The sequence below is a fragment of the Macaca nemestrina genome, chromosome 15, assembly GCF_043159975.1.
Source record: "Macaca nemestrina isolate mMacNem1 chromosome 15, mMacNem.hap1, whole genome shotgun sequence".
NCBI lineage: Eukaryota > Metazoa > Chordata > Mammalia > Primates > Cercopithecidae > Macaca > Macaca nemestrina.
The window spans coordinates 62,945,272-63,017,360 of record NC_092139.1 but is presented as its reverse complement, the minus strand read 5'-3'; positions in this window follow the sequence as shown (position 1 = coordinate 63,017,360).

Genomic DNA, 72,089 nt, shown 5'->3' with positions numbered 1-72,089 from the left:
AGATGCAAAGATTAAATTGTATTGTTAATGTACTTTTCATAGAAACATTCATTTTCTGTTTTTAAAGCATAATATTATGATAATTAATGAATTATTCTCTGCTTATCTCTTCCAGTCCTGTGGGATGTCTTAAGTTGAAAATTACACCCTGATTAATGAAGAAAACTGAGTTAGAATTAAAGAATGCTTTCAGAACCTATATAATTGAATGATCACAGCATTAAACATTAGAGAAAATATTGCACTCTTTTTTGTGATGATACAAAACCTGGTATAAAGAAGGTAAAGGGAATATGAAGCAACACTTCATTTCTGCAGCTATTCACTTAAGATTGATCATATAAATAGAGGTTTTTGGGCATCACTATAAAATACAACAAAATATAGATATTAATCTTTGAGGTTTCTGGACCTGTATTTGTTAATTAAACAAAGATTAATTGAGTGGCAAACATATTTACCTTTGATTATAGTGAGATATACAAATAGGCAAGATTATTACCTTCAAACATATTAGATACTGTGGTGGAGGGGAGCATTAGGAACAGTAAAAACAAAACAAAAGCATGAACACAATTAAGCAAGGTTTAGCTGACAGATTGAATATGGGGATTAAGGGGTGAAAAGTATGATTTCTAGGTGTTTGCCATGTGCATCTCCCAAGAGAATATGTAATTAACTGAGATGAGAAAGAGTTGGGGAAAAAGGACATATTTACAGGATTGGAATCAAAATTCTCTTTGGGACATGTTAATTTCATAAATCTACTAGACATCAAAGGTGAACCCCTGGCCCAAAGGAGATTGGCCATGGCCAATGATATAGCCTATCAAGGAAACACTTCCTAAACTAGCCAACTTGTCTGGAATAGGGACTTTGGAAGCTAATTGTATCAATTTCCCCAGGATATTGCACCCATTCCCCAGCTGCCACAAATGTTGGCTGTCTGGCCCCACACCATATCCTCCTTTGGAAAATCACCTTCTCTAGCCTCCTTAGAGGAAAATGACACTGTGTTGCAGAGGTACAAGGCCAGTAACTGACAGGGAAGAAGGGTACAAGAGTCTAATTCCTGGCTTTAAGGTTGGATCATCTTTGTGTGTAGATTGAACTCTATGGGAACGTGACACAAGCATGAAGCTAGTTTCCAGTATAGATCACATCTTTCCTTAGTCATTTTCCTGCCCTTTCCTGCTTCTTTCAGTCCCCCTTCTGAGAACACTTTAAAATATGTATGCATGTATTTATTTATTTTTAATTGATCCATGATGTTTATACATAGTAATGGAGTACACTGTGATGTTTCAATACATGCATGCGTTGTGTCATAATCAAATTGCAGTGTTTGGCATATCCATCATCTTATACACTCATCATTTATCTGTCGTGAGACCATTGAAATCCTCTTTTCCAACTAAAAATATACAATACAATGTTAGTAACCATAATATCCCTACTGTGCAACAGAACACCAGAACATATTTCTCTCATCTAACTGTAACTTTATACCTGTTGACCAATCTGTTCCTAACACACACCTTTATTCTCCCTAGCCCCTGGTAACCACTATTCTCTTTCTATTTTAATGAGATCAATTTCTTTAAATGTCACATATAAATAAATAATGCATTGTTTGTCTCTCTGTATCCAGCTTATTTCATTTAATGTTCTCTAGGTTCAACTGTGTTGCTGCAAATGGCAGGATTTCATGCTTTCTGTGGCTGAATAGTATTCCATTTTGTATTTATACCACATTTTCTTTATTAATTTGTCAGATTATGAACACTTAGGTTGATTCCATATTGTGACTCTTGTAAATAGAGGTGAAATAAACATGAGAATGCAGATAACTCTTCAACATATTAATTTTCCTTCTTTTGACTATATATTCAATAGTTGGTTGCTGACTTGTATGGTAGTTCTGTTTTAAGAAACTATCACATAATTTTTTTTAGAAAGCTCCACCCTGTTTTGTATAATGGCTATACTAATTTGCTATTCTCACAGACTGTGTATAATTCCCTTCCTTCCACATTCTTTCCAGCATGTATTTTTGTCTTTCTAATAATTGCCATTCTAGCAGGAATGAGATAATATCTCATTGTGTTTGATTTGTATGTCTCTAATAATTAGTGATGTTGAACATGTTTTAATATACATGTTGACCATTTGTTTGTCCTTTTTTGAGAGAGCTCCATTTAGCTTATTTGCCCATTTTTAATTGAATTATTTACTTTTTTTTACTGTTGAGTTGTTTGAATTCCTTGCATCTTCTGGTTATTAATTTTTCGTAGAGTGAATAGTTTGCATAGCCACATTGTCTCTGTATTTTCCACTTAAAAGGATCCTTGTTTTTATATGGTAGAATTGTTTTCATAATTGAATTGTATTCCATTTTGTATATATACCACATTTTCTTTATCCATTAGTCTGTTGATGCACATTTAGGCTGATTCCATATCTCGGTTACTGTTAGTAGTGTCTCAATAAACATGTCAGTGTAGAGACATCTCATTGACATACTGCTTTGATTTCCTTGGATATACACACAATAGTGGGATTGTTGAGTAATAGGGTAGCTCTATTTTTAACACTTCGAGGTACCTCCATGTTATTTTTCAGTATCATTGTACTAATTTACATTCTTAAAGTATGTAAGCATTTATTTCTCCACATTTACACCAACATTAGATTTTGTGTGTGTGTTTCTGATAGTAGCCATTCAAATTAAAGTGAGATATCAGATTTTCATTTTGATTTTCATTTCTTGAATGATTAGTAATTTTAAGCATTTTTTTATATACCTCTTGGACATTTGTATATCTTCTCATGAGAAACGTTGCTTAAGATGTTACTTTTGTCTATTTTTAATAAGATTATTTATTCTTTTGCTATTGAGTTATTTGAGTTCCCTATAAATTCTGGATGTTTACTCCTTGTCAGATAAATAGGCTGCAAATATTTTTGCCATTCTGTAGGTCATCTCTTCACTTTGCTGTTTACTTTGCTGTACAGAAGCATTTTAGTTTAACGTAATTCCATTTGACTATTTTGGTTTTTATTTGCCTGTGCTTTTGAGGTCTTATTAAAAAAATTTCTTGGCCGGGCATTGTAGGTCGTTTCTTCACTTTGTTGTTTACTTTGCTGTGCAAAAGCTTTTTAGTTTAATGTAATCTCATTTGTCTATTTTTGTTTTTATTTGCCTGTGCTTTTGAGGTCTTATTAAAAAATTTTCTTGGCTGGGTGTGGTGGCTCATGCCTGTAATCCCAGCACGTTAGGAGGCCGAGTCAGGTGGATCATTTGAGATCAGGAGTTCAAGACCAGCCTGGTCAATATGGTAAAACCCCATCTCTACTAAAAATACAAAAATTATCTGGGCAGTAGTGATGCATGCCTGTAATCCCAGCTACTTGGGTGGCTGAGGCAGGAGAATTGCTTGACTCCGGGAGGTGAAGGTTGCGGTGAGCCTAGATTGCACCACTGCAATTCAACCTGGGTGACAGAGCAAGAGTCCTTCTAGAAAAAATAAAATTAAATGAAAGAAAGAAAGAAAGAAGGAAGGAAGGAGAAAGAAAGAGAAAGAAAAAAGGGAAAGGAAAAGAAAGAAAGAAGAAAGAAAGAAAGAAAGAAAGAAAGAAAGAAAGAAAGAAAGAAAGAAAGAAAGAAAGAAAGAAAAGAGAAAGAAAATTCTTGTTTAGACAAATTTTATAAAGCATTGTCCTTCAAGTAGTTTTATCATTTCAGGTCTTATCTGTAAGTCTTTAATCCACTTTAAGTTTGTTTTTGCGTATTGTGAAAGATAAGGCTTTAGCAATGGAACATGATAGAGAACATAGAAATAAAGCTATTCACTTACAGATGACTGATTTTTGACAAAGGCAACAAGATCACACATTAGAGAAATGACAGTCTTTTCAAAACATAGTATTGGAAAAGTTGAATATCCACATGCAGATGAGAACACCTCTTTAAGACTTTCACAGAAAGCATTAACTAAGAAACTTCTAACAAAATAGATTTAAGATACTAGTGTAACTAACACTCAACTGCTGCTAAAGAACTGACAAAATAATAGGTTCCTAAAGCTGAGCTATATCTTGAATTATAATTCAATTGATAAATACCGTGTTAATTTCCAGGAGGCCTGCTTGAGGAACAATTCTTATTCTTTCTTAAGACTTGACTGTATATATAATAATGTTTGCTTCTTCCACTTCTTGCACTTCAAAAATTTTTTATTATCTAAAATACTCTGAATATATCAATGTCTCTTGCACCATAAAAGAGAATAAGGGACAGAATACCTGATTCAAAGAGGCATACTCAGAAATAGTATCATTTCTTGTTTATGTAAATATTCTATAATTAAATGAGTAAAACTAATTTTTTGAATTTTTAGAATATAATTTAATTGAATGATTTTCTATAAGTTGCACTTGGAGAGATGACTCATGAAACTTGAAATAGAAAAATATTATTCATGCCAAGAATTTTATACCTTTTCTAGTCCTTCGTTTATTCTAATTAGTGGATCTTTATGATTTGGAATATCATAGGATTTTAGAAAACAAAGTGGTAGCAGATTGACATCTCTGATTTTCCATATTCCCTTTTCCAACTTATATAATACCTCCTGCCATCACTTGGGGGACATTATGGAATATGACCACCTCCTGCTGTCATTGGGGTGACATGGAATATGGCCACATTCACAATCACATCTTCAATTGGGAGACTGTGCTTTGTTAGATTTTATTTTTTAAAAACTTCCACAATTAAATTGAGAAATTACAAAGCAGCAAAATGATGCAGTTAATCCACTGGGAAAAATTATGTGCTTATAAAGTAAAATACACTGTCTCTTTCATGAACAGTGTGTGAGCTATTTGAAAATTCTATGCCATTAGCACTTTCAATATGTCATTAACCTAGAAAATAAGAGGGAGTAATGAAAGTCATTAAAAGTGGTTGAGTGTCCTGCTGTAGCCTGGCCAATAAGGGTATAAAGCATGAGAGAGAGAGCAAGCCATTCTGCTGTGTTACAACTTAGCAGGGCTGTGTCTTCAAGATACACACACACACGTACAGTCACTTGCAAATGGGTGTGTATTTTTTCTGCCTCCAAGCTATGCTTCTTGTAAAACAAAAAGGTATTAAATTTTTGACAAGAGTACCAAGTGCCATTCATAAAAATGTTGACTAATATAATATAAATGTAATTATTCTTAATTTTCAAAGTACTGAGAACATCACACACTGTATGTACTCCTAAAACCTGGTCCTGGCATAACCTTCTAAGCTGTTTTGTTTGGGTAAAGTTTGATGATAGAAGATACAGTTTATTGCACTATAAATGACAAGATAATTTTTTTTCTTTAAATACTACCCACCACTGCCAAAATTATTTTTCATATAGACTGCCTATAGATACACCTCAACCCACTCCAGGAAACTCTATGAATTGGCTGATTTGAAACTCATTCTGATACAATCCAGTGATGATTTTGTGCAATGCCCAAGTTATCAGCTTTATCATCAATATTAGACTGAAAGGCGATCCAAAATCACCAACAGCTTGGTACATAGCCAAGGATAAATTCATGGAAGTTAATGCTCTTTTAGGCAATACAGATGGCAGAATATATGCTATAGTTTATCTTTTTTTCTAAAAGAAATTATACTAAATTATGCTAAGAGATGTTAAAAGGAATCATGCTGAGAAATGCTAAAAGAAATTATACTAAATTATGCTAAGATTAGAAAGAAAAAAGTTAGAATATCAAAATATCAAATGATTGCTCTGAATAGTATAAAAATACATTGGATACAGTCAATTCATATGTGAAGCAGTATGACATAGACACATCAGTACTAACAATGATGTGTTGAAGGAAGTCATACACTTGAGGAACTAACTCAAAGTGCAGAAAAATAAATAATTTAATATAATTTACAGTGTATTTCACTAAGGTGAAATATATAGATAGAAGTATAGATAGAAATGTATATACTACATAATAGAATGAACACATGTATGTATATATGTTATGTGGTATATTAGATATACTGTATAGTAGAAGGAATTTTGTACACCTGACACAATACTTGAGATTGGATATAGTGGAAACTCTCACACGGTACAGTAAAGAATGATGATAATATAGGGGAAAATGTAATGCTTAGAACAAATGACTGTATTTTACAAGTTTTAAAAATTCTAAAACCCAGTAGTTTCAATTCACCCTGAAAAACAATAAATCTCACAGAATAGTGAAGACTTTAGAATGTCAAATAACTTGTATAAAAATATGAACTTTGAGACCCTCCTGGGCAATGTGGTGAAACCTCATCTGTAGAAAAATAAACAGAAATACAAAAATTAGCCAGGAGTGGTGGCACACACCTGTAGTCCCAGCTACTCAGGTGAGCTAAGGTAAGGTTAATCATCAGAAGTGCTGAAGGTGGAGATTGAAGTGAGCTGTGATAGCATCACTGTATTCCAGCCTGGGTGATGGAGTCAGACCCCGTCTCAAAACCAGAAAAAAAAAATTGAACAAAATAAAAAATTTGATGCTTTGTCAAGTCGTCTTTTTTTTTTGGAAGAAAAAAATGGCTTTGTACATGGGATTAAACAATATAAATTCAGAACTGACAGATAAGGGGTTAAGTCTATCACTCAACTCTTTAAAAAGTTTATATGAATATCCAGTCAAAACCAATGAGGTATTGCCCTTGAAATGTTATCTACACGGATTTCCAAAGAGACCACAGCACTGTGCACTGTCTTGGAATGTCCTCAGAAGGCTCTGTCATCAATCAGGTAACAATGAAAACCCCAGAGTTCTTTCTTACAAATGGAAAAGGGAAAGCAGAGGGACAGAAGCTATTCAAACTTTGTCTTCTTTCCTTGTGGCTAGTAGTCGTTGTTTAAAATGATAAAGTTCTTTCAAAAAAATCCAAGAATTAAAAACTTTTCCATTCAGGCATCATTTAAAATAATAAATTTTAATTTATATACTTTCGATTCAGAATGTGGCTAACACTTAAATTTATTAGGTCAAGCTATCTTGGCACTATGACTGCATTTAGGGAATATTCCTGTATACATATGTGTGTAATCAACAAATAATATGGCAAAAGTTGTATTTATTTATAACCTAAGCATTCTTTGGCAAGATGCTGCCATAACTGAATGGAACCCTAAAAGTGAGAAAGTTTTTTTTTTTTTTTTCTACCAGCATATATGGGTTTCTGTACTACACAAGTGACCACAAGTACAGCCCCGGCACGCAAGAATTCCTTTCTTGACATAAAAGTATCATGACTCTAGTACATCCAGATTATCAGTGGCAATATGACCCAGAATAACAGAAAACAAAGCAACCAGGTGGTGTAAAGAAAAGGTTTCCTATAATGTGTTAAACATTTCTGGGGTTCATGAAGCCATCACAAAAGAAGAGACATTAAAGAAAGAAGACATGCTTCAGATATGCTGAAACATGTATTAACTCATTAAATATTCCAAGACAGTGAAGTGAAAAATCATTATTAGATGCATCAGAAATATTTGCATACATGTGTTCACACAGACATACGCAAACACACAGACACTATTTTACAGGTATAAATTAATATATTTATTTATATTTTATTAATTTTATACAAAAGCTGCAGCTTTTAGGAACAGTGATGATTAATTTTATATGTTAACTGGGGGAGTCCTGGTACCCAGTTTTTTGGACAAACACTAGTTCAGTTGTTGCTGTGAAAACATTTCTTTTCAGATATAATTAACATTTCAATAAGATATTGAGTAAAGCAAATTACCTCCCATAATGTGAGTGGGTCTTATCCAATCTGTTGAAGACTTATGAGAAAAGACCTGAATATGAACTAATTCTGCTTCCAGACTGCCTTTGTATTCAAGATTACAATATGAACTCTTGCAAGAGTTTCCAGCCTGCTGGTCCCCCCAGCACATTTCAGACCTGGCACCACCCATAATAATGTAAGCCAATTCCTTAAAATCTCTTTCTCACTCACTTTCTGCATATATATGTATATGTTTCACACGCACATAGGTATACATATGTGTATACATATGTTTATTGTATATGCTGTATATATTATTACAATATACATATATAAAAATGTATGTATTGCTCTACAATATATCTATTATATCTGTTTTCAGAGAAATAGATATAATTTCATCTATTTCTATGGAGAATCTTAATGTGAGAGTTAAATCTGATTTATGGAGAAAATTATAAGACAAAGGAAATAAAAGTGAACAAGGACAAGCCTTAAGTGCTGATGATTCAAAAACAGATACGGGATTAATTTGAGAGGAATATACCACATATAGTAAGTAATAGCAATCAGGTGACAAAAAGTCATGAGAAAATATCATTAGAGTTGAGCCACAGGGAAATCTGCAAAAAATTTCCTTCCTTAACACAGTAGCTCATTTGACAATTTCCTGAAATAAAATTTGACATTGTCCTAGATATCCTCTGTCCTGTTTTTTTCTTGATGGGAAGTCTTAGGAAATTAAATTTATACATACATACAGATTTACCACACATACAAATTGTTTATTCAGTAACTTTTTGAAATAATGGTATTTGAAAGCTTTTTGAAGAAAATCTTTAAGGAAAATTTTATCATTTTTGCATAAATAATTTTTTCCTTAGTAGGCAACTAAACAATTGCTTTAAGAATTGCTATGATATCATTACAATTTCAGCCAAATCATTCTCAAATTGACTCAGTACCACAGATTCTAGTAAGACAATATCAAACAGAAAAATTTTCAACTATCTGCCAGGTTTTGAAAAAATCTAAATAAAAAAATATGTGTGTGTACATGTGTGTGTATTTGTGTATTTGTGTGTAATAATGATGTAACATCCATCATCAATCTGTGATGTGTGCGAGCTTCTTCAATGTGTTTTGAAATGACTTTTTAAGCCTGGACTGGAAAACATTTTTAAGCATATGCCAAAGCCTTCTACATCAGTGGGTTACATTTATCAAAAGTCTCTCACAGAAAAAAAAAAAAAAAGATCATCAAGAATCCCTGATTTAATCACCTGATATATCACTTTCCAAATGATGATCATTTCACACCCTTTCTTCACCACCCACTACTCGTCACCAACTATCAAGCTGTTTCTTCTTTCTTTGACAAGTTAAAACACATGTGTTAAATTTTTATACTAATTATATTTACTTTCAATTTTATTTTGTTTTTTTATGTTTATTACAATTTATGTTGATTACTGATATAAACTTTTAAAATTATTTCATTGATATATTTTACTATCTTTGATAATTAATTGAAAAACTTTTTCTAGAATGGAGGATGTGCTTAATTTTTTACCTCATTAAATTGAAAAACTTTTTCTGGAATGGAGGATGTGCTTAATTTTTTACCTCATTAAATTGTCAGCCTTTCATTCAGTTGCAGAGTTTACATGAACTCATTTAAGTCTTTAAGAAAAAACAGCTTTTTACATTGTTTCTTTTCTCTTATGAAAATGGAATAAATATTTTTACTGTATGTATTAGGGTTGTACAGAGAAACAGAAGCTGTGCGATATGAAGTGTGTCTATTTAATGCAAACATGTTAACCTGTCTTATTGTAGGGAGAGATTTATGATTTTTAAAAAGTGGCTCATGGGATTCTGAAGGCTGACAAGTCCCAAAATCTGCAGGTCAGGAGGCAAGCTGGAGAGCCAGGAGTGCTGATGGTTTAACTCCAGTCTGAGCCCAAAGGTCTGAGCGAAAGGAGAAATGATTGCGTCGTTTCAGTTCATCAGCCAGCAGGTTTGAGACCCTGGAAGAGCCAATGATTCCCTCTGAGCCTGCAGGCAGGAAAAAAAGTCAATGACCCAGTCTAAAGGTTGTCATAGAGAAATAATTCTACCTTTACACAGGGGAGAATCAGTGATTTGTTCTATTCAGGCCTTCAGTTGACTTTGTAGGATCACCCATATTAAGGAGAGCCACTTGCCTTACCCATTTTATAGATTTACATGCTAATCTCATCTTTTCTTTTAGTATTCATAGGTTTTATTTTAATATTTACTTTAGAAAACTTGTAAATTATTTCTCCTCTTCTTTGAGATGTAAATCTTTTTAAAAGGTTCTTTTCAGTGTTACAACCCAGAAAAGTCTTTTTCAAGAAACTATGAGCTATCCCTGTGAAAGACAAACATCAAGAAATACAACACCTCTCACTCCCAGTTTGTGTGGCAACATAAAAGTCTAACTTCAGCCTAACCTCAGGCTCCCAGTTCTAAGTGGTAAAACTGTCTTGTCATGAAGATGAGAGAAAGTTTATTTTCCTGAAGGTCAAGCCAATTAGCAAAGGTAGATGGCCTGCAATCCCTCACTTCATTCTTGAAATTTTTCCAGCTCTTTGTTTTAGGAGCATTGTCCTCAGACTAAAATTCTGGCTTCTCTACCTATTACAGTAGACTTGAATACAGTCTTTCTTGCCTGGATAACATTGTCTTTTACAATTTTTGCTTTGTTAACACGGAAGGAACAATTACAATCAGGTCTCTACGGCAGAAAGAAATGTAGTGTTTTTAAGTAACAGAAAAGTGTTATTTATGATTCTGTATAATAAGCAAAATATTTGTGAATATGCTTGTAGATATAATCAAAGCCAAATAATGTAAAGTCTTCACGGGTTTCTTTTTGCAGCTAGAAACTATGTGAATATTGATTACTAGAATATGACATCATTTGGATTGTTTGTAATCATGCATTTTAGGTGTTATGTAGTACATAAACTTTATGAGTCCAATTTTAGAAGAAAAAAATTTAGCTACAATTTTCACAATTCATATGAATCTTATGATGGTTTATGACATAGTAGTGACAGATATAGAAAGCATTTTTTAAATGGTACATATTTAAGGTAGAATTGGCAAATCTGGTTTTCAGATTGGAGAAAGATTAAAGAAAAAGGAAGATTTTGTGTTTCAAAAACTAAGTAACTATTAACTAAATTATATTCAACAGCAAGAGAATGAGAGTCAAAGTAACAGTAGCTTTCAAGACATAAACTTATTTCTCTTTCATGCAAACTTCAGAAATGAACTCAAGTCTAAATTTTTCAAAGTTCTCATGGGCCATGGCTCACTATTCTTTAACCTTTGAGATGTTTTCTTCATCTTCCTAGTCTAAGATGACATAATCTTCATTACAGAAAGCAATCTGGATGTACGTAAGAGAAAAAGGAGAGAAGCTACAGTATACACCCAACATTGATTTTTTACAGTTCCTGGAAACTGCCACATAAAAATATAACTTATGTCTTAATGAATGGCTTTTGTCTTAATAGAAACATGACTGGCTATATCTAGCTAATATTTGTTTTTGGTTTTAATAATAAATTATTTGATAATTCTTAAAATAATATTTTAGAATATTTTCTTCTATTTGATTGGAAGTTATGGAGTATGGATATTATAAGACCAAAAGGAGATTTGGCAAAACACCTAATTGTGGTTACCCAGCTGGGAGTACTGGCACACAAATGGCCAGATGATTCAAATCTACATAATTAGCATCCTAACCTGGGGCTATATAGTAAAGTTGTAGCAAAGAACAATCTCTCAATCTCATGTATTTAGTATTATTACATTGGGATGATGTAAACTGACTATATCCATGCCGACAAGATAGTGACAAGGTAACGGTCCTGAAATTATGATAAAAGTTGTACAAAGGAGAAAGAGGGAGAGAGACCAGAAGAAAGGAAGTATCTTAGTGACATTGAAGAATGGCTTTAGTTCCCCTTTCCCTGCTTATTCTCTCTCTTTCTCCTCTCTCTCTCTCCCCATGACTCTCCCCTCTAATCTTGAGCTTTGTTTCTTTTATACGCAATAAAATTACTTCTGAATTATACTACTGAATATGCTTGCAAGAACATAAGGTAAATATGTATTCCAAAAGTCAGAGATCTTCGTTTTTATACATGGATATATCGCAAGAGAGCCTGTGACAAGACCTGGAAGGTGCATGTGCATGTGTAGGCTCATGATGTGTGTGTGTGTGTGTGTCGCGTGTGCACATATTGGAAACTTAAGAATCAAAAGAATGGTAGAAAAATAGTTATCATAAGTAAGTGAATTTAGCCTGTAGAATTGGTCAAGCTATTTTGGGGATAGAAGCAATGCAGATTGTTTCTAGGTAGCAATCATTGTTACCTGTTGTTGAAGCAACTGAGTGTACCATTACCTTTTCTTTTTCTTTTCAACATATTTTAAGTTCAAGGGTATATGTTCAGGTGTGTTACATAGGTAAACTTGTGTCATGAGGGCTTGTTGTATAGATCGTTTCAACAATGGGTATGAAGCCTAGTACCCATTAGCTGTTTTTCTTGATCCTCTCCCTCCTTCTATTCCCCACTCTCTGATAGGCCCCAAAGTGTGTTGCTCCCCTCTATGTCCATGTGTTCTCATTATTTAACTCCTACTTACAAGATAGAACACGTCTTATCTGGGTTTCTGTTCCTGCATTAGCTTTCTAATGATAACGGCCTCCATCTCCATCTATATTCCTGCAAAAGACATTATCTTGTTCATTTTTATGGCAGCATACTATTCCATGGTATGTGTACTATTGCTTTTTCTATCAGAACTCAAGAAATGTATTTGGCAAAGCTGAACTCTAGGAACCTTTTCAGAAATACTGAATGTGTCTGTGAATTGTCTACTTCCCAAGAGTTTCATATGCTGATACAGAAGAGCTTATTCAAAGAAAACCTGTGTGAAGCTATTTTATAGGAAGTGTTTTATACCTTTGGAAAAATATCTGAGAACATTGAGAGAAAATCAAGCATCTTGGGAAAATCTCAAATTTTGGTTTTATTTCCTTAATTGAATTTTGTAAATAAAAGGCAAAGTCATAAAAAGCATAACTGGTGGGTATTAAGATTAGGAAAACCAAGAGAAATATGTTAAATCATATATCTCATCACACAATTTTCCTGCTATATTATGCTTATGGAAATAACAGTCCCCCATTATTCTATTTGAAATGGAATGACTTGCTTACCACCTGGGAAATAAGAGTGGACTAACATTTCTCACTACTCCAAACAGTTGTTTTATAATTCTCTGAGTTTACATCAAGATTGAAACTAGAAAAAATGAGGCCTTGCAATGTAAAAAAAGAGTTCAAGGTTATTGCAAACATACAGAAATTATTAGAGGAAAAAGCAGCTTCTCGGATTACGGTACCATAAACTAACGGGAAAATTAATATTGTATAATTAGAATAGAATTCTAAGCTGGAGGAATGCCTATTTTTCAACTCATTCTATAAGGCCAGAAACCAATTATAGTATTTAAAAAATCCATATCACATAGATATAAAAACTCTTCTAATTTTAGGATGTCAAACGCATTATCCATTTTCAGAAATCTCTTACAAATTGAAAATAGAAGGAAAGTTTTTCTCCCTGATTAGGATTATCTCCAAAGCTTTTTTACCTTTTAAAAAGCTATTTGGTAAGGAAAGACCAAAAGTTTTTCCCCAATCCAGAAAAACACAGAGATATTTGCTTTCACCACTTGTATTTAATATTATACTAGCTATTCTATCCACTGCAATATGATAAGAAAAACAAATAAATAAGGATTGGAAAGGAAGAAGTAAAACTTTTTATTTACATATAACATCACCATCTATGTAAAAAGTTTGATAGAATCTACAAAAGAACTACTAAGTTTAGAAAGACTGCAGAGTTCAAGGTCAATGTATACAAATAAACACATTGTATCTATCTGCAGTAGCAGTGAAAACCCTGGTAGACATATTTGTATTAACTGGTACTCTGACCCAAAAATTTATCCTAACATAAAAATAAATATTCAGGCACTATCATGTAACAAATACACAATTTAATGAAAATATAGACTTAAATATTTATTATAAAATTTAAAACTGTCTCAAAACATATGAAAGTAAAATCGTCGTATTTATATTAAGCAAAGTTTTTTATTATTATTAATGTATGACACCAACACACCTCAAATAATTACAAAATAACTTCTGCTCTTTAAAAGGCACTTTCAGAGAAAGAAAATACATGTCATACAATGGAAGAAAATCATGTAATGGTATATGAAACAAATATTTTTATCTAGAATATAAAAATAATTTTGAAACTTCAGTTAAAGAAACAAAAACAAATGAGGAAAAGAGGTAAACAAGATACACTACGAAATAAGATACACTGAACAAGACTAAATATGAAAATACTATTAAAAGATTCTAAAAATCGGTAGACATTAGGGGAATTCAAGTTAAAACTGAATGAGATGCTGCTCCGAACCTATCAAAAGGTCTAAAAGTAAAGAATGATCATACCAAGTGTTGGCAAGGCTATAGAGAAAATTATGACTGTCATTAATTGCTGATGAAAACACAAATGATACAACCACTTTGGAAAACTGTTTGACAGTTTATTACAATGTTGAAAATATGCCTACTATATGACCAAACCGTTCTATTTCTTGGTGTTTACCCAAGATATATGAAAATACATAGCCATGGAAATACTTATAATTTCATTTTCATAGCAGCTTTATTTGTACTAGCACCAAGCAGGGTCTCACTCTGTTGCCCAGGGTTGAGTGTAGTGACATTATCACAATTCACTGCAGCCTCAGCTTCTCTGGCTCAAGACTTCTCCCACATCAGCCTCCCGAGTACCTGAGACTACAGGTACGTGCCACTACGCCAAGCTAATTTTGTCTTTTTTTTTTCTAGAGGCAAAGTCTCACTATATTGCCCAGGCTGGTCTCAAACTTCTGAGCTCAAGAGATCTTGCTGCCTCAACTTCCCAAAATGCTGGGATTATAGGCATGAGCCAACAAGTGTGGCCATGAATAAACTTCTATGAAATAAGAAAAGCAACATCAAAACATCCACCAAAATTAGAGTTAATATAATAAAGAAATAGAAGCATCTTTTGAATACATGTCAAGATATTAAAGTAATATTAAGAAATCAAGTTTGGTAAGTTTTTAAAACTCAACTACTGAAACTAAAAATAAATAAAATTATGAGTTCAGTGGTTTAAAAATAATAGAAAAATATGAATACTTAATGATCAAATAAATTAATATAAGATGGTTATATTTGTAGATATATAATCTTAAAAATCTATACAAAAGCGGCCGGGCGCGGTGGCTCAAGCCTGTAATCCCAGCACTTTGGGAGGCCGAGACGGGCGGATCACGAGGTCAGGAGATCGAGACCATCCTGGCTAACACAATGAAACCCCGTCTCCACTAAAAATACAAAAATATTAGCCGGGCGTGGTGGCGGCGCCTGTAGTCCCAGCTACTCGGGAGGCTGAGGCAGGAGAATGGCGGGAACCTGGGAGGTGGAGCTTGCAGTGAGCCGAGATTGCGCCACTGCACTCCAGCCTGGGCAACAGAGCGAGACTCCGCCTCAAAAAAAAAAAAAAAAAAATCTATACAAAAGCAATTTAAAAATAAATTGATAATTTGAATAATTATTTATCATATAAGAATTTGAATCACTTTACAGAGATCAAATATTGCTTTAAAATATTTACCAAGTACTCAAGAAAGATAAAATTCCAAACACAAATTTGTTGAGGCTGTAATATAAAAGAAGCCTGCCCTTAGAGTTTATACTGATATATTATTATTTTGGTTGGGTCGTTTTCAAAGCAGATGCCAAGATAATAAATCCTGTGAAGAAAAAAAAAAGAAATTTTTCTAAAAAGTTCAGATTTGTGGATAACATATACCAAATTTCTAATAACACAAAATCCCTAACTTGTAAATGCTTTTATGGAAAATAGGATAACAAAAAACTCTTTATAGCATGTTTTCTTTTAGGCATCATTATATTCAAACTGCATATGAAAGAATATAACATTTTAGATAAATTTCCCTAAATCCTTGGATAAAAATATAGTATTTAAAATATTGAAATTTCTACTAACCTGATCTCTAAATTCACTAGTGTTTCCACCAAAATTTAAGCAACATTTTAAGAAATTGAATAAACATATTCTAAAAACATATAGAAAAGTATATGGAAAAATTTGGCAAAGCAGTATAATAAAAAGAAGGTGTCCCTAACAGATATTACATATTTCACCACTAAAGTGATTTTAAACTTGTAATAATGGCAATGAAAGAGACAAACAAACAATGAAATAGAACAGAGTTAAAGACCCCGCGCCCCCCCCCACACACCTGATATACAAAGAGCTTTTATGATTACTCAGTGAGACAAGATACAGTATTTAGGTCGGGCGCGGTGGCTCAAGCCTGTAATCCCAGCACTTTGGGAGGCCGAGACGGGCGGATCATGAAGTCAGGAGATCGAGACCATCCTGGCTAACACAGTGAAACCCCGTCTCTACTAAAAAATACAAAAAACTAGCCGGGCGAGGTGGCGGGAGCCTGTAGTCCCAGGTACTGGGGAGGCTGAGGGAGGAGAATGGCGTAAACCTGGGAGGCGGAGCTTGCAGTGAGCTGAGATCAGCCCACTGCACTCCAGCCTGGGCGACAGAGCATGACTCCGTCTCAAAAAAAAAAAAAAAAAAAAAAAAATACAGTATTTAGTAAATGATGTTGGGAAATTTGGCTAATTCTATGAGAGAAAATTTAACCAGTTCTGTAATATACAGCATGATAGAAAAACAAACTCAAGCTATGTTAAGAGCATAATGGGAATAACTAAAATAAATTTGAAATGAGAAAGCATTTCATAAACAAGACACAGAAAGTGAAAATCATGATAGGGCTTTTTTGTTTACTAAGTACTAGAATTCTTAATCTGAATGGGATGGAGATGGAGACCACTGAATAGTTTTAAGCAGAGAGAGACATGATACGATTTGGGCTTTAGAAGGACCGCTAAATGTATAGTATTGAGAATAGACTCTAGTGAGTTGGAGTGCAAGAAAGGAGATCAGTTATGAGGACATCATAGCAATTCAGCAGTGAGATCAACTAGCTTGACTAAGTGGTGGCAAAGAAGGATAGGTTATGTGGTGGTTTATGGTATGTTTTGAAACTACAGTGAATGAGATTTCTTGAAATGTCTAATATGGGCATATTAAGAAAACAAGAGAGAATGAATAACCAGTTTTTTGCCAGAGACTGAGAAAGTGAGGAGGCCAAAAGCAGGAAGACTGAAAGTTGAAGTAGATCTGATAAGAAATTAGAAATTCAGTTTGGGCCCTGTGATTTTACAATGTCTTTTCAACTGGAGATCTTTGAGTTTGGAGTAAAAAATCTGGAGATATAAATTTAGGAATCATCAGGGTTAAAGACAGTATTTAAAGATCTGGATGAGAGTGGGTGAGACAAATATAGGTAAGAATGAAGATAAAGAAGAAAGAAAGCAAGTCCTAAGAATCATACCTTTCTCAATTTTAATTGGGATTGTGTCTTCATAAATGGCTTTAATTTACATACTTTACTCTGCATTATACATAGTATCAAGCACAATGTGTGCCACTAAAATTTATAAATATATATTAATGAATAAATAGAAAATATTTGATTATAAATGGGGTAAAATTGCCAAATAGCATCAACATGTGTGTTGTCAGGAACCCAAAAAGAGAAAGCCACATAAATTGTCTTAGATGTGCCCAAGAATCAGAGTTGAAAAAGCACTCAGAAATCATCTTTCTCAATTTCTAAGATCTAGAAAACAAAAATTAACATGTCACAAACTAATCAGCTAATTAGTGAAATATTAGGATATTAGCTCAGATCTTCTATATCCTACTCTACCATTCCTTCTACTCCAGCAAGATAGAGCAGATATATCTGAACATGAAAGCTAATTTAAAAAACTGAAAAACCATCTGGATTAAGAGAAAAACAATTAATAATTTATTTAAACTTTAAAAATCAAATTTAGATTTCATTTTATGAATACGTTTTCATATTTTTTTCTGCTATGTTTTCTTCAAGAAAAAGACTTGATACTTTAATGGTGAAAGAAACTTGAAGATTTTTCCAAAGTATCTTAATACTAAAAAAAACTCTGTATGTTGTACGTAGTCTATATAGTCCACAAGTTAATCTCTTTAATATTTTTCACTATATTAAATCTAATATTAAAATAATTTCATACCTCAGTTTCCTAATTATACTTTCATATGCTACATAAATATAAAAATCAGTATCTTGAAAAGCACTGCAATATGATTATGAATGAAAACATAAATGGAATTTTTAAATGTGAAAGTTAATACACCAATTACTATAAATGGAAAATAAAGTCTACAGAAGCTTAGAAGAAATGAAATCTATTGGTTTTTGGCTAAATAACAAGATAAAAGTGACAACACCACATGCAAATTGTTAACAACACATTTAACATTCCCAATTTTCACCACTGAATGTCTAATTAATACTTAAATAAACAGGCAGCTTCAAACTTTGTAATTCCAACATCTGCACAATGTTACAAATTCTTTAGATTTGAAGTTTTTGAATATATTACATAGCCACACTGAAATTAATATCCTATAATATATAGTGTTACATTACTTTTTTTTTTTTTTTTTTTTTTTACCTTTTTTACCTTGCTTATAATACTTATTTGCTTTCCTTTGGAATCATGACATAAGAAGATAATCCGTTACTCTAAGCAGGGTTCCCATATTATATTATACACACACACACACACACACACACACACACACACACACACGTTTTATTTTCTTTTCCTGGCTTCATCTTTCACTGGCTTGCTATCAGTCAAATATAGAATTGGAAAAAAGGTATGGGGGCAAAAGACTTCAGAAATACCAATCAGGCCAGACACAGTGACTTGAGCCTGTAATCTCAGCACTTTGGGAGGCCGAGGCAGGTGGATAGACTGAACTCAGGAGTCGGAGACCAGGTTACATGGTGAGATACCCGTCTCTTAAAAAAAAAATTCAAATATTAGCCGGGTTTGGCAGCCCACACCTGCAGTCCCAGCTACTTGGGAGGCTGATGTGGGAGAATCACCTGAGCCTAGGAGGCAGAGTTTTCAGTGAGCCAAGATCACACTATTGTACTCCAGCCTGGGGGATGAAGGGAATCTCTCTCTCTCTCTCTCTCTTTCTTTCTCTCTCTCTCTCTGTTTCTGTAACTCTCTTTCACACACACACACACACACACGCACACTCAATCATATTTTGGTCTTGATATTCTCTTTGAAGAATTTATACAGTACATAACACCTTATTGCTAATATAGACACTATGTTACATAGCAGGTTTCTAGAACTTAAATGTGTTCAGAGGGTAGATATCATGTCAAAAGTTCTTACCACAAAAAAAGTCAAACAAAAAATAAAAAATAAATAAAATAAAAACAAAGGTACATGAGGACACTTTGGGAGGTGCTAGATATATCTATTACCTTGATTATGGTGAGGTTGTTACTGGTGTTTGTGTGTCTAAACACATGAAGTTGTATATTATAAATATGTGCAGTTTTTGTATATCAATCATATCTCATCAAAGCTGTTAAAAATTTTATTTAGGGTTCCTCTTGATATATTCACCTCACAAAAAGAGATAATACTAACCCAAGGCTGTGGATAGAGATTGCAACTTATTATAGGTGTTATTTTATCACTACATTTTAAATATGTGAAATTAAACTTAAAAAGGTTAATTCTTGTATGTTATGTGGTAAATACTTAGTGAAGTCTGTATAGTGAAGATATGAATTTTGCATTATTCAATTTTCTAACGTTTTTCTATGAAATTTTCTTTTATAACAGATTTAGCCATTTTTCAAATTTTGTTTTGATATTTTTTTCTTTGCTGTCCTATTTAGCCAGTAATACTGCTGAGACTCTAAAACAACATATAAGAAAAGTAAAAATTACTTGCTTTAGGAAACTATGTAAATAATATATTTGTAAAAACTCATTGTCTTTCTTCAAATACTGATTTTCATTTCAGTCACATACTGCCATATTCTTTCATCTATTTCTTATATGATCTAGTAACAGGGAGTAAAAATAAAATAAAACCTGTCATTAAAATTATATCTCTATCGCATTATTTTAGAGAATTAGCTAAGTGGAGTAAATGTGTCAACTAGGAAGCAGAGAAAATAAAAGTAATACTTTTGCAAGTGAAATTGTGCACATTTTCAAAAATACTGGATATCGTTACATACTAAATAGCAACTCTGTACAGTTATACATATTAATATATGTATATTCTGTTTCATTTTATGGAATATTTCTACTATTGTTTGATGTAACGTACATTCTCTTTAGATTTTTATACAGCCTATTGACCCTTAGAAGAAGATAAGACATTTAACATCTTTAATCCTACCTGCTTTAAGAAGTAATTTTCATGAATTCCATGTAGAACTTATATTTAAGATTTCTATTTGCTTAATATGACTGTGATGTAAATATCTTGATGAACACAGAAATATAAAATATAAACAATAATAGAGTAGCACATCAGAACTGTAAACATTAGAATGAACATTATTCCTAATGCTAATGCTGTGTTAAAATTTGCTGATAAACTCATAAACCAAGAATCATTTGAATAATTTTGGCATGCACAACATACAAGTTGAAAATAGAACACAAGACACAAAACTGGAATCTGAGTTTTAGAGGTAACAGCAGTTGCTTATTTAAAAAGTTCTGTGATCAATAAAGAGAAGTTTGTAGCAACAAAGTCAAACTATCACACAATTTAAATTACCCTGTTAAATAATATGTTAAAATTTGTTTAAAAAGCACACACTATGCTATTTTTGTCAAAATGATTTGGTTGACTAAGGTAAATAAACTCTAAAACCTCACACATTTCCCGTTTGCAATATAATATTTTAATTGTAGAGAAGGAGCATCAAACATTTTGAGAGTCTATAAATCCTCTTCAATGGTGAACTTTTTCATATTTAGAGAACATCATATCCCACATTTTTATTTTCACTGTGCCTCAGGTCTAATTCAGTGAGACTATATTTTAGTTTTGCTCAAATATTTTCTCAAAACTCCCATATATCTGCAGCATCAGTTTGCTAACAAAGTTACCTTGTTAAATTTTAATCCAAATATTTTCTCCACTACTGGTCTAGACAGATGATTTTAAAAGTTGCTCATTTCATTACATCTTTAGTGACTCTTTTTACAAAGACCTAAACACCAAGTATTTGGGACATCTAGACCTCAATAGTTTATTCATGCACTATACATCTTCCCATACAGGGATTTTTGCATAGTGCTAAATCCTCATCTGAGCTCTACAACTCATCCTAATTTCACTTTAGACACTAGTTACCATGCTGGGTTAATGAATGAGCCTTTGAAGTTCAAGTATTTTCCCAATGGTTTGCCCAACTTTGTCTAAGAATGTAGCTTTGCCTTCCTGTGACCTAGAATCTTCCTTCTAAGCCTATCTCTACGATTGAATGAATGCAACCTGATACCAATGCTCATTTGTGCTACTTTCCTATCACTATTTTTGCCGTTTTTCCCAATATTTCTAATGCCAAATCACTGTATAATCTTGATATTTCAGTTATAGTCCATCCACCTCTTCTTTTTTCCTGATAATTCATGTCATATGGCACTTTCTTTCATGACCACTTGCTACCTCATATTTCTTTCTCGTGTATCTTATATCCTATCTTATATGACTTGTTCATGTACCCTTTTTCAACAAATATCTTAAGTAGGTATTTCTGGATTCCAAAAATCATCTAATTTTGACCTAGTGCACTAAATAAACCTATTCTTAGAGAATCATCTTAGGGCAACTTTGACCAATGTGGAATACTCACTAGAAGAATTGGTCATATTTAATAAGCCAAGCAGTAAGTCATCAGAATTGAAGAATATAATAACCAAACACTAGACTACATTAGTCTACCCATATGCAACTCTCTGTGGGATTAGGGCCTCAACAGCTGACTTTATTTTGTACTCACTTTCTTGTATGTGAGATTATGATAAAATATTCCTAAATTCTCAAAGAAGTTTGTCTTTCATCGTCAGTTTTGTACACATGCATTTGTGTGTCTCCCAAAATTTCACTCAGTCATTTCTCTGTATAATATTAAAAACAAAAATTCTGTGTAATGTTTTTAATGTTCTTTTCTTACTAGAAATAAAACTTTGCATTTAGAAATTATTGTTATATAATCTGAAACATATTTGATATCTTGCTCTTCAATGTGATCCATAATTATTAAAAATGTGGCCTTCTAATTTTGTATTTTTGTCATCATAAAATATCAAGGAGCATATACGTTATTCATTTTTAATTCAAACATTTCCACAGCAGAAGGTGCTGAGCAAAGTCAGTATTTGTAAGTTTTCTCACTTAACTTCCACTCTGTTTGTTAAAACTCTTTATTTCAGTGACCAGCTTGAGATTTCCATCTGGAATTCAGCTTGCTTTTCAGAATGCTTCCAGAATATAGTGCTGCTATTTATTTGAGATTTGCTAATGTCCTCACAGAGTCAATGCAAAAAAAAAAAAAAACTGCTGTGTTTGTGGTTTTTGAATCAGAAAGCTGCTGGCACTGAAAAATGAAGAACAAATCATTGCATCTTGGCAAGCTCGTAACAGCACTGGGCCATTAACACTCAATCATTTTGAGCCAAACTTACATTCCTAGGATTTGATCTCTTTCCTGAGATGATGTGGGTTTTCAGAAAATATACAGGTGCCTTTTCAAAGAATGAAAGATGTGGATTTATTTTTTTCTAAATGACTATAACCTGTTTAAGAAGACTCAATATATAAAGGTAGCAAATGGCTTTGCTTCATAGAGTTACCTTCACTATTGCAACTTTTTGATTTCTGCACTGAAATTCCGATACTACAAAAATTACTCTCTATCATGATTCTTTTTTTTTTTTGTATTTAGGATATTCTATTACATATGCTTATGTAGAAAGCAAGATGAAGTTAAGTACTTAGTATAAACAGATACATCCCAATTCTATCAGGAAAAAAAATGTTGCCATTCAAATTAATCTAATGAAACTTCATTGTGTGTGTGTGTCTGTGTGTGTGTGAATGTAAAGGTTCCTTTAAACACCATTTTATCACGGCTCTGATACCATTTAAGCACCATATATTCTGACTGGTCACAGAACAGCAGTCAAGTGGAAATGACAGTGACTGACAATTACAGAAGAAATAAAATGGCTTCCAGAAGTGCGCAGAGACCTCTGGACCTCAATCAGCTGAACTACAAATCCATTAAATGACTTAATTTTGTGTATCCAACTGTGAGATATATTTACCATCACACTGACAAGAACGATAGATAATAAATGCAGCCTGTAACACAGCTCACCAAGTGGTCAGTGTGATCTCAGTGCTGAATTATCTGATGTGGTTCCAAATACCGCTTATAGGTGAAAACCGATAAATTATCATAGAGCTTAAAAGAAAAAAAGGCTAAGGTAAATGTGTAATCTCATCACTTGCTTAAGAAGGCAAACTTCATATTTTAAAAATGTTAATTATCAAATCCAAATATTCTCATAAGTCTACTGTTGGAAAGAGAAGATGCACTGAATCGTTTTAAATTAATGTTTATTTTTAAATCAGCAAGGTCTCAAAATAAGTGATCACCATTGGTTTTAAAACAGGTTTGTCCAAATTCCTTGTGTTTTGAAGTTTGGACATGTTAGAAATGGTGCATTTGCCAAAGGATACTTCCTTAAAAAGGTGATAACATATAGTTTGTACGAAAAACTGCTGATTGATTCTTTTCTTTTTTATAAACATTATATGAAAAATGAATTTTAACCATTCAAAAGATTGTGACAAAGAAAAATTATTCATTCACTTATTGATTCAGTGGAAAATATTATTAAGACATCACTGTGTGCCTTGGATTGGTAGGAGAGTCATGGTTGAAAGAATACAGATGATATCTAATATGATTTAAAGAAAATATTTAAATAACAGTGAAATGTCATTCATTCAAAAGAACAAAAAGTCAGGCAAAAAAAAAATGTAAACTTTAAGGGTATATTTTTTCCACAGGTATACTCAAGTGGAAATAAAGTAGATAGATGAAAATTTTACCCAGTTTTTATCAGTAATTTTTCATCAACAATTTTCTATGATGAATGAATCTTATTGTTGGGTTAATTTATTTGACAGTTTTCCCAATATGCTCATTCTAGAACTTCAGCAATTATCATCAATTTTTACCTAAAAACCTGTAAAAATATAATTTACTTTAATTTACTTTGGCATTGTAATCGCTGACTGGGAAGCAAAATAAACAGACTGCAGCTAATGCATGCATCTTCTATGGAGGGAAGAAATACATGATGATTAATTATTATAAAAACTGTATAATAAAATGAGCTGTAACTACAGAGATGAAGAAAAATTGATCAGCATAAAGATTTAGGAAAAATCTAAAATAAGCATTCATTATAATCCTTAACTGCAAGACAAATGAGAAGATATAAATGCTATAGTACAAGTATGAAATTAATCACACACAGTGATTTATTTAGGACTCACAGAAGAAAAAAATAGAATGACTGCTCAGTAAGTGTATATTTGGTACATGATTTCAAATAATTTGTTAAGCAACTTGATATTTTATGTATTTATCTATGTCCATATATACCGTGCTGTGTGTGCATGTGTGTGGGTATTTGATACGTTATACCATGGCACTTCTACCTGCTGACCTTTTTTAAAATGTACTTTTCTCACCTGTCTTACACATCTTCTTAGAAGGTGACTGATTACAGTAAATTGATATTTCTGTATGTCATGTATGTTCATATATCATATATATTCATATTTATAAAATATTCTTTGAGCATGATGCTAGGAAGATATCAGTGTATATTTTTGCTCCTTTATAACTCTTGATCTTAGCCAAACAGCCGAGAAGCGATTTCCTTCCTTTATAAGAGCTACTAGGCATGGGAGGCTAAAAGTATTAAGATGTTTATATAAAACAGTGTTTGGTCTGTAATTAAAGTTTAAATCAAAACATGTATGCAACTATTGATTTAGGGGTAAAAACATGAAAGAAATAAAGAATATTAGAAAGAAGCAGCAGCTATGGCCGGGCGCTGTGGCTCAAGCCTTTAATCCCAGCACCTTGTGAGGCAAAGGCGGACGGTTTACCTGAGATCAGGAGTTAAGAGACCAGCCTGGCCAACATAGTGAAACACCATCTCTACTAAAAGTACAAAAATTACTTTTTGGCATACGTACACCTGTAGTCACAGCTACTTTGGAGGCTGAGGCAGGAGAATCACTTGAACCCAGGAGGTGGAAGTTGCAATGAGCAGAGATTGTGCCACTGCACTCCAGCCTGGTTGACAGCGAGACTCTGTTAAAAAAGAAAGAAAGACAGAAAGAAAGAGAGAGAGAGAGGGAAGGAGGGAGGGAGGAAGGAAGGAAGGAAGGAAGGAAGGAAGGAAGGAAGGAAGGAAGGAAGGAAGGAAGGAAGCAAGCAAGCTAAGAAAGTAGAAGCTAGGTTTATTAGTGCTGTTTTTTAGATACTATATAGGCAATTTTCAGAAACATTTCTAGAAACAATATTTTTCCGTTATATAAAGAGTAAACTGAGTTGTAGGAAAGTTAAATGACTTATTTTATTTGATGTAGTGAGTGTCTAATATAACAAGAAATTGAAATGCAGTCCAAGAAATCTGTATCTGTGTTTTTGGCAGAAGTGTTGTCTGACTTTATAATCTCTATCAAAGCTCTGTCTTTTTCTCCACTTTATTTCTCCACTGTTCACTGGAATGCATTGAGAAGCAAGACAAATGAGAAACAAATATGCCAACATCTATAGAGCCATCAACTCTGTCAGCATCCGTGTTCTGATTCTTCTTGAAGAAATAAGCTTATTGATGGCGGCAGAACCTCTATGTGTTATTTTCCTATGTCCTACAGTGGAAATGTGATACAGAAAATATCCAAGGAATAATCCTCTCTACCAAAAGCTTGCCTGAGGCCAGGCACAGTAGTTTACACCTGTAACCCTCGCACTTTGAGAGAATGAGGCAGGAGGATGGTTGGAGCTCAGGAGTTTGAGACCAGACTGGGCAATGTACAGAGACCAGTCACTGCAAAAAAAAAAAAAAATTAAAAAGTAGCCAGGTGTGGTGGCGCAGCCTATAGTCCTGGCTACTCAGGAGGCTGAAGTGGCAGAATCACCTGAGCCAGGGAGGCCGAGGCTGCAGAGGCTGCGGCGAGCTTTGATCATACCACTGCACTCTAGCCTGGGTCGATAGAGCAACACTCTGTCTCCAAAAAAAAAAAAAAAAAAAAAAAAAGGAAGATATACTGCTTGCTGTATTCTTTCTTAATCGAAATTAAGATTACCGGCCGGGTGGCTCACTTTGAGGGGCCAAGGCAGGCAGATCACGAGGTAAGGAGATCGAGACCATCCTGGCTAACACGGTGAAACCCGTCTGTACTAAAAATACGAAAAAAATTAGCCAGGCGTGGTGGCGAGAGCCTGTGGTCCCAGCTACTTGTTGAGAGGCTGAAGCAGGAGAATGGTGTGGACCCAGGAGGCGGAGCTTAAAGTGAGGAGAGATCGTGCCACTGCACTCCAGCCTGGGTGACAGAGCGAGACTGTCTCAAAAAAAAAGAAAAAAAAAATTACCTAGCCAGTGATATTATTTTTTACTCTGGTGTCAAGTATATAGCATGTGCATTAAACCTAATGACGAAAGACCTAGCTAACTTATACTACAGTGAATGCAAATTTGTAAATTTTATTATTGAAAAGTAGAATTTCTTCTCCCTGATACTCTAATACTCATTTTAAGAATTTTTGTTACCTTTGGAACTGAAATTTTTTCTGCATTACCTTATTATATACACTTCTTATACATATAATTAAAAACTTATGGAACTCAGCCTAATTTTAGGATTTAGTATATTCTCTACATAATAACCTACTCTGCTTTATTAAGTCATTTAATTAATATACATAGACATATCATTTATACTGAATGTTTCACTAACACATGTAAATAAGACTGTCTAGTAGAAACTTTGATATTAACTGGGAATGCTTATTTTAGTTGTGACTAACCACCTCTGATTCTGTCTCAGCATTGAGTTATATGGGAAAACAAATGGTTAATTAAAATATAGCTTTTCCGAAGGATATCAGGAAGTTACTGCATACCAGAATTGTAAATCCTAAAAAATAATCTCAGTTATCTCATATATATTGACATTTATATATGCAGCAGCACATCACCCATCTAATTAGATAATGCAATATAAATACTGAGAAATTAAAAATACATTCAACTAATATTTTGTATATTTTTTAGTCCAAAAGGAACATCTTTATGGATGTTACTGAATAAAAATGTCTCTCCGTTTTATTAATTTTTATATTTTGTTCCATTCTACATTACTTGGCTGGAATATATTTCAGGTTTACTGCTTTCATAATGATACAGGTGAGTCTTACCAAATTTCAAAGCCACATAGACAGCATCTGTGAATGCACCTTATAGATAAATAGTCCTATTCAACTTCCTTTCCTGTTTTTGTTTTAAGGCAGACCAATACTTATAAGTATTTACTTATATACTTGTATATATACTTGTACTTACAAGTACAATACTTGTACTTATCTCTAAGGATTGTCTTAGTTTAGAGACTGTCTTCAAGTATTCGATCCTTGCAATACTTTATGTATCCAAAATTCATTTCTACAATTGAAGTTTTCTTTTTTGGGGGGGGGGCGGGGAGACAGAGTATCGCTCTGTCATCCAGGCTGGAGTGCAGTGGCGCGATCTCTGCTCACTACAAGCTCCGCCTCCCGAGACCCTGCAATTTTCATATGGGAGATTTTTAAGTTATGTTTGTGCTTTTTCAACATGTCTGACAATAACAGGAGAACAGCCTACCATGTAAACAGAATATTTGAAGAATATGATTCATGGATTTTACTTTTATACCTTAGAAAGGGAGACATAAATGTAATGTGGGATTAACTTTTTTTTTTACATTTTGAGGATATTTTACTTCTATATGTATAACATACTTCACTTTTTCCTGGCCACCAAGAACTAAGCGTAGTATTGATTCTCACAAATTATTAAATTGTTTCTAATTGCAAAAGAGCCTAAGGGTCAAAAGGAATACGTTCTACAGTTCTATGAATTGGTTATAATGGAAAACAAATTGATAATAGACTCTGCTTTCTTCTGCTGTGGCAACTTTGGCACAAGGTCAAGCAGGAATTCTCAGCCTCTAGTTCAAAGTGAGAATGCATTTGCCCCTAAGAAGGTATAAATCTCCAGTCGTAGTTCATCTCTCTGAGGTTTCCTCTTGCTGGAATATTAGTCCTTATTGCTTCTATACATCTTTAATGGATGGTTTTAAAAATAGATTAGACATAAAGACAGGTTTAGTTAAATGGACATCAAGAAAATAGAAAATATACAAACTGAAGCAAAGAAATAAAAATAATGAAAACTATGTAAAGACTAAATGACATGGAAAAAAAAAAGCTTGACTACATGCAACTTAAATTCAGTTGAAGATGAGTGAGAAAGTAAGGTAAAAAAATATTTCAATAGAAAAAATCATTCAAAGGATTCAAGAAATTCTGGAAGTATCAAACAAGATAAACATACAGCAAAGCATACCTGGAAACATCATAATAAAACAACTGACAACAAAAATCAGAGCAAAACATCAAAAAATATAGTGAAAGGAAAAAAGATAAAGTCGTTATATTGCTATCTTCAAAGAAACAATAGTTAGCCTGAAGGCTGACTTCTGAACAGAAATGATGAAAAGCAGAAGGCAAGAGAAGGACATTTTTAAAGAGCTAAAAATAATGTTAACAAAAAAATTCTACTCCCAATTCCCCCCTAAAAATATTTCAAATATAAAAGATAAAATAAGACTTTTTCAAATGAATATAAAATGAACAGTGTTATCACTGTACCCAAAGTAATGTTAAACATCTACCTAGCAGAAAAAAAAATCTAAGAGAGAAGTAGAAAATACTAAAGTATAAAATCAAAAGCATCACCAGATAGAAATATATAAATACATTAAAAATGAATGTTGACTGTATAAAAATGTAAAATAATGCAGAAATTCATGAGAACAATAACACCAAATTATTGTTCATAAGTAGCATAAGTAAATTAGCATTATGCAAATAAGAAAAAATATAACTATTTCTTTATTGAATCATTTATGTTGTAAACTCTAGATATTCCACCGAAAATTTTTTAAGTAAGTAATCACCAGTTAGTAGAAAACAAAATAATGAATTGATGAATTCAAAGGAGCAAAAGAAAATACAGATAATATTTAATGTTAAATGACTGGTCAATTATAGAATAAATAGTGTCATATTAGATATAAAGTTAAATATGTAAATAATTATACAGAATATAAATATTCAAATTAAGGATTGAAATGATCAGAGTGAACAAAATACCAAAACCATAGTTTTTGCTGTACATGAGAAACTCATGAAAAGATAGTTGGATATGAAAGGTTGGAAAAAGTTTTTCTACATAAACTCTAACCAAAAGTAAGCTAGTATAGATATGCTAATATTTGATATAGCAAATTTTAATACTGAAGTCCTCACATCACATGAACAGTTGCTTTATACAATTCAATTTGGCAGAAATATTTCAAAATTTAAATATGCAGACATACAATAACATGACTTCCAATAAGTTTAATTGACAAAGTTGAGGTAGATATAGAGATCTCCACAATCATTAAGGAATATTCTTCAAAGAAACACCCAGGACACAGAATAAATCACAATGACAACTAGAAAACTAATTTACATGAATGCCAGTAAAGATATATCAACTCTTGTCAGGTGTACTTAAAGTAGTGTTTACAGGATACATTTATCAATTTGAGGGTATATATTAGTATTAGTCAGTTCAAGCTGCCATCACAAAATATCATAGACTAGGGGTCAAGCAACAGAAATTTATTTCTTACAGTTCTGGAGGATGAGAACTCCAAGATCAAGGTGTTAGATGATTCAGTTGGCCCATGAGAACTGTTTTTCTGGCTTTCAGACAACCATCTTTTCACTATGTCTTCACAAGACTGAGAGAGAGAGAGAGCAAGTTCTCAGATGTATCTTTTTATAAGGGTACTATTCACATTATAAGGGGCCCACCTTCATAACCTTATTTAAACCTCATTAACACCCAAAGGTCCCACCCCATTTCCAAGTACATTGGGATTAGGACTTTATGAATTTGGGCAGGGGGATACAATTCAGTTCCTATAAAAAGATCGATTTTTCCCAATATTGGAAAAGAGAAAATGCTAAAAATTAATGATATGGGCTTATATTCCATGAAGCTAGAAAAAGTACAGAAGAATCAAAGTAAAAATTTAGAAGAAATAGAATTATTAACATACAACTAAGAGCAAAAATTACTGCAATAGGAAAAACTTACAATAGATAATATTTTTAAAAGGTAGAATTAATTTTAAAAGCTAATGCAAAACAAACTAGTCAAGAAGAAAAGACAAAATCAGAATTCCTTTTCTAAGTGTACAAAATGAGGCATTGCTAATAATCATAGTGCTAATAAGAGATTATTGTGTACGTTTGTTAATATTTTCTTTCTTGTTCTACATAATGCTTATGTGAGTGTTTTCAATTTGTGAATATTAATCAAGTTATATACTTAGGGCCAGTCTGTTTTCCTTGTGTATGTTGTACCTCATCAATAATCTTAAAATAAATAAAAATATATTATTGAAATTACTTTTTATGGGATGAATAGGTTCTCTGACCTGACTTGAAACGCATGTACAGAAATAAAGTAACTATTACAAAAGAAACAATAACTGTGGACATTTCAGATTGGCCTAAAAGTTTGTTTCCAAATAAAAATGGCATTCATTGCATTCTAATAACCTTATATAAGGGACATTTTTAAAAAAGCATAACACTTTAGGTATATTACAATGATAGGCACCTAAGAGAAAATATTCTTATTTATCATTTCCTTCTGATGAAAATAACCATATTCAGAGATAATACATATTATAGAATATAAATGCATTTTTGTACCTCTCTCTTTACCTTTCATTTAAACCACACAAATATACGTTAACCAGGTCCTGGGAATAAAGATGAATAATTAAGTATGTTGGAAAAATAAAGTAAAGGAATGTTTAATAAAGTAATGATGAGCATTGTACATATTACAGATACATTAGATGAGCTTAATTAGGAAATCCTAATTTTTCAAGGGTACAAGTGCTTTCAGGTCAATAAATAAAATGACTTTATGTATGAGAGAAAATATACTCATCAAGAAAAATTAGCTATTTCACCTAATTTAAAAAAAAAAAAAAACAGGGTTCATTTATGGGTTCAAGGTTAACAGATTCATCTAATACATTTTTTAGCCTGTTTCTCAGGAATCCATTCATTCCTAATAAATCCCAGATTGTTCCCTTTACATACCTACAGAATCTGTGGTGTTACCTGATTTTTAACTGTGTCAGTTCTGTAGCTAGCAAAGACAAAGGCATTTTGTTTTTAGACCTATCCGTAATTCTTTACCGGTTATTTGAGCTGACACTTTACATGTCAGAGTTTACTTTTAGAGCTACAAAAAGATGTTAGAAAGCAATGAGTGCAGCTGTTGTAGTTCTCACTTCAGCTGTAGTAACAAGAGACATACTAACAGGCATTTAGTCTCCTAAATTCTATCTATCTCTTTGTCCACTTGAAATAGTTTAAAATAAGGCACAACATATAGCTATATACTGATTATGAGCAGCGCTGGTTACTTTTCCCAGATCATAAAAGCTTTCAGGAATTCGTACTGAGCAAGACCTATATATAAATGAATATCAGTGAACACAAATTGCCAGAGTGAGCAAAAACATGACCTGAAAATTGACATATGGCAACAATAATACACTCTGAACTGTGATTTTCAAAAGCAAGAGTGACTAATTATGGAGATATAGTCTCTAATCATCTAATATTTTCTAATATAACTTTACTGATATTTAAGGGGAAACAAGTTATAAGGTTTTTTGAGGTAAAATTAGAATTTTGACTATAAACGCATTGAGTAGGAGAAACATGAGTGACGTAATTGCACTCTGGTCGTGGATCAGAAGAAAAGAAGTTTGGGTTTAAACATGTAAATGACCCAATTCAAAAATCTGGAACAATATTATTAATTTTCTCTCCTTTTCCACTGTGATTTAATGATCTCTGGATACACATCCATTAACAAAAAACATCAGAAATATCATTTTATACAGTGAACATACTTGATAGAAACTAATCCCCTCCATTTACTACCTTATAAATCCCAATGTTTTCTTTAAAACCAGTATTAACGCCTCGCTCTTCTTAAGATGAACACATTTTCCTACTTCAATGGCTCCAAAAACACTTTATAGATACACTTACGTTGTTTCAAATTTTTTCATCTCACACTATTATTTATTTATGAATTTTCTTTATATATCTTTTCCCTTAGTATGGTACCTAGATCATGGATCATAATAAATCAAAATGAACATAAGAAAAATTATGTAGGCTCACTTTTTAAAAATAAAAATGACTTTTAGAGAATATGCAAAATGAAAATGACTAAATCAACTGAGATAGTTTTGCATATGTGTGTATAAAGGTATTTAGCAGTATAATTGGACAAACAATTAAATACTAGATATTTTAAGAAACGTTCTAAAATCTAATTAAACAAATTTTTTTCACAGAAAATAGGACACTATGAAACAGGAGACAATTAAACCAAAGTCAAATACTTATCCATCTATACTTGTCTATGGTTTGTCTATACATTTCCATATAGTCATCATTTGTGTGTATAACAATATGTATATTAAGTATATATACACACACACAAACATATATGTATGTGTGTATATATATGTGTGTCTCTGCATATATATTCTATGTGTATGTTTGTGTTTGTGTGTGAGACAAAGTCACAAATACTATGCTTACATAAATAGGGTGTCAGGCTTCTGATCAAATTATCTTTTTTTTTAAGGGATAATCTCTCCAATTAATGAATACTCAGTGTATAATAATTATCAAACTGCCACAGCAAGGTAATTCTTTTGCTAAATTAATGGCTATGTTGGAAAGTATAAGTATTCCTCTTTTCTTCTGAGAATTCCAAGTTATTAAGCCAAAAGAGCTATTATGTGAGTCTTAGCCATTCTTATCATCTATGAATTTTTCATTATATTACTCTTTCAAATTTTGATTTTGTATAAATGGATCTAAAAAATAGGCTTACCTAGACATATTTGAAATGAGCAAATGGAAATTTTTGACAGCTTGCGTAAACCACTGAAACTGCATTTAAATGACACTGAACTCCTGAGTCTTTAATAGGTAGTTAGTCACTCTTGCAAATAAGATTTTTCATTTTGATTCAATACAGCAGTCTTGCCCACAAAAACCTACATTTCAGAACGTCTAATGAATTTGGCAGATCATACAGAATTTTATTATGCAAAGTAAGGTATGCAGTAAATATGTATTATATTCCATTTCCTAGTTTGTGTAAGTAATTTTAAATATGTCTTTTATAGAAAATCATAATATTATAAATATTTTACTGAAAATCATAATTCCTTATGAATGATTCAATATAAAACTTGTTTGTATATTTTTTGAACAGCCAAAAATAATTTCCCCGTAGTTACTTAAATCAAAAATGATGAAATAAATTTCCTTCCAACTTCCAGAATGATGAAGTTTAGCCCCAAAAGTATTCAGTGGAAAAGCTGTAAGACACGGAAAATGAGGTTTAAATTAAAAGTGCCATCTCAGAAGGCATAATAAAAATGGGTTTTCAGTCTGCCCCAAACACAAATAGTAATGCTATAAAATATGAAATATTGCAAGTGTGCTATTGCCATCTTTAATTTTTATAGCAGAATTTTCCCCATATCTTTCTCTATGCTAGAAATAACCTTATAGCCCATGAAAGTCATCCACTTCTTTTTCCAGACCTAGAAACTTGGATGAAGTATCAAAATATGTGAATTAAAACATGTCCTGATTTTGGAGATTAAAAAAATAGTGTTGCAAATCATATAGACATATAAATTTTTTAAAAAATGACTCAAATAATTGGAAACCATCCTTTGAAATGACACTTTAATGGGATAATTTAATCTAAATAATTTCTAGAATGGAATTGGATTGATCCACTAGAATAGAATTGAAAGGACCTAGACCAATAGACTTTAGTATGGCTTTAAGACTCCATTGCCTACTGCTGGATTATAGTCAATTAGGGAGTACTCTCAAACATGGGGCTCAGTGACTCAATCCTGCACTGTATTGCTCTATTGTTTATTTGCAGTGATTCAACAAGAGTGGGATTAAGGGAGTAGGATTGGACTTATCTATAGTAGGTACATTTGGAAGTATATAACCTACTAGAATGATGATTTGCTGCCAGAGGCTATTACAGTAACTACAAAATCTTGAATTTCTAGATGTACAGGTTGTGTAATTGTGCATGTGTGTGTGTCTGTGTGTGTGTGTGTGTATGTGTGTTTGCACTGCAATTTTAGGATATCATCTCATTATTCCCTTTCTGCTAACATAAATTTCACTCCACAGGACACCTATCTGCTGGCCACACTTCCCCCCATGAAACCAAACTAAATTGACCCGTTAATCAGTTCTTTATAAAAGGCATCCACCTTGTCTCAAGGTTTTCCTGACACTTATTTTTGTAACGTAAATCACAAGTTCTGTAATTTTTACATTAATAAGTATTAGTATCATCTATGTGCAAGGACCACACAAAGCAACACTGGAGAGTTTCCAAGGGTTCAGTGTATTATAGTCATAAATGTCAACAGTAACAGCAGTTTGCACATTAAGTTTAAAACTTACACTTATGTTTAATTACATAAAATGGGTACATTTAAGAGTGAGAATCATTATATCACTAGAATACCATTATTAATATTTCTGACATGAATCCTAGTTACTATATTCCAAATATCAACCCTTAATAAATGTATAATTTAGTGAGCTCCAACAAAAACGGTTCTAGTGAATTCCAATAAAAATCATTCCTACTTATCTGATTATGGGGTTTCCTCAATAGCTCTTTATTAATCTCACTTAAGTCCTTAGTTTCCATTCAGAACAATTTTTCAAATGAAGTGGGGCTGAATATCTTGTGTTTTATATTCATACAATGCAGAAATATCTGCTGTTTATAAAATTGTTTTCTTTGGTCAAAGTTTTGTTGCAAAGTCCAGAGTAATAGAGGTCAAGTAGTAAACATTGCACCATGTAGAACAGAGGCTCCAGCTGCCAGAAACAAATGTGTTGATTTGTTTTTGCTTGGGGCTACTATGCCCTAGGCCTTGTTTTATGTGGCTCTTGGGTAGGCAGTGGTTTCCACAGAAAGCATATCCTTTAGGATAACAATCCCAGGACTAATTTGGCACCTAGAGGGACTAGTTATTGATTGTCCACTCAACATTAGGTTCCACATAACCCAATTGACCCTATATTTTGGACATAATAATTAATCTTGTTGAAAATATTGAAAATGTTTATCAATGAACTTGTGCCTTATTTAAGATGAAAGTTTATGCCTAAAATGAGTTGTGACCTAATGCAATCAGTACCTTTAGACATTCGTATTTGTTATGATTTTGTTCTCCCGTCCTGACCTAAGAATAAAGATGTTGCCGATGTTACCAGTACATTTCCAGCATTGCCAATGTCCCATAAATTTTATAAATTGAGTGTAAATCTTCAGTCAGATTCCATCATCCCTGGGAACCCAGTAACCAAATGCTTTGAAGTGACGTTTTGGATATATAGAGAATTCTTTTTGTTGTTAAAGTGGCTTCATTATTTTTTAATTCATTAAAAACATTTATTGAATACCTACTATATGCCTGGCAATCTGCTCATGCTGGGGTTGTATCTATAAGCAAAACTATGGAAACTCCTGTTTTCAGAGCTTATGTTCTTCAGAAAAAGAGAGGTAACAAATGGGATAAATAAGTGAAATATATAGCATTTTTTAATATAGGTAAGCTCAAAGGAAGAAAATAAAGCTATAAACAACTATAGGAAGTTGAATGGGTATAATTTTAGATAGAATAAACAGCGAATATGTTTTATATTTAAGTAAAGATGGAAAGTAAGTGATCAAGCAAACCATACAGTCAAAGAAATGCAAAAACAGTAGAAATGAGATGTCATTACATATACATCAGATTGGTATATTTTTACAAAGCTGGTAGCAATTTTACAAAGCTATAATGGTTAGCCTTCTCAGAGATTCAGGTAAAAGCATATACATAAACTTTGCATCCATGTAATTTGTTCCAGATTTCTCAGGTAATCCTGCAATGTAAATTATAGATAAAATACACATACTCTTCACATTAACAATCTCATTCGTTTGTTTCTGCCATACAATTAGATAGGCAGATATAAATGTAGATATATACAAAAGAAACAATATACGTTAAATGTGACTGTTGTTCCAAGAAAAAATAAAAAGTCACTCCGGTGAATGACTATCAATGAAGGATTGACTGAGTAAATATATTACTCACTTTACAAGAAACATCATTTCAGGAATAAAATCGAATTAGAGTAATAGCAGTTGCCTTTGAAACATCTCCAGGTTGTGTATTTTGAGGTTTTTCTTTTCTTTCTTAGTTAGAGACAGGGTTTCACCGTGTTAGCCAGGATGGTCTGGATCTCCTGACCTCGTGATCCGCCCTCATCGGTCTTTCAAAGGATTACAGGCGTGAGCCACTGCACCCGGCTGGCGTTTTTTCAAATTGAACAAGATTACATCTTTTATTAGCTATGATTTGGGGACATTGATGCTTAGGCAATAGCTTGCAGTTACACCCTACTGAATTTTTAAATCTTCATGACCCTTATTCAGAGATTAAGTACTTAAATCAAAATATGGAAAAATAAGAAGGGTAATCCAAAATGGCAAGCTCATATGAGTTGCCATATTGTGTAACATAAATAAAGGGTTAGAAAATCGAGGCTAAGGAATGTAATGGTTGGGTAGGTACTTATGTCTAAATACACGAAAATGTACATATTAAATGTACATAATACTTTTAATAACAATTATACCTCAATAATGCTAAAATAATCAGGTACTCTTAAAGATATTAGATATGAGCAATTTCAAAATACCAATTACATTTATTAATAAGTAATATTATTGTGAATGATTAAACTTATTTTTTAATAGGTTCTCAAATCACTTTTAGTGTCCTGATCTGAATTCTGTATGACATATAGCCCTACATACACTTTAGCAAGCCCACCAAAAAAGATTTGTAAATGATAATTCAACCAACTTCAGGGCACCGAAGAGGGAAAAAAAAATTCAGGCTTATGCCTAATTAATAATGATAGTAAAATGTTTAGGGGTAGGAAGATTGCTCTTTATAGCTAGCTTTAGAAATGTTCTTTTTCTTCTTTGTGATTATTTTATTTCAGATTTGGTTTTATTTATTTCATAATTTTACTCAAATATGAGAATAGAAAGTTGAAATAACAGGTTCAGAGTCTATTTGTTGCGTCAGTATTTGAGTATGTCAATTACTAGTGAGTTTCATTTTATATTTAAGACTTAGAACACAAAGTTTTACCAAAATAAAATGTTTATCTTTATGATAATAAAAATGTGGTGTTATTACTAATATAAATTCAACCTGATAGAGATGATGCACAGTCTTAGAGTTTAGCAGGGAATACTCATGTTTTCCTTCATCGAGTTTAAATCTATCAGGGATTACAAATGCTACAAGTGAGAAATATATGTTGTTATTGGACAATTTTGACTAGATGGCCTACCCTAGTCATAGATGGCATTAAATCAGGGGCCCTTAATTTAGCAATTAATTCTAAAGAATGAGTTAGAATTAGACTGCAAAATAAAATACAGTGAGACGTTAATTATGAGAAGAAAGTGAGAAAAGTCTCATGGGAGAGAGAAGTAGGATGTTGCAGAAACTGAAAAAGGCCCATAATACAGGCTTGAGAGGAAAGTAAAGTGTAGTATGAAGTAATCTATTGAGGTGAGTATGTCATGGTTGGCAAAGATAATGACTTTTAACTTAATTATCAGCAATGTAAAGCAAGTTATAAGCATTTATGACAATGTGAGTGGTTAGATCATATAAACCTTTTGGAAAGATCACTTTGATCTCAACATATAGCAAATAGGTTTGAATACAGCTGAAGTATCATGGAAAAAGTGAAACACTGCCATGAGGTATGAAGTGATTATACATTTAACAACCAAGGAGGCAATGGAGATGCAGATACAGGTTACACTTATGAATTAAACTAGTCAAGACTAAGTCATGACTTAAATATGAATGAACAAAAAAAACTGTTTTCAGGGAGAATCTCAGATTTCTGAGAAAGGACTGGCTAGAGATAGAATTTAGGAATGATTTATATTCAGTTGAACTTCAAAGTGGGATAGTGACTATAATAGCATAGGGAGAAAATAAATAAATTGTGAGGAGAGGAAGCACAACACAGCATGTTAAGTAAGTGCAATGGCCTATAGAATAGTGTGAACCTACAGACTGGCACAGTGGCAGAAGGGAATGCAGATGAAGTAAATTAAGAAAATTAGGCCAAATTTTCAGCTGGGCTGTATGTACCTGATCTATCAAGAAAAATGAGACCCCATTGCTGACAAGTATTCCTGGACTGAAATATAAAACAAAACTCAAGAATAAGTTTTATAGAAATTTATATAAGCCTAACAAAAAAGAACATAAATAATCAGAAAAACAAAGATAATTCTAACATGAAAGAGAAGGAGTAGCAATTTGTATATAAGGCCAATAATATGAAAAGGGGTAAATATGCATATTAAAATTGAGTAAATATACATATTATGCTATACTAACCATATCTATTTACTTGGAAAATAACAACATCAATTATATGAAACCCCTCCAAAAAAATCACCTCAAAAGACCAAAGACATGAAAATCATGGTATATAAAAATATTTCCACAAAGTAAATAAAGATTGACTGTTTAAAAGTAATTACTGGAATAAAATAACTAGCTAGCTTAATTGTACAAAGAAGAACTATGCATCAATTAAAAATGGAAGCCATAGCAATGAGGTTCATAGATTATGCAACCTATGCAATTAAAATTTTACTGACTCTTTATGGGCATTCTTTACTATTCTTTTATGTTTGCCAGCATGATAGACAGATATATCCAAAGTTTTAATTTTCCTTTCTTTGATTACTTATGAAGAGAATAGGTTTTCACGTGTTATTTAGCAAGTTAATTTCTTATTAGATGAATTATTCAATTTAAATTTGGTTCACTTTAATCTGTAATTAGTTTGAAAAAAATAATTGTGGTAATACTACAAAACTCTTATCCATCATTGATTTAAAACTATGTGTCCTGTTTTGAAATGTTGATATTTATAAAAGAGAAGTTAAAAATGTATTATTTTATATAATCTTCAAATAATATGCATGTAGTTTAGATAACTTCTCTTATTAAAATAATGTTTTCACCCTTATTATCTTATTTTCTTTCTTGCCTTCTGAATTTAGTGTTTCAAGTTTGAGGTGTCAAAAAGTTTACAAAGCATCTAATTGCTTCTGAAACACACTACTACCTCTTAAGCCTGTTTGAGTTATCAGTGCTACTGACTTAATAGTTGAAGTGCCTGCTTACCTCCTCACCATGTTTTTTGGAAAAGGCTAATATAACTATAGTAGTACACAGGTAGCTCAATGAAGCAATGTAACAATACCCACAGCCCCAAATCTCAGAGCATTGACTTCTAGTCATATATTTTAGTCAAGAACTTTCTCCTAGGAATGTCCTCTAGTTATTTTGTGCATTTAGCTTTTATGCTTAAGGGTATAAACCTGAAGAAATAGTTGTAAGGGATTAATTATTTCTTTTAATTTGGCTAAACACCTTTTTTAGTTATTCTTTGTTTAAAATAATATCTGTTCACAATTGTATTGCCATGAAAGTGTGGGCATACACAAAATTGGAATCTCAATTTTTAACTTTTGTATTAACACCAACACCAACCATACCGTTCCTATTATTGTAGTTTTAGAGTATTGAAATCAGATTGATTTCAGTACTTGACTTTGTTTGCTTTTGTAAAAATCATTCCACCACTAACCTACATTATTATAGAAATAGAAATGTATAACAATAGTATAATTATGTGTATCTGTCTATTGATATACATATATATATGTATATATATATCTCACAAAATTAACAGAAAAATATTTTAAATCATTATTTGGTAAAAGAAAAAATATAAATGAAAATTCATGAAAAAATTACAGATTAAAATTTATAAATGTACTCAAAACATACTTGGAGGGATATCCTAATGTAATATATACTTGTCTAAAATGAAGAGTAACTAAAGACTAATATGCAAGGACTTGTTTATCATGCATCTTACTATGCAAAATGGGACTTTTAGGAGATTGCATTGTAAATAAGTATCTTAGCTATGAAGTGCATCTTAAAACTTATTTTCTCTAAACTCAAAATATAGCCTTCAGATGTACTACATTTTTTTTTGTTTTTCTCCCTTTCCTATCAGACAATCCCTTGTCTGCTTTGCTTTAAGATAGGCCTCAGGAGCTTCTGAACAAGCATGATAAAGCAAAGCAGTCATGAAGACCCAACTGCGGAACTCTTCCCTACCTAGATATTATCTCAAAGTAAGTAATTTACAACCTGTCCACAATCCAGATGATTCCAGCTAGGATTACAGATAGATAATAATTCAAGATAGCCATCAGGACAAAAAGTTCAGATCTGTACCATACACCACTCCCATATGTTTCCCATACCAAGTTTCCTTTTATAAACCTCCTTGACCAACCCTAAAATTTTAAATGATCTTTTTGAAGCATAATTCTGGCCATTTCCCAACAGCTAGCATTTGAACAAAGTTGGTTTCCTCACCTCACTTTGCTGCTTTTATTTTTGCTGTCGAGCAGGAAGTGGCCAGACTTACGTTCACTTACACATTTGGTGCCCTATGTGAGGAACTGTGTGATTCGAGTAGCTTAGCCTGCCTGTCTCTGCCTGGTTTCCAACAAGTGGAGGAATTGGTGGCAGCAGTGTGCCAGGACTTATCTGTTCACATTACCATGTGGAGTAATTGCTGTTCATAAATGTCATTTGCTTGTGAATAGTAGACTCTGTAGCTGGGGACTCCAGAGACCTCTCGGCAGCTGCTGAGGATGCTTTTGTCCCAGGGATTTCCTTTATATCCAAAGTGGGTTCTTTTCTATTTCCCTAAGCATCAGCTGGTCTGAGAAATAAAGGGAAAGAGTACAAAAGAGAGAAATTTTAGAGCTGGGTGTCCAGTGGAGACATCGTATGTCAGCAGGTTCTGTGAGTCTCCCGAGCCATAAAACCAGCAAGTTTTTATTAGCGATTTTCAAAAGGGGAGGGAGTGCACGACTAGGGTGAGGGTCACAGAGATCACATACTTCACAAGGTAATAAAATATCACAAAGCAAATGGAGGCAGGGTGAGATCACAGGACCACAGGATGGGGCAAAATTAAAATTGCTAATGAAGTTTCGGGCATGCATTGTAATTGATAACATCTTATCAGGAGACAGGGTTTGAGAGCAGACAACTGGTCTGACCAAAATGTATTAGGCGGGAATTTCCTCCTCCTAATAAGCCTGGGAGCGCTACAGGAGACCGGGGCTTATTTCATCCTTTTGTCTATGACCGTAAAAGACGGTCACCTCTAAAGTGGCCATTTTAGAGGCCTACCCTCAGGGGCACATTCTCTTCCTCAGGGATGTTCCTCGCTGAGAAAAATAATTCAGCGATATTTCTCCTATTTGCTTTTGAAAGAAGAGAAATATGGCTCTTTTCTGCCCAGCATACCGGCAGTCAGAGTTTAAGGTTATCTCCCTTGTTCCCTAAACATTGCTGCTATCCTGTTCTTTTTTCAAGGTGCCCAGATTTCATATTGTTCAAGCACATATGCTCTACAAACTATTTGTGCAGTTAATGCAATCATCACAGGGTCCTGAGGTGACATACATCCTCCTCAGCTTATGAAGATGATGGAATTAAGAGTTCAAAGTAAAGACAGGCATAGGAACTCAAAAGGATATTGATTGGGGAACTGATAAGTGTCCATGAAATCTACAGAATTTATGTTCAGAGATTGCAGTAAAGGCAGGCATAAGAAATTATAAAAGTATTAATTTGTGAAACTAATAAATGTCCATGAAATTTTCACAATTTATGTTCTTCTGCCATGACTTCAGGCAGTCCCTCCATTCAGGGACCCTGACTTCCCACAACACCATCAGTGGCCTACAACACTTTGCTAACACAAGAAAGTGGCCCTGAGGAAGTTGACAGGCTTCAGAGCTGGGTAAGTTGACTATAGTACTCTAGGGACTCCTCCATCTCTACTCTCTGAGTCTTAGTGCCATCTGGGTTTAGCATCCTATGCTAATTTTGTGGTGCTGTCCGTATTTGAGACACGATCTAAAACTTTTTCTTCAGTCTCTCCTTTTGGGGACCAGTTTGGAGTGCTCTTTCTGTATTAGAACCATTTGTGTTTGTTTCTGTGATTACTGTTATTCTTTGCATTGCAAGTGTTTCACATGGTCTCTATTCCATCTGTAAAGTGGGGTTCTACCAGACAATACCAAGTTCACATGATTGTCAGAAAGCAGCAACATAGGCTGCACCTCTTGGCACTAGAGAAGTAAGTTTCCAACTTCCTGACCCCTGATTTTGCCATTCTCTTTGGGACTCTAGAATATTTCATATGTCTTGTTAAGCTTTGTGGGTGAAGAAAGCATGTGAACTCTTTTCTAGACTGAGACTCAAGATGGTTATATGTTATAGTCTGTTCTTGTGCACATTTTAAACTAATGGGCAAATTACAGTAGGACAAATTGAGAGCTCAAACGGTTAACTGGAAACTATAGAGTTAACTAGAACCTTCTAAACTCTACATATTTCCCATTTTTCTTTTCTTCGTTCTTTGAATCTGCCATTTTTCAGCTATTGGTGTTCAGATAAAATTCACTATTTTAAGGCTCTATGGAGATTTTGTTTTTCTTTTATATTTTAGCCAAATCTTGCTAAAATGTAAAATTGGAAACTCATTTGAAACTCATGAAAATAAAAGAGGCTTTTAAAAAAATCAAATTGTCATAGACCCTGCTTTACCCAAAATTTTGCTCCACAACTTTCGCTGGATTAGCTCTCAGGGAAAGTAAAATTTAGCCTAGATAATGTTTCAATTTGTTCAGAAAAATAATTTAGATCCAGCTATATTTTTTAAAATGGTGAATTTATATTGCTATATTTGGCAAAAATTCTGAGGTAAAAGCTATTGGATCTTTATTTGCATGTATATATATTTAGATATGTTTATACATTATGTACAAATGTTATACGTGATGTCTAAAATACTATCAAATTGACATAGAAGTAAATAAACACTGATAAATCCAAATGCTTTTCAAGTTCACATAAATTTAGCAATTTTAGATAAATAGAAGTGATTTCAAAACTATTAATAAAATAAAAATAGAAGCGTCTTCAGAATTGTCAGCTACATTTTTTGTTGGTTAAATAAGACATATTTATCTATGGTAGATATTATAAGGTTTAAGTTGTGGCATCAAATTTATAAGACAATAAATCCAGCTAAAAGGACAATAAACTTTTTGTAATTTTTTTGAAAAATAAGACTAATTTAATATTGTTAATTTTTAATAAAACAGTTAAATTTTATGTTATTGGCAAAATACCTAGGTGTTTAAAATTCTTACTTAAATGAACACCTGATCTTCACAGACTTTAAACATTATTAACAGCCAGGCCTTTGAGAGGCCAAGGCGGGTGGATCACAAGGTCAAGAGATCAAGACCATACTGGACAATATGGTGAAACCCCATCTCTACTAAAAGTACAAAAATTAACTAGGCATGATAGCACACATCTGTAGTCCCAGGTAATCGGGAGGCAGAGGCAGTAGAATCACTTGAACCCAGGAGATGGAGGTTGCAGTGAGCTGAGATTGCACCACTGCACTCCAGCCTGGCAACAGAACAAGCCACCATATCAAAAAAAAAAAAAAAATTAATAGAAAAAAAACTAGGTAATATATAATTCTGCATATAATGTTTTCCAAAGTATGATGTGTTTTAGATAAAGAAAAAAATTACTTTAAAATAACATAACATATTCTTAATAAAAATAAATTTTGTCTAATTCAAAAGTTATTGATGTAACAAAATAAAAGAAACCAGTAATAAAGACAGGTGCAAAAAAATGTTATAGAAGTATTTTTTGCTAAAAACTTAAAAAAGTAATTTAGTATGAGAATCTTACGTGATTAAACAAAATGACTAATGATTTAAGAAAAGAAAATTCAGGACAAAACAGAAAGTCAGAGCATGTCATAGATAGTCTATGTAAGTTGTAAAAATGTTTATAAGAAAATTCATATCAGAAATCTGTTTTGATCAAATGTCTTGAGTCTTTTAACATCTTTGACACAATCTTCAAAACTGAATTGTAAATTGTCTATGGCTTATTGCTTCAGTTCATCAAACTATAAAAATTCATCACTGCAGGCTTATAAAATCATTTTACAACTACTAGTCAGGTCATGGACTCCAGTATCACTACCTTTAGCCCCTTAAAAAGGTCCTTATGAGGTGCTATTAACTAATCTTTGTACTACGAAGTTTCGGAGCTTTGACTCCTGGTTGCATGTATCTCATCTAAATAAGACAATGACTTCTGTGAATATCTGACACGAAATTCCAGTTCATCAAATCCTCATCCTTAGATTTGGTAGAAGATGGCTATCAAGATAAACTACCTGCAGTTGACACTGGACCAGGCCTGTATACAATGGCATACATAGTCATTTAATGATTTTGCTTCTATTTAACTTACTATAATTTATTATATGCCTGGATGCTAAGTAATTTAACTGTTTAGCTACCTGTGAGCTTCTTTTCCTGCCATTCTCAGAACAAGGCAGCACTTCTAACCTTTTTCTTTAAAATATTGCTAGTTCTTTATGCTTTGTTTTACTTCTAGGATTTAAGACCACTTAATTAAGCCTCCAGGCCCTGAGACTATCATGGAAAAAAAGAGTGCATGATATTGTAAGAGCTGATTTGGAGGAATAAAATTAAGTCATACCCTCCAAGTCAAAGATAAACACACATATGCCTAAATAGCAGATGACTCAACATATAAAACTTAAAGACAAATCAATTTTATAACCTAAATTTTTGGCTTTTGGTTTTTGGCAGTTATATTGCCTAAAAGGGGTTTCAAGCATCAGTAGGTGTCTGCCTACATGATGGACCCAGAGCATGTAGTACACCACCCCAGCATCAATATGGAAAAACTAAAATAAAAGCTTACTGCCTCTGGCATATCTTGACCAAAAAGGGGGAATATAAACTAAACAAAATAAAGTAGAACTATAAGCCCCTCAACAGACTGAATGGACCTGCTGTTGGCCAAAGGGGATCCACAAAGAAACACCAATGAGTTCAAGAAATGACAGAAAATTGTGGGTTGGGGTGTGGGTCAGACATACCTCATAATACTCTCTCTCCTTAGGAATTTAATCACAACTGACCAGCATTAACAGTAACATAGAGGTTGTAGGACTGACAGGCTCTTTATAATAAGAACATACTACATTATAAACACTTTCTGAGACCATGCTAGGCAAGCGTTAAGTCACATCCTTCTAAACTTAAAAAGTAAACTATGTTCCAACTGCCGCAAGGTTTTTATTTTTCTCTAGCAGCCAGACAGGAACCAACCTTGAAATAGGCTGACTGACTACCTGCCGTTCGAACAGCCATAACTACAGCTTTAATTAGACAAAAGACTGATTTTAGTAACTTTCTCCTGATGAAAAGACCACCAAACATGAACTAGTTCTGCAAAAATTGCACACTTACATGCCTTTGTGTCCTGAACAGACCTTTTAATGTATAGGGTAAAATTATAATACACTTTAATATTGAGTCTCCACCCCAAAATGAACATGGGACATATGTTACACGCATATTTGTTCAAGAAACATGTGCTAGCACCACCTTTATAAATATTCATAGCTCAAAATCAGAGAACCAGAGAGATCAAGTGGGGTTCAGGAGGGTTTATTTTAGGTGTACACTAGCTCAGCGGACATGCATCCTGAAAGTCTGAGCAGCAAAGAAAGAAAACAAATGTCTTTTATGTATCTTAAGGTGGTGATTATGTGATGCAGGAAGCAGGCTTACAGAAGCGAGATTAAAAGTAGTTAATTATCAGGTGAAATTTTTAAGATTTAGTTATATCTTGTGAAAACGGGTTTTGTAACTCATGCTTATTAATTTTGTGACTTTGCAGCTGTACAGTAAGCAAAACAGGAATTTATAGAACTTATAATATATGTAGGGGAGAGATACAGTTAATGCTTTACAAATTTTACAGAAAGGCAGTTAATTTTTTTAACTTTTATTTCAAGGGGGGCTTTTAATTCTTATTTTAGCCTAACTTTATATAGTAACTTTAAATTTTTTAAAGATTTTCCCACTTTATTACTATAACCTAAATATGTTTGTTTTGCCAATCTATTATCAGATTCCCACAGAAACTCTTGGTACAATTGACAGTGGGAAATGTGTACAATAACTAAAACTAAATGCTGTCTGTACATTCCATATAACTCTGGAAATATATCCTCAGTCCTATAAGACACATATAAGCAAAATAGTAGTATGTCTGATTCCACAATTTCTTTAAGTCAACGGCTCTCCACATAATGTGGATTAGATCCCTTGTGATGACAGAAAGAAAATTACTTGGAGTTTTAGCCATGATTATGGGAATAGGTTTATTCTTCTGCTGTGAACTGTATTGCTGTTACATACTCACTGTGATGCTCAACAGGTCTCTTCTATAAGCCCAGGGACTCAAGAATATAATCAACTCTAGGTAGACAGATTCTGTTCCATTGCTCTGCAACTATGTCCCTTTCTACCAGAAAATAGCCAGATTTGAACTGAAATAAAGTTTGTCAGTTGGGGAATTGTAATCAAGCATTTTAGGTATAAAATTAATCTTGAAGCTTTTATTTCTAAACTCAGAATATAGCCTTGGAATGTACTTTCATCCTCTTTGTTTCTCTCATTTTCCCAGGAGGCACTCCCTTGCACCATGCATATTTATCTAATGACATGTTTAGTTAGAACTTTCAGGGACTCATCCTAAAGCAAACCAGACATGGTGACCCAGCTATGGAACTCTTACCCACTTAGAGATTACCTCAAAGTGGAAATTCTACAATCCAACCACAGTCCAGATGATGCCAGCTGGGACAGCAGGTGGAAAACTATTCAATATAGCCATCAGAAAAAGACATGTAGACCTGCACCCTGCATCACTCCCTCATGTTTCCCATTCCAAGTTTCCCTTTTTAACCCCTCTCAGTCAGTCCCAAAATTTGAGATAGTCTTTTGGAGCCATGAGTTTGAACATTTCCAATCTGCTAGCATTTGCATAAAGTTGCTTTCATTTCATCAAACTTTGCTTTTTGTATTTTGGCTTTGAAGCTGAAGCAGCTAGGCTTGCACTCACTGACTGACAGCCTCTAGAGTTTCAAAGCTTCCCAGAGACTGATGTTGGGTTGTTCTCTTATTTATTTATTTTCCCACATCTAGATGGTTGCTACTTTCAATGTTTTAACTTACAATTTTCAACTTTATGATAGCTTATCAAGGTATTTATTGCATTTTTAACATATACTACTTTTTGACTTATATTGGATTTATCAGGATGTAACCACATTGTAAGTCACAGAGCATCTGTATAGCCGTTTATTAAAATCTTGCAACAATGCTTTATCTTTTTTGTTTGTTCATTGTATAAGACATTAGTTTTTAGAGCAGCTTTAGGTTCATAAAAAATGAAGCAGAAGGTAGAGGGGTTTCCAGTATAACTCCTTCTCTCACACAAGCCTAGCCTCCCGCATTATCAATTGCTCACACCAGAGTGGTACATTTGTTGTTACAATTGATGAACCTACATTGACACATTATTGTCACTCTGCCTATAGCTGACATTAGGGTTCACTCTTGGTATTACATATTTTATAAGTTTAGACATATTTCCAATAGCATATATTCACCATTACAGTATCAGACAAAATAGTTTCACTGCTTAAAAATCCTTTGTGTTCTCCTTACTCATCCTTCCCTTCTTCATAATGACTTCAAACCACTGATATTTTTAGCATCTCCATAGTTACCTTTTCTGTCATGCCATATAGTTGGAGTCATATGGAAATGAACTTTCTTCTTTTACTAAGTAGTATCCATTTAAGGTTCCTCCATGTCTTTTCATGGCTTGATGACTCAGTTTTTTTCAGTGCTAAATAATATTTTACTAAATAGATACATTTAATTCCATTCTCTGATTGAGAAAGGCTTATTAGTTGCTTCCAAGTTTTGGAAAGTTTGGAGTAAAGCTGCTATAAACATCTGTGTGCAGGTTTTTGTGTGTATGTAAGTTTTCAACTCATTTGGATAAATACTGTGGAGCATGATTGCTGGACTGAATGGTAAGAGTGTGCTTAATTTTGTAAGAAGGTGATAAATTGTCTTCCCAAGTAGCTATACCATTTTACATTGACACCAGCAATGAAAGTTCCTATGTTCCACATCTTTGCCAGCATTTGGTGTTCTCAGTGTTCTCGCTCTTATAATAGGCCAGTAAAGGTATTTTATTTTTGTTTTATTTTTTATTTCCCTAATGGCATATGACACAGAGCACCTTTTTGTGTTCTCATTTGTCACTGTCATGTGTTCTTTAGTGAAACGTCTGTTGAGGTCTTTCACCTATTCCTTAATTAGGTTGTGTGTTTTCTTATTATTGAGTTTTGAGTGGCTTTTTTTAAAAAATATCTCAGATGATAACCTTTATCAGGCATGTTGTTTTGCAAATATTTTATCCCGGTCTATGGCTTCCCTTCTCCAGATTATCAGTTACTTTTTCTCAGATATCATGCCTTTGGTCTTGTATTTAAAAAATCATCCCCATAACCAAGATCAACTAGATTTTCTCTTATGCTCTCTTTTAGGAGTTTGTAGTTTTGCATTTTGCATTTAGGCTTGTGAACCATTTTGGGACAATTTTTGTGAAGGGTATAAAGTCTGTGTTGAAACTTACTTTCTTGCATGTAGATGTCCAGGAGTTCCAGCACCATTTGCTGTTTATGTTTTCACTCATTTATTTTAGATGAATTTTCTGTTTATGTAATGTTTCAGCAACAGTTGTTGAAAAGATTTTTTTTTCTATTGTATTACCTTAATTTTTTTTTTCATTAAAGATCAGTTGACTATATTCATGTGAAGCTGTTTCTAGGCTATCTATTGTGTTTCATTTATTTATTTGTCTATTACTTTGCCAACATCACACTTTTTTGATTATTGTGGCTTTATATTAAGTCTGGCAGTAGGAAATCAGTCCTGAAATTTTGTTCTTATTTAATATTGTGGTAGCTCTTCTGGGTCTTTTACCTCTCCAGATAAACTTTAGAGTGACAGGTCTCTATTGATTCTTTTTTGTTTAGTTGGTTACAAATTGTTGTAAGTAGAATAATGGTCCCTCAACAATGTTCATGTTTGAATTCCCAAAGCCAGTACAGATGGCTTTAAAAATGTGTTTCATTTAAGATATTACCATTACTTTGAATGGTAAGAACAGCAATTACTTTTGCACCACCCTAATATCTTGAGATGGGAAGATTATTCTGGAATATCCAGGTGAACTCAATGGAATCACAAGATCTTTATAAGAAAGTGCCAGGAGGGTCGGAGTTGGAGAAAAGTATATCATGATAGAAAAAGAGGTCAGAATGATGCAGCCACAAGTTGAAGAACACAGGAGAAAAGGAAAAAATAAAAAGGATTCTCCTAGAGCCTCAAGAAGGAATGCAGTTCTGCTGACACTTTGATTTTATCCCTGTTAAACCCATTTTGGATTTCTCACAGCAAGAGTGTAAGATAACACATTTGTTCTTTTTTATGCTCCTGAGTCTGTGGTAGTTTATTGCTGAAGCAGTAGGAAAGTAATATACAAATCATTTGTATATTTCAGAATTAGGTGAGATCAGTGATTGGTGTAAGTCCATTTGACAATATAATCCCTTGTTTATCAACCACTATATTTGTACTAGATGATACAGATTACCTAAGAGAAAAAATGGTATGTTAGGTATTCTTAAAATTATATCACTTTTTAATATACTCCTAAATATGCAGAATCAATTATACTCCACATACACCATGCCAATGGTGTGCATGTGTAGAATCTTCATCTTTAGAGATAACCAGTGCATATCTATGGAAGATGATATTTAATTAATTTTATCACCATTTCTTTTCCCCAGTGTGATCTATTCTATGTTCATGAATATTTTTCTCTGTATTGCTAACAATTTTTTGGTTTATAGTTTTGCAAACAAATACTATTCCCTTTTTTGAAACTAATATATGCTGCTGAAAGCTTTAAAGTAAGAGACACCGAAAATCTAATGGCTACTAAATAGATTAAATTAATAACTTTGGATTTGTATATAAAATGTAAATTAACTATAACAATTTATTCATTATATTTTAACATAAAAGAAGGTATTAAAACTACCTTTTGGACACAAACTTTTTATCCCTTTGTTCTTTCTTTCTTTTCTTTCTTTTCCTTCCTTCCTTCCTTCCTTTTCCTTCTTTCCTTCCTTCCTTCCTTCCTTCCTTCCTTCCTTCCTTCCCTTTCCTTCTTTCCTTCCTCTCTCTTTTCCTTTCTCCTTTCCTCTTTTCCTTCCTTCCTTCCTTCCTTCCTTCCTTCCTTCCTTCCTTCCTTCCTTCCTCCCCTCCCTCCCTCCCTCCCTCCTTCCCTCTCTCTCTCTCTCTTTCTCTCTTTGCCTCTTTCTTTCTTTCTTTCCTTTTGAGACAGACTCTTGCTCTGTTGCCCACACTGGAGTGCAGTGGCACGATCTTGGCTAACTGCAACCTCTGCTGCCTAGGTTCAAGCAATTCTCGTGCCTCAGCCTCCTGAGTAGCTGGGATTACAGGTGTGTGCCACCATGCCTGGCTGGTTTTTGCATTTTTAGTAGAGAGGGAGTTGAAAGAGGGTGAACTATGTTGGCCAGAGTAATCTCGAACTCCTGGCCTCAAACAATCTGCTGCTCTTGGCTTCCCAGAGTTCTGGAATTACAGGCGTGAGCCACCGTGCCCTGCCTGGAGACAAACTTTTCAATTTGACATTGTTTTGACTCAAGACTTTCCTAATTATATATTTTTCCATTTACAATATTTCATAATATGTGAATTTGTGCTTAAAAATATATTTATTCCAGTGAAAATATTTACTAGATATTTTTAGTCTAAATGAGTATTTTAGATGTCATTATACAATATTTTGAGAGAATGTGGGAAAGTTGTAGCTTATGTAATTTAGAATTTATTCCATAGCAAATATTATTGGACCACAATGTAGCAATTTTACATTTATATACAAATTGTAATTCATGCTTGATTATAAATGCTAGCTTCATGGTCACACCATTCTTACTTTAATTTGAGCAAGTAAAATTGTTTTGAAAATTTTAATTGCTGAAATATTTGCATTTGTTGGAAGAAATATGCATTCTCCTCAGTCCTTGAGGGAAATAGAAAACTCTATTTTTACTTTATTGCATACCTTCATGTCTGGTTGAAGTAATTTTGCTTCAATGCCACTTTGAAAGTTAGAGGTCCTTGTATACCCCTCTCTCAGCTGAAAGTAATGAAGCATTACAATTCTCTCCCCATTCTATTAATAGACTTGCTACTGCAGCAGAAAAAATTCAAAGCCTTTTTTCAGATCTTGGAGAATTTTACAACAGTATCACGAGCAAGAGACCATAGAAAAAGCAAACAAAGCAAAACCTACTCTTTGATGTGATAGGAGATTTAGTTTGCTTATCAAATACTTTATACGGATCTAGCATTTTTTTCTTTCTCAAGCTAAGAACACAATAAATAAATTATTTTGGCCTATATTTTTCGACTGGGAGAGAAATTTTTTTACCTGTCAATATCCTGAGACAATACATCAACATTTTAATAATTTCAGAATATATAAATTGAAGTGAATATAGATTTCTGCTTAATTTGTTATTTGTCAAAATGAAATCTGATTTTAGGAGAAATGATTAGGTAAGCCATATCAATTAGTTATTTTGTACTATAATTTCTTAAATGTTCATGCAAACAAAACAATTGAGCTTTGAAAAGCTTTAACTTAGTGTAATTGTGGAAAATATCTAAATTTCCCATCTTGAATTATCTCTGCAATGATGCTTACACTAAGCAAAATCATCCACTATATATTACTTGCTGGAGATGGTAAGAAAATAAGGAATTACATTATGTTGTCTCACTTGGAAATAGGATATTTACAAATTAAATCAGTGGGAGTTTGCTTTTTCCCTCCTACGTTTGCTGTACTTTCTCACTAGCAAAACTTTCGGGTCCACTTGGGATGGGACTAAACCTCATCCACACCTCTAGAAGTGGCCTCTAAGGGAACTAAAGTTGTGGCTATCTATCCACGGTGTATATTAGAATAAATCAGAAAGTTGTCTGGTTTATTGTTTTTAATATTCAGATTTTTCATATTGTTAACAAAAATACCTAATCAAGTAATAATATACTTTCATTGATCAATTGATTAGGTCTAGGAGGACATAACTAAGATCAGTATACATTTTAATGTCCATACACGATTCTAACATGCAGGCAACATTGGAAGTCACCAGATTAAACTATTCAAGATAATCCTAACCATCTCATTTAGTATGCATCTTCTTAAACTAATCAATGGGATGTGACGTATTATTATCTAGTCTGCAAGACTTGACACAAAAGTAAAAATCAGTGTGGAAATCTGAACATTATTTGGTAATTCTAGGTCACAAATTGTCTTTCTTGCTCTTCAAAGATTGGTGTATAAATATGATGTGTAAACTGCTTCAGTCATTCAGAGGATGAAGTCCGCACGAAGACTGATGAAGTCCCAAGAGAATCACAGAAATTTTAATATAGTTTTGATTGTATAGCAGGGGCAGTATGGAACCTTCAGCATTTCCAGTGCAGTCAGCAAGAAAAAAACTCTTTCCTTCTTTGATTAGACTTGATATTACCTTACTTCAAACTTAAATTATTTTGACTGATGTAAAAAAAAAAAAAGAAGACGTCCTTTAGCTTTGCACTTGCCACTTAATTTTACTTTAAATTCTTTTTATTTTATCTTAAGCATTTTGCTAATTTTTAATTATAAAATATATTTTATTCCTTCGTGTGAACTGCCATATTTAATCCAGAGAGAATAAAAAAGAAACTAAATAAACATGGTGATGAATTCTAGGTAGTCAGGCAGTATCTCAATAACAAAAGAGAAGGATTTCCATGGACAAAATTGGATGCTATTTTCGCTATTAAACACCAGGATATTGGACATTTGGTCTACATCACTGAGAAAAAAACTATGAAAATATTGGAAACTAAATCAGATACATATAAATAAACTCTCACATTAAATTAAATAATATCTGAATTAAAATATTTTTCATGAAAATCTCAAAATACAACATAATTACCAAAAATAGGTGCCTTCTTATATGAGCCACAATGTAATATAACACAGTATAAAGCAAAACAAATTTAAAAATATAAAATTTTTATCATATATATGAGAATTAAAAAATACAAATATCTAAGAGGCATACGATAAAATTATTTAACAAAATATATATGACAAAATATATTCTTCAATTTTTTATATACTATCAAACCATCTAGAAGAAATTAAGTAAAAATTAAACTGAGTAAAATGTTTGTAATAGACTCAATTGCTAAGCCTTTTCAACTGGGATATAGTCAACAGATTTAAAGAAATAATTCATTTAAAAATTTTACAGTAGATAGAATACACATTATTTTGTTTTTATTTGTTATAAAATACAAATTTACCAAATGAGGCATCAATTTTCACCTATGAAAATTATAATTTTTATGAATTAATAATAATAAACTAAGGTTTTCTAGAGATAGATACTCTCTTCTCAACACTACTCATAAAAGTCTATATAAACTAAAAATATAATGGAACAATTGGCAATATATAGTCAACAACCCAAGTTAGGTGTATAATTTGACCTTTTATATTATTCACTTTATTCACAATTTTATTCATTGTGTTTTATCATGGGCAACCCCCAATACAAACCCACAAACACAAATGCATTCAACTTTAAAATTGACTTTTTCATGGCTTACACATATGTTTGAAAGTATCTACAATATCATATCCTTGGTTTTTATTCAAAATCAGCTATAACAATTAATTACTTCTTCCTTTGATCTCCAAATCTAATATGGTGGTATATCCATAGAGTCTACCTCAGAATTATATTTGATTGCATTATTTTCTTTATATTGTCATGGTCTCTCTCTTAATCCATGCTCTTATTATTTTTAATTTAGACATCAGCTAATTTACTCACCTCCTTTTTTTTGTCTCTTCTACCTCGTCAATTCTTCTAACCCAGTTTAGCCTTCTTGGTTCAGATAATATACAGGTAAATGGGTTGAAAATACAAAAAAAAAAATAAATATATAAATACTCATTCAGCAATGTGCTCTGGATTGGACAAAAAGATCCTGAAATGGAGATTAAAAAGTTCATGTCAGATAAAAAGAAACTCAGTTAACACTTAATCTAACAAGGCTATAGTGGCAGAAAACATTTGCAGATATAGGAGTAATGAATTCCAAGTAGACGGGACAATGCACTGAAAATCTGAATCTTGAAAGTACTATTGTGCTCTGAAGTTAGTTTGTCTAGAAATGAATGAGTAAAAAAGTGAGTGAGTGATCTTTGATACATTTAGAAAAGTAAGCAAAAGAAGAATATTTAGAGTTTGTTAGGGCATTGTAAAGAGATTTAATTTTTTCTAAAATCAGTGGAAAATATTTACATGTATTAAGAGGGAATCAGATGGAAACTATTCTGATCTGTTTGAGGAGATCATCCCCAGCTCCAATCAACCTTGAAAATATATTTGCGGCCGGACGCGGTGGCTCAAGCCTGTAATCCCAGCACTTTGGGAGGCCGAGACGGGCGGATCACGAGGTCAGGAGATCGAGACCATCCTGGCTAACACAGTGAAACCCCGTCTCTACTAAAAAATACAAAAAACTAGCCGGGCGAGGTGGCGCCCGTAGTCCCAGCTACTCGGGAGGCTGAGGCAGGAGAATGGTGTAAACCCGGGAGGCGGAGCTTGCAGTGAGCTGAGATCCGGCCACTGCACTCCAGCCTGGGTGACAGAGCGAGACTCTGTCTCAAAAAAAAAAAAAAAAAAAAAAAAAAAAAAAAAAAAAAAAAAAAAAATTGCAACTCTATTAATTTCTGTGTTGGACATTTATTTCAAGTGTATATTATTCATTTACTTTTTATGCTTTAATTTGTATGTGATTCTTGGAAATCATTAATTTTAACAGAATATACTTTTCAGACTTTTTAAAAATTTAGCTTTGTTTTGATTCCATGAATCCGTGAGAGAACACATTAGAGCTTCTACCAAACAAAATTATCATTTATTTTCTGTAGTTTCTGCATTTCCTAGAGATTATTTACTTTGAAAGCAAAACTGCAGAATGTCTTAAGATAAAATGAGAATGAATCATCATGTGTCATGTATTACAATATGTGTTTAAATCAGTGGTCTTAAATACTTGTAAGACTAAAGTGAAAATGATTGAATTTAAGACATAAACATCTATGTCATGTATGTAATGAAATAAAACAAAGACAGGCACAAACATTACTTTTAAGAGGAAGATTAAAATTAAAGAAACCTCCACTTTTAGGAAACGTTGGCTGCTGTTTGCAAAATTAGTTCCCAGGTCAAGACATTACATTTGGTCTGGAATTTTTGGGCTCCACCTTTTGGCAAAGGACCACGGAAGTGGGCTTTGGTCCACCCAGCCCTGCGTTTTTCAGTGGGATGTGCTGATGCTGCAGCTGCCCTCCAGCTGACAGTGGCCGAATGTTCATCAGCAACACTTAGCACAGTTAGCCACACCTCTAGGGCCCAGGCACAACTTTAATTCAGCCACAGTATCTTCTGATTTTCCCTAATGCTCATGCAAAGAATGTTCCCTCTATAGTTTTTATCCCTAAAGGTTTTATTCTCCTAGCTGCTGAAGCCACAGAGATTTTCACACATGGCCAACACTTCTCACAGCAGTGATGCCCGGTGACCCGTTTAATAGGGATATCAGTTCCTGTTCCAGCTCAGACACTTAGAATGTGGTTCTGGTTTCCAGTAATTTTTGATCCTGGAAACAAAAGCAGATGTATTATTTTAGCACCAACATGTCTAATGCAGCCTGTCCTTGTAAAAGCCCTGGAGGGCTCAAGGTCTCGAGCTGTTTTCTGAAGCCATAACACTTGTCATATTTTAAGTTCAAGACCCAAAAAAGAATATTGATGCTTCAATGGTGGTTTCTGATCTCCAAGAAGGCTAGTGTCAGAGAGGCCTGTGCTTCCTCCAGTCTTGGCCAGTTAGGCAAGGAGCTGGGTCCTGAGCCTCAGTTTCCTGCCTCACAGGGAGGATGAAAGGGGCACTGATAACACATTTGGCCTTTGCTGTCCTTAACAGACTCCTTAGAGCCATGTGCAAAGCTCCAATGGACTTTGGCAGAACCTGAAGGGGAGTCCCCATCACACACAGGCCCCTGCTCCCCACACAGACCCCCTGTGAAGGACGGAGGGGGATGGCCAGATCCCAGAAGTATGGGACAGGGATCCTGAGTCAGGTTATGGGCAGGACCCCACAAGCTCCCATCTCTCAAGCCCAGTCCTTGCCTTTCCCTTGTGGAGCAGGCTGGGCCCAGAACCCATCGCGCCCAAGGTCATGGTATTCTACACTCAACCCAGGTCATTAGGACAATCCCTGGGTGATCATGACGCCTTTTAAAACGTATATTACAGAAATTTTCTATGTTTGTATAGGAAAATTAGAAAATCAAGAGAAACAAAGCTAAGAAACATTGAAAACACCTATAATTCCTCTTCACTATGATCCTACTTTACACCACTCATGTTTTGATGTTTTTCTTTCCAGTATGCATTATATGTATTTATATATGTACATACATAATTATTTTCATAAAAATGAGTTCGTCTTGCAATCTATTCTTCTCAACTTTTCATTGGTTTTTTGGAATCCTCAAATACATCGCAAAAGATTCAAACAAAATAAAAATGAATAGAGTCCCTTCCCCATCAGCCCTCACACTCATGCATCCCCGTCTGGATGCTGCCGTTCCCTGCTCCAGTGAACAATGCTGCTGTGAACATCTTCCCAGGGCTCCAGCTCACACCTCTTTCTCTGGAGCGGACACAGGGAAGTGGAACTGCTGAGTCAAAGCTTGGGCACACTCTTTAATTTGATAAATACACCAGATTGTTCTCTAAATAGCTGTACTGATGTGTTCTCCTGAAATTGGAACAGCTGTTTTCTTACACCTGCTAACATTTGAAATCATTACACACTTTAATGTTTGCCAGCCTAATAAGTGAAAAGGATTATCTCATGGCTGTTTTAGTTTGGATTTCCCTGAATACTGGTGATGTCTACATTGGCTGGAGCATCTCCACTGCTGCGAATAACCTCCTCACATCCTTGCCCCTGTGTAACGAGTCTTCTAAAGTGATTCTAGAACTTCTTTCTATAGTCTGCATTAAATCTTTGTATATTTTTTCTCCTAGTTTTTTAAAATGTCTTTTAATTTTGTTTATAGTACCTTTGTCACAGATAATTTTTAAAATGTTTTTATGTAATCAGAACCTTCACTTTTCCTTAATAAGTTTTGTGAGTTTTTAAAAAATGTGTCCACCTAAATAATAAACAGAGGCTAAATAAAAAAAGAGATTTTCTAAAAGAAAAGATACTTACTTGGGAAGAAAGCATTGCAATAGGAATACATATTCCATAGTAAACTATGTTGTATTCAGCGAGGAAGTGGAAGACAAAGGTTTTTAAGGAAAAAAAAGTTTCACAAATGTCATACACATATAAACTACAGTTTTAGTTTTTATATTTATTTATTTCTTATAAAGAACTTCCAAGAACATTAATGACAGAAAAGAGGGATCTATTTTTTTTTCCTAAAAGTATATCCAAGTATCACAATTGAATCCAAGTATCATTTTTGAACATAACAAAATTTCCCATGTATTTGAAAGGCTACACTCACCATATACTAAGTTATTACTTGTAGTATTTATGCATGTGCTAAAATTGCATTGCATGTGCTCTGTTTTCTTGAAAGTCATTTCCATTTGTTGAGTTTTCATCCCCACCTCCGACTCCCAACTGCTGGGATTACACGTGTGAGCCACCACATCTGGCCTGTTATTTCTTATAATAGATTCTTAGAAGGAGATTTATTGGGTCAGCCTATATGATGATCTGTATTGCGTATGACCATAGATACTCCCCACTTGGGATCCGGAAGAGTTCCATCTATCTGTGCTCCCACCACCTTTAGAGAGGACCTTCTCACCACCCAACCAGGACAGCCTCTGCTACTTGCTTTCTGTGTGCCTAATAGGTTTTTGAAATCTTATCAAAGCCCTGTAGGCTGTTACTCTGAACTTGTCCCAAGGCCTTGCAGTTGACTTTGATGAAGCCAAAGTCTGTTCTGTCTTAAAATGAGCCCTGAGCAAATGACTGTGCCTAAACTTCCACCATTAGGAGCTTGCTTCTGGCCTCTGCCAAATTCCCAGCTTGGCCTAAAACCCCTAGCCCTGGCTCTGTCAGGCTTCCAGCCTCAGGAACTAGGAGGCACCAGCCCCCTGGGAAGCTGTCTGCCCTCTGTGGGTCCATCATGCGTTTAGTGCCCACAGCGAGTCACACCTGCATGATCATCTGGTTGCATTCTTTTTATTATTAAAATCCCAAACCACTCCAAGAAGCATCACCACTCTGGGGAAATCATGTCTTTGTGAAGTTAAGTAACTCAACTTGAGCAAGTCAAGGATTTATACCCAAGCCCAGCTACCTGCGACGCCTCAGCCTCTATAGAAACTGCCAAAAAAGTCCTGATGGCAGCCTGCTTTGGACCCAATCCTCAAACACTGACAACTCTCAAAATAGAAGGGACATATAAGTTAGGGATGTTACAGATTCTGATGATGTCGGAAACAGTTTTTCCCCTAACCACTACCTCCCGCAGGTGTCGACTCAAAAGAGAATCACTGTACGAGCTGCAGAGCTGGGGATTGATAGTGGTGTGTTTTGTGGTGAGTCCCCAGTGCCCAGAGCAATCTTTAGTGTGTAGTACGTGCTCAAAAGTATTTTCAAATGCTGAACAAATTCTTCTTGGTTGTTAACTTGCAAGAAGAGGAAGAAAGGCACATTGAGCAAAAGGAAGAGTGTGGACATCAATTCTAAGCAGCGTACCATTTCTACACACACTTTTAGCCACACAGCAAGCACTGGCTTACCCTCTCCATGGTGGCTGTACCCACATTTCATGTCCTAGTAACTCAAGGACTTTCCAGTCAACATGGTAAAGTTCCAAAGGTTCTATCCTCTTGGCCCTGACAGGGAAAGATTCTGCAGTTCCTTTGGGTTTTGGAATCACGCCCTTCGTACGGGCATTTCTAAGGATGGGACATAAAGCACAAGAGCTCTGGGGAAAAGGAGCCAGCGGAGAGTGGGTCCATGTGGGCATGATTGGTGGAGGTAGCTGTAGAGAACAAGATCATGGGGTGTATGACCCCAACAAGGGAATGAGATGAGAGGCCCTAGTGAAGATGAACCCACGGGGAGGCAAAAGAGTCAACTACGATGTCCTGCCAAGACCAGGAAGGTGTGTTCAAAGGAATTAAAGCAGGAGCAAGGATGGGGGCGGTGGCTCACACCTGTAATCCTAGTACTTTGGGAGGCCAAGGCAGGTGGATCACTTGAGCCCAAGAGTTCAAGACCAGCCTGGGCAACATAGCAAAACCTCATCCCTACCAAAAAAAAAAAATATATATATATATATACACACACACACACACACACACACACACACACACAGACACACACATAAATTAGCCAGGTGTGGTGGCGAGTGCCTGTGGTCCCAGCTACTCGAGAGGCTGAGATGGAAGATCACCTGAGCCCTGGAGATGGAGGTAGCGGTGAGCAGAGATTGTGCCACTGCACTCCAGCCTGGGCAACAGGGTGAGACCCTGTCTCAAACAAAAAAAAGTAAACGCTAAAAAAGTTTTTTAAAAAAACAAGAGCAATGGAACACATAATCTGGGATGATAAAGATCTTATTAAGGAATTGTTCATTTAAGATTTCATCCTGAATTGGTAGTCAGCTGGGAAGAATTTTGATGGTTGATTCTTACTAAATCGTGTTCTCTGCAAAAATAGAGGCTTCTTTTGGCAGAAAAGCATTGCTTTGCACAATAAATACATGTCTGAAAATGTCCTAATTCTGTCTGATTCTGAATGTCTCAAGAAAGGTGGCCACTTAAAGGTTTCATCCCTTAAAACACTTGAATGGGTGTTTAGATGAGGCAGTTGGCCTGTAACGAGGAATAAAAGGTAATAAGTTGGCTGACAGAATCTGTACCATATTGTTTGCAACAAACTGAAAAGACAGGACAAACAGCTGGGATTCCTGCTAACTGATGACCAGTGAGGGTTTGGATAGCTCCAGTGACATGGAACTCACTACTGCTCAGCAACCATAGGAAGACACTGGCCAGCCCATCCACTCATGCAGCGCTAGAACCCTTTTTTTTATTTTAAAAGATTTTATTGACAAAAATTGCATCTATTCAATGTGCAATGTGATGATTTAATGTAGATATATACAGGTATACTGATTACCACAATCAAATTAATTAACACATCTATCACTGCCCATGATTACCATCGTGTTGGGGGGATGAGGCAGTGAAGACACTTAAAGATCTGCTGTCTTATCAAATTTCAAGTCAACAATACAGTATTATTAGCACAGTCACCACGCTGTGCATTAGGTCCCCAGAACATGTAACTGAAGGTTTGTACCTTTTGACCAACATCTCCCCGGCTCTGCAGGAGTGGGTGGTCAGCATTTTCCAAACCCACTCTGAAGACTTTGCCTGGCTGCTACATCAATATCGCCTGAGAAAGTACAAAAGTCCAGGCCCAGTCACAGAAATTCTGATGCATAGTTTGGAGATGGATGCAGTGGTATTGGTAAATGTTGAACCACAGACTCTCCGGAAAACACAGAAATTCTCCCGTAGAGAGAGCGTGCCCACTCAGGCTGCCAGTATGATGTCATACAAATGTGAACTGGGGAAGGGATATGCAGAAGCCACCATTACAGAGTATCCCCACCACATAGACACAGCAGATGAAATTAACCTTAATGGCATAGATCATGAATAATCATAAAATAGAAAGTGATGAGTTTTGTGTAAATATTCCCTTTGTTTTAATATTATTTATTTCATTGTAAGTGTACATAATTCACCTTTTCATAAGGGCTGCGTGTAAAAGCTGGCTACAGAGAATCCTGACAGTTTAACAATTGGCTCTCAGGTTGGAGCGGGCTCCAGCAACCCCTGGATGGGCCTGAACACCACCGCCCCACATACCCTGGATGCTGGAAGAGCTTAACAGCATCTTTCAGCTTTGAGACTCCGTGGCTTCATTATTCCACAATAAAGGGAAAGAAGGCCACTCTGGAAAAAGCAGTGAGCCACCCCCTCCCACGCCATGTGGAGGCTGTCCAGCCTCAGCAGGGCATCTTTCCTGTACCCAGGCTGCCTCCTGAAGCAGCTTTCTCTTTGCATAGTCTTCAGTGGCTTTGGGGTCTACCTCTGGGGTGCTGCAGAACCCCATGAAGGAGAGTGTCTGCAAACAACCAAACAGCAAGAAAGTAACTTGAATTTCATGTGGGCAAGCACAGAAAGCTAAAATAGAAGCGAGGATCATAGAGCAGGTCACCAGGATGAAGAATGCACAAAGGCAAGGGCTTTGATGTACTCACTGACCTGGCCCCAGCATGGAGGTGGCTGGAAGGCAGGAGGGAGGCAGAGATGGAAGGATAAAGGAGACGATGGAAGGATAAAGGAGACGAAGGAAGGGAGGGAGGGAGGGAGGAAGGAAGAAAGGAAGGAGGGAGGGAGGGAAGGAGGGAGGGAGGGAGGAAGGAAGGAAGGAAGGAAGGAAGGAAGGAAGGAAGGAAGGGAGGGAAACAATTTCTTTCAGAGGATTCATATTCTGAGAAATAATGCTAGAGCAGCTTTGCCCTAAACAAACAAAAGGAAAGTTTTTTAAAAAAGATCAGAATCTGGTTAGTTCAAAGCACTTTATTTGCATTCTCATTAATCTCTCACAATATCCCTAAAAGATAGTTCTTCTCATCCCAATTTTTCAGGAGGGGCTCAGGATTATTAATACTTCACAGATTTCACATGGTGCTTCACATCTGACAGTTGGCAAAGACAGACTTCAGTAAGCGCCTCTCCCTCCCTCCTCTGAGCTCTCCCGCAGCCCATCCCACCCCCATCCCTGCTGGAGCTGATGCCCTGGTGGGGAGAGACAGGGGAAAAACCCACACACATGCTGCCTGTCCATGGATGCTAAGTGCTGAGCATGACATCTGCAAGTGGGAACCAAGATGGGAGTTGGGGATGGCACAATTTAAAACAGGGGCACAAAATAACACATGTGGACATTTCCCCCTCCAGGAGGGGGAGCTTAATTCCCATCTCCCGCTTTAGGGGAGCCAGACTTAGTGAGTAGCTTCCAAAGAACAGCGTATGAAGAGGGAAAGTGGTATCTTTACAAAGGAGGAGTGGGCGGCTAACTCCTGTACCCAGTGATGCCCGAGAACATGCCCAGTGTTGGCCGGTCTGCGATGAGAAGACACTAAACTTCTCTGCTTTTCTCCCCAAAACCACAATCATGAAGAGATATTGGAGGAGCCAGATTGGACTGTGTTAGGGAATGTTTGCTCAGAACTAAACTGGGTTCTCCAGCTGGCTTTCCAGGCCAGTGGTAACCCCTTGTCGCAGGCACAGCCTCCAGATGCAGCTCTCCTGTCCCTCTCTCCCAGAGGGTGTGGCCTGGGGCCGCCCTGCGGGGAGAGCTGCTTGGTGTGGGTCTCCAGGGCCCTGCATCTGCAAGGCTTGCTGACTTCACTGGTGCATGCAGGAGCACCCTGGGATGGACTCTGTGCCTATGATAGTCCCGGGCCAGCAGGCTTCCTTCCCTCCATGGAGGAGAGGCAGGAGCACTTAGGTGGGACTCATCTACAACCCTGTAGCCCAGCAGGCAAGGCAGGAGGGATTCCCCACAACTCCTAACACAAACTCCAGGCTGGGCCAGAGCAGCTGATGCAGGGCTTCAGCTGTGAGGAAGGGAATTCTGTGTTTGATGGAGCCCAGCAAGCCTGGTGGCTCACAGGCTGAATCCAAACAATGCTCAGCATGTATGTTCACTTCCTGGGCTATGGTAACAAATCACTTCACATTTGGGTGGCTTAAAGCAACAGAAACGTGTTCTCTCCCAGGCCAGAAGTCCAAAGGCAAGGTTTCAGAAGGGCCGGTCTCCTAAAAGTCTCCAGGGCAGGATCCTTCCCACCTCTTCCAGCTCCTGGTGGCTCCAGGCCTTCCATGGCTGTGGCTGCATCGCTCCAATCTCAGACTCCACCTTGACGTTCTTCCCTGCGTGACTCTGTCTCTGTGATTCTTCTCTTCTTCCTATAAGGACACGAATCATAATGGATTAAGTGCCCGTACTACTCCAGCATGACCTCATCTCAATGTAAACAATTATATCTGCAACACACTAAGAGGATGTCATTTTGAGGTTCTGTGTGCACACAGATTTTTGTGGGGAGTGGGGAGGTGCTCTTCAACCCAGTACGGCATATATAAGTATCACAGGTGATGTATAAGCAGGCTGTTCTTAGCAGGAGGAGGCCAGGTGCCCCAGCACAACACTAAACAACAAAGACCCTAGGTTCTGACCCAAGTCCTGCCACTTAGTAACTATTTAACTGTGTCCAATTTCTCTAATCCCTCTAGACCTCAGTTTCTGCATCTTAAAATAGAGGCTGTCATTTATGATGTTAGGAAGTGGTGAGCATTTTAAGTGTTCCATGCATGCATGGTGGATCTGATCATCCTATCTAGGGTTAGAAAAAGGAAGGATGATGTATAAAAACACCCGGGAGCACACGTTCTCATGCACGTCGTTTTGCATTTGCCCTTAATAACAAGAACAGCTCAGGAAACGTAATTTGGCAGTTCAGTCCTGGAAGGCTTATTCCCACCTTCCCACCTGTTCTTTCCAATAGCTCACCTTCCCCAGCAGCGGCCAGCCCTGCAGTGTCACTCATCATTGATAAGACCCTGGAAGGCGTGTCTGACCCCGGGAGCACACACACAATAGACAGAGAGACAGATGACTCCCTGGGGAGCAGATAAGCCCAGCCCCTCCCACTTCCTCCAGATCCTGCCCTCCATCCTGGCTGGAGCCTAAGGGGCTCCACGCCCACCCAGGAGGAAGAGGCTCCGCTTCCACACCGGGTTCCAAGAGACGCACCCCCACCTCAAGGCAAGTGTCCCAGTGCCAGGCCAAAGAGAAGCTGGCCACTTTTCTCTCCCACAGTAAAAGTGCTATGTGAGCAGAAACCCACTGAGCTACTTAAGCGCGCAGACCTGTCTGTTTGGGCAGCGATTCCTCAGCTCCACATCCAGGATACTGAAGAAGTTGGGAGTTGCAGGTGAAAAAAAATCACTCAGGGCTTCCAGGTTTCTACAGCTGCTTAGCAGACACCTTACTCATCTGAGCCCTCACAGAGCACTGTGACCACAAATAGGCCAGCATTTTCATTTCCAGTCTACAAATGAACAATGTTAGGTGCAGAGCTCTTTCCCAAGGAGGCACAGCTAATGTCAGATCCCAGGCTCTGCTCCAGGCTCAGGGCCTTCAATAATCCTGTGCTACCTAAGAAGCGGTTTTTATCCATCCCAGAAGGGCCCTACCTTCATGCTCACCCCACAGGGTCACCTCACAGGCTGTTGTCCCTTTTCTCCTGAATATATATATATGTTTCATATTCAGCATATATATGTTTCCACCTGAGGATCAAGAGAAGTGTGGCCCAGTAGCTGGGGAATTGAAGCAAAAATACCTAGATGTGAATCTGGTCTCTGCTGCCCTGGGCCAGTGTGCTACAGTGTTCCAATCACAGCTCGTTCATAGTCATGAGAGGATAATCACCCCTGCCTGGCATCGCAGTGCAGAGGCATAAAAGCAGCATTTATAAAGCCCGATGCCATACCTCGCAGAGTGAGCTTTATCAACAGCAGCCATCATCATGCCATTAAACACTCAAAAGGCTTTCTTTAGAGGAGAAAGGACTGTATCATTGATTAGAGGCTGGCCTGAACTTATGCAAATGTTGTTGGTGAGAAAACTTGGTGCCTGATGACTGATAAACCCAGAATGCAATATTGCTAGGATTTTTTTATAGTCAGCCTCCTATTTCCAATAACCCCCTGCTCACTCCTAAGCCACTTAGGCTGAGCAAGAGGGAATTAACCTGGGCGAGTCCAGAGCGGAAGCCTGAATGGCCCATTCATCTTTCAGTAGCTGACAATGGGTTGGATATTACTTTATAAGCTCTACAGTTTAGTGTCAATGAAGCCTGGGTGTTTTGAAAGCTCCTGTTAAGCCATCATTACTTCAGATATGTGGAAAATTCAGTTGCAAGCATAACATTTTTCACAGTTTGTGATTTGTATCAGGAAGTGACTCAACTTCCTCTAGGTTCCAAGGCAGTCATAGCTGGGAAGGGGAAAACTCTGTCTGCCAAGACCAGGGGAACCAACCAGCTGCACCATAAGCCACACCATTGTGGAATATATCCTGCTAATCTGGCTAAAGATGACTGCAGGACAAAAATTTCCAGGGTGAAGGAGCCCTTCCAGAGCCCAGCACATTGGAAGAAAATAGACTAAGATCAAAAATCTCTATGCATTCTAGAGCAAAACCATAAAAGCTTATACCAAAGACCAAGGGTCGCATGCCATCTGACTTCTCCACAGCCACACTGGAAGCTACAAGACATAAATCAAAACTTTCTCTTAGCTGGGCATGGTGGCAGGTTCCTGTAATCCCAGTTACTCAGAAGGCTGAGGCATGAGACTAGCTTGAACTGGGGAGGCAGAGGCTCCCCAGCCCACTGCACAGGCTGGACTGCAGTGAGCCGAGATCGCACTACTGCACTCCAGCCTGGGTGATAGAGTGGGACTCCATCTTAAAACAAACAAACAAACAAACAAAAACTTTCTCAATTGTGAAAGTAAGTAATTTGCAACCTAGAATTCTATACCTGGCTGTCTTACTCCATTCAGGCTACTATAACATAATGCCTTAGATTGGGTAATTTATAAACAACAGAAATTTATTTCTACGAGTTCTGGAGGCTGGAAAGTCCAAGACCAAGGTGTTAGCAGATTCAGTGTCTGATGAGTGCTCAGTCTTTGCTTCATACACAGCCAACCCTTCCCTGTGTATGCACATGGTGGAAGGGACGGATAAGCTCCCTGGGGTACTAATCCCATTTATGAGGGTTGAGCCCTCATGACCTCATCACCCCCCAAAGACTGCACCTCTTAATACTACTGCATTGGGGATTTGGTTCCAACATAAGAATTTTAGGGGGACAAACAACATTCAGATCATAGCATCAGCCAATCAATTAAGTAGGAAAGTAGACTGTAGACATTTTCAAATATGTGAGATCTCAGAAATGTTCCTTCACTTCTCTCTCTGAAGAAGCTACTGGAGTTTGTACTCCATCAAATTAAGAGAATGAATCAAAGAATATGGTGAGACAGAATCCAAGTAGCAGAAAATCTAGCACAGGAGGAGAGGAGACTCTCTGGAGGAACTCCAGGTGAAAATGCCAGGATGGCAGTGATGCACCAGATGTAGACTTCAGTCCAGACTGGAGGAGTCGGGAGCTCCAGGAGAGACTTCTTCAAGAAAAAGAAATGAAGAGTATCCGGTGTGGATGTCTTAAGTAATTGGAGGAGAGTTTGAGAATAAATTAGTGATTTGTATTTGAAAAGTACAAAAACACAATTATGAACCCCAGGAAAAACAAAAAGTCATGTAAGCAGGAAGAGCAATCATAGTACACTACCAGGCTCAGCTGTCAATCACCAAAAAATAAAAATGCCAAATAGGGGGACTTCACAAAACCTGCAGTGTGACTGTGCTGGAAAGAAGAGAGGATGGAAGTGCAGCCATGCATGCCTGTGTGTGTATGTGTGGGTGTGCATGCATGTGTGTGTGTGTATGCTGGAGGCAAGGAGAATAAGAGTGTGTGTATACATAAAAGGTTAATATCTGGGCTGATCAAGGCCTGGGGCTGGGCTGATCAAGGTCTGCCTGAGAAAAGACCTAAGAGTCTGTCTTCACACAGTGGTTTCCTTCGAGATGACAGTGGTAAGATCCATGAGGAAGGGGCTGTCCACTTGGTTTGCTCTGGAAACCCTGATCTCTAGGGCTTCCCTGAAGTGGGGAGGCTTTGAACTGGCCTACTGGCCTTGGGCCTGTGTAACCAGAAAAATGTAAAAGATTGAGGGGAAACCAGTCTGTGGCCTCTCTGTGTCCAGGCGACTCCACTCACCGTGGCTGTCCTCTGTGACGGCTGTGCACATCCCACATGAATGTGAGGGCTGCTGGGCTCCAGATGGATGGAGATGCGGGGCATGCTGCCTTCTCTATCCCGCATCCTGAGAAAGAGAGAAGCCAGCCTGGCTCAGGGTTAAAGCTGGTTGTGTCTGCTGAGTTGCGTGTCAGCTCCCACCTGTCACTACTGCTGTTCTGATAAGGCAGCAGAGTTAATCCCCATTTTTAGAATGAAAGTTAATAAACAGTGTCTAAGACTGAAAAATCAAGATGTAGAAATATAAATGTGTGATTTTGAGATATGAAGATGAACTTTATATGAAGAATGAGTTGGAGATAAGGGGGTTACTGCTACTCGGGAGCAAAAAAATAGGATATAGGCAAGAAAAGGGAGAGCTGCCCCTGCAGGGGTAAGGGCACATCTTGCAGAGAGACTCGACTTTTTACACAATGTGCATGGGTAAAGTTGATAAAAATAAATAGTATATGTACTATACATTTTGAAAGACAGGCAAGAAATATATACAAATATTGCAACTTTAGGTTCATGAAGCTTCAAGTGGCTTTTTAATGTCTTCTAATTTTCAGTGATTGTTTTACACCTTTCTCATTTTTGAACAAGAAGCAAAAATCTCTTTGTAGGACTGAGGAGAAAAAGATAGAGGTAGGTCGTTGCCAACACATGACTTCTGCAGGCAAATGTTCCAAACAAATTTTAAAGCCTCTTTGTAACTAAATTTTTCTTTCTAAGCCCAAATTTAATTCTGCAGTGTGCCAAGGCAAATGTTTTAAATGAATGTTCTTTTTCCATTATTATTGTAATTATTATTTTTAAAAATCTATATAACAGCCAACTCGAATTGCATCTCTATTCCATGCCAGGCACTGTGCTAATTTCTTTATTTAAATGATCTCATGCAAATTTTCACAACAACTTTATTTAAAAACTGCCTTCATTACCTTCATTTTATGAGACATTCCAGGCCCACAGATATAAGCTTATTTAGGCAGCCTCGTGAACTGAAGGCAGCAGGTCTGGACATAGCTGGGACACAGCCAGGACACAGACTAAACCTCTTAGTTTATGCTAGCCTGCCTTTGCCTTATTTGTATTACATTGATACAAGGACATTAATCAGACATGCTAAGAATGAATCCCTGTCACCCCAATTGTCAGCCACACATGCTTATTGAGGCCAAATCATAAACCAGTACTGAGCTATTTCCTGCGAGAAATACAAGAGTTTTAAATGAGTTTCCTGCTTCTGAGAGTCTAAAGACAGGTGCATTAGTCAACTCCGATCACCATAACAAAATACTATGTACTGGGTGGCTTAAACAACAGAAGTTCTTCTCTCACTGTGCTGGAGCCTGAAATTCTGAGGTCAAGGTGCTGGCAGGGTTGGTTTCTTCTTAAGCCTCTGTTCTTGGTATGAACTTGTCTATCTTCTCCCTGTGTCTGCATATTTTCTCCCCTCTGTGTCGTAATCTTCTCTTTCTCTTTTTTTTTTTTTTTTGAGACAGAGTCTTGTTGTCACCCAGGCTGGAGTGCAGTGGCATAATCTTGACTCAACGCAACCTCTGCCTCCCGGGTTCAAGTGATTTTCCTGCCTCAGCCTCCTGAGCAGCTGAGACTGCAGGTGCCTACCACCATGCCTGGCTAATTTTTGTATTTTTAGTAGAGATGGGATTTCACCATGTTGGCCAGGCTGGTCTCGAACTCCTGGCCTCAAGTGAGAACACCTGTTGTATTGGATTAATACCCTCCTGCATGATCCCATTTTAATGTAATCACCTCTTTAAAGGACCTGTCTCCAAATACAGTCACACTCTGAGATATTGGGGTTCCAACATATGAAATTGGGAGGACCTAATTCAGCCCCTAACACTAGGGTTAACTGTTCCGATGTGTACAGTGTACAAGACGACTTAGATGGTTTCAAAAGCTGTGATGGGAACGACAGATCCTGAGGCTCATGCTGCCCAGTCTTCAGTCCCTGCCCCTAAGGCTCCCACAGTGCCCATCCATAGCCTCATTTATTCAGGCTTTCTCTGGCTGAAACAGGGCATATGCTCTCAGGAGGTCCAAGGGACCATGGCCTGCCACTGGGTATCTGGCAAGTGCATTGAGTGGACAAGGTGCTGGCCAGCCCGTGTGGGTGACAGAGCAGGAGCTGAGAAAGTGGCCCCACAGGTGACTGCTGAGCCAGGTATCCAGGTTAGAGGTCTGAGGCCTATCAGGGCTGTCATAGAACCGTGGCGTCCCCAGAGAGCTTGCACAGCCTCAACTTCCCACCCTGGGGTGAGAAACCCCCTCCTGCTGAGCTGACCCTTCCTTTCCGCAGCTCTGGTGCCTGTCTACATATGTACTACCATTTGGGTTCCCTGTGGGCTTTGGCCACGTGTAAACACGCTTCCACAAGAACAGTGCTCTTAGTCCAGGTTCCCAATTTCGGATTTAAAAAGGCAGCTAAGGACTAAACTGAAGAGCCAGTTGAACTTTATAAATTTCTCTAGATTTCAAAGTACCAAGAAGAAATGGGCAGCAAGCTTGTGAGGCCAAGATATAAGCATTTGCCCTTGAACTGGAGAAGTCTCATTGCTAATGGCCTGTCCTTGTGAGTGTCCACAACTGCAAAGTCTAAACTTAAGAATATCTTCGCCTGTGGGTGTCCACAGCTGTGAGCACCCATGCCTGTGATGTCCACACCAAACAGTGTCCCTGCCTGAAAGCATCCACATCTGTGAGGTGTGCACAGCACAGAACTCTGCCAAGGAGGCAAAGCTTCAAAGTGGTACTGCTAACCAGCAGCATGGAGATCCCCTAGGAAGCTGTTAAACACATGAATTCTCAGCACCACTCCTGACCCTCTGAGTCAGGCACTATGGGGTGGGGTGCAGCTGTCTGTGTTCAGCACACCCTTCAGGTTGCTGATACAGCTGATATCAGAGGGTGATGCTGCCCTGAAAGCAGCTGGAAGATTTGGGTTTCTTTCTTTCTCGCCCTGACTGGGGCAACAGCACAACTGGCTGACCAGAGCCGTGGATGCCTTCATGGTGAAACTTCAACTCTAAGCACATACCGGGCAAAAAAGAAGTGTGCAGGGTTTTCCTGCTTACAAAGCGCAGAAAGACAGTATTCAATTTATTTATTTTTTCATTTTCTTTTGAGACAGCCTGTTACCCAGGCTGGAGGGCAGTGGTGAAATCTCAGCTCACTGCAACCTCTGCCACCCAGATTCAAGTGATACTCCTTCCTCAGCCTCCTGAGTAGCTGGGATTACAAGTGCACACCATCACACCCAGCTATTTTTGTACGTTTTAGGTAAAGACAGGGTTCCATCATGTTAGCCAGGCTGGTCTCAATCTCCTGACCTCACGTGATCCACCCATCTCAGCCTCCTAAAGTGCTTACGGGAGTGACCCACCGCGCCTAGCCTATTTTTCTTTATTTCTAACAGTAACCATGCAGGAGCTGGTACTATTAGGCCCCTGCAATGCCAAGAACTGAGTTCATTTGCCCAAGGCCACACCTGAGGAGGCCTGAACCCAGAAGGAGCGAGGCCAAACCCCAAGCTTCTCCTGCTCTGCTGTTTGGTGGGGAGTAGTATGCCCCAAACTCTAAAGCACACCCACGCCTGAGGAACTTGCTAATGTGCAGATTTTGATGCAGTAGTTCTGGCTGGGTCTGAGGTTTTTTGTGCCGGGCCAGCTAGCATGGGAGGCCCATGCTACTGGCTGCAGCCCTCAAGAGCAGTGGTTGTGCACTTGCCTACTTGTCCTTAGGCTAGTTTGAATTTCTGTCTTATAATAAGATTTTTATTTGATTTCCTCAAAAAGCAGACTTCAAGACAGGGACTTGATTGCAAGGAATCTATCCAGGAGGTAATCTGGGAGGCACAAGTGAGGCATTTGGGAAAGAAAGCGAGATAGGGAAAGAGAAGTGTCATCCAGTGAGCACAGACAAGGCTGTAGACGTCTGCCCCAAGGATGGGAAGCCAAGCCAAGCGTGCATCCACCACTCTGTTGGCTTAGTGCTCTTGTAGGCTGTGGTACAGGAAAGTCTTGGGCAGGAAACCTAGACTCAGGGTGAGAAAACTGGCCAACTGGGCCGCCCAGCTGCTCCAGAGTGGGTCAGGAG